A 72,089-nucleotide genomic window follows, 5' to 3' on the forward strand; every position below is an offset into this window, starting at 1 on the left:
ACTGGAGAGTGGAGAAGGAAAACAAAAGGGAGGGAATATGATACGCCCCCACCTATACCGTGTACTCCTAAGAAGCTGGATGTGCTGCTAGACAAATGGATAGCGAACGGGATCTTTAAACCCAACTAGGTTTCCAGAGAACCCACGAAGGAAGAAATAAGAGATCCTCGCTTTTACCGCCTGCACAACTATGTACAACATCTCATCGCAGAATGCTGGGTGCTTTGCAGGTTGGTGCACCGCAGGATTAAAGAAGGCACATTGGAGTTAACCCAGTAGGAAATCCAAAGAAACCCACTCCTAAACCACAAGGGAAAGGATATAGTAGGAGTGGGGTAATATGCGCAAACCTGGGGGAGGATGAGGAAGAGAACTTGGCCCTGTCTGCCACGGCAATTACCACTCTATAGCAGAGTGCCAAATTCAAAAATTTGTTTGACCAGTTGGGACTCATAGCAAAGGAAAGAAAGATAGCCAAAGAGGCTTTGGTGAATATCACCTCTGAGGCAAGGGTAGAGTGCTTATCAGCAGAAATGCCAGAAGACAGAGCCCTCCTATAGGAATCAACAGAGATCACGTTTAGCAATAAGGACATGGAGGTGGGACACTCGAATCACAAGAGGCCTTTCTATTTGGCAGCATCCATAAATCAAATCCCCATCAAAAGGGCATTGGTAGATACAGGTGCTTTCGTAAACCTCATTCCGTTGAGCACCTTACAAGTAGCAGGAATTTCAGAAAGAAAGATCCAAGGATACCCGATGGAAGTAACGGGGTTCGGCGGAAGAGGCGAGTACACCGCAGGCCATATTCAGTTATGGTTGAAAGTAGGTCCTATAGCTTCTTTAGCTCGTTTCCATGTGGTCAAAATGAAAGTATCCTATCATGTGCTTTTGGGAAGGCCCTGGCTACACAAACACCGACTGGTCCCATCCACCTATCATCAATGTGTGAAAGGAAGATTGAATGGCAGGATGATACGTATAGCTACAAACCCCTCGCCATTTGAGCAAGTAGAAACTCACTTAGTGGAAACCATGTTTTACGACCAATGAGCTCCATCCGGAGAAAGCTCAGTTTCAAAGCCGCGAGGTACCTTTGTGCCTAGGTGGGAAGATGTCCAAGGTGACCTAGAACCCGATCTAAGGGAGCTACTAGCGCGAAAGAAGAAAAGAAAAGAAGCGCCTATCGCGGAGTTAGACGACACACCCCAGTGCATCAGGGTCCAAGGCCTTGATGGCAGGATCATGTATAAGTTATGAAGGTGCGTAGGGCCCATGGGTGAGATGCAAGTGGGCCCCACCCAAGAAGGGCAACACGAGAGTTTGGCGTGTTGTGTCACTCAAGAAAGTTTGGGAAAGGAAGAAGAAAAGGATGGGGAAGTTGCGGAAGAAAAGGACGCACAGGTTGTGGTAGAAGAAGAATTGGTAGAAGTTGACCTAGGGTCTGATTCACAAGAACCAAGGCCTAACTCAATTAGTGCAAGCTTGACAGAAAAAGAGAAGTTAGAACTGATACTATTGTTGAAAGAGTTCAAAGATGTTTTTGCTTGGGACTACAGTGAAATGCCAGGACTGGATCCCGGGCTAGTTGCGCATACATTAAATGTAGACCCAGAGGCCAAGTCGGTGGCCCAACCTGCCAGGATATTTCACACAGAAATAGAAGGGCAGATAGTCAAAAAGATGCAAAAATTGCTGGCTGCAGGATTCATCAGGCCTATTCAGCATCCTCGCTAGCTATCCAACATAGTACCAGTAAAGAAGAAGAACGGCCAGATAAGATGCAGTGTGGATTTCAGAAATTTCAACAAAGCCTGTCCAAAGGATGAGTTCCCATTGCCAAACATGGATTTGCTAATAGATTTTGCAGCAGGAAGTGCCATGTTTTCATTCATGGATGGTTTCAGCGGATACAATTAGATTAGGATGGCACCAAAGGATGTAGAGAAAACTGCTTTCAAAACACCTATGGGCAATTTCTACTACACTGTGATGCCCTTCGGGTCAAAAAATGCAGGCGTGACTTATCAACGAGTAATGACAACCATATTTCACGACATGATGCACCAGGAACTGGAGGACTATGTGGATGATATAGTGGTTAAATCAAAGAGGAGAGAAGAACACTTCTATGTGTTGAAAAGGGTATTCGAAAGATGCAGAGCCTTTAAACTAAGAATGAACCCCCTTAAGTGCGCATTTGGAGTGTCCTCTGGGAAGTTCTTGGGTTTCTTGGTTCACAGTAGGGGGATAGATGTGGACCCGGCCAAAACCACAGCCATAGCAACTATGAGACCTCCAGCCACAGTAAAAGAGTAAAAAGTTTCTTAAGAAAAGTCTCGTATATCCGGAGATTCATTCCTAGGTTGGCGTCAATCACTTCTGCTTTCACCAAGTTGCTTAAGAAGGGGCAAAGTTTTGAGTGGGGAGAAGTGTAGCAAACGGCCTTCAAGAGGCTACAGCAGATAATGATGAACCTCCCCATGGTGCAGGCCCCTATCCACAAAAGACCACTGCTACTTTATTTGGCCACCAACTCATATGCCATTGGTGCACTAATTGCCTAGAAGGATGGAGGTGGCGTCGAGCAACCAATATACTACATCAGTTGTGCCTTAAGAGATGCAGAAACTTGTTACCCAAGGGCAGAGAGAGCATGCCTGGCCATTGTATACGCTTCACAGAGGTTGCATCATTATTTCTTGGCCTACGAAGTATGGTTGATGACTAAGTCCCATGCCATTAAAGCTTTATTACAACAACTGATCCTCTTCGGCAGAATATCCCAGTGGTTGTTACAATTGTCACAATACGACTTGAGAATGGGGACGCCTAAGGTAGTGAAAAGTCAAGCTATAACGGATCTATTGGCACAGTTTTCTAGAGAGGAAGAATTCCCGCTGGAAGATGGAGTTCCGGGGGAAGTAGCTGTGGCGGAAGAGGTCAGAGAACAATGGGTAATGAAGTTTGATGGGTCTTCTACTACCTAGTTTGGAGGGGTGGGAGTAGTTTTGTATCATGAAGAAGACAAGGCAGTAGCGCTATCATTCAAGCTAGAATTCCCCTGTTCAAACAACACGCTGGAATACGAAGCCTACCTAACCGGGCTAGCCACGGCTCTCGAAATGGGAGTCAAACATTTGAGAGTATTAGGAGATTCGAACCTGGTCATCTGCCAAGCCAAGGAAAGCTTTTCCTTAAAAGAGCCTAGCCTAGCCCCATACAGAGCAATGGCCAAAAGGATGGAAGAAAAATTCTCAACCTTCAAAATAGTGCATGCTCCAAGGAACAAAAACCGGTTTGCAGACGCATTAGCCGCACTGGGGTCGCAAATAATTTTCAAAGGGGATAGCACCAAGATAGAAGTCAGTAAAAGGGAAGAATCTATCCTTGAGGTGTTGAAGGAAAAGTTCCGGGAGGAATAGGGCGAAGGGGATTGGCGGATCCCCATAAAGGAAGTCTTGATAAAGGGAGAAGATGCAGCAGAATTAAAGATACTAAAAGACTACGCCTTGGTAAGAGAGGAGTTGTACCGCAGGATGCCAGGTGGGGTCTAATCTAGATGCGTAGGGTAGGAAGAAGCCCAGAGAAAATTGAAAGAAGTACAAGACAAGACTTGCGGGTCTTGCGAAGAAGTCAACCTTTACCGCAGACTTCAAAGGGCAGGCTTCTATTGGCCAAGTATGGGTAAAGATGCAAATCAAGTCCAAACCTAGTGTGGGACCTACCAGCTTGTGGCAGACAGGGAGGAAAGTTATGCTGTATTTGTCAGCGAAGACTGGAGAAGCCCTTTCATACAGTACCAAAGAGAAGGCATCCTGCCACAAAAGCGCAGTGAAAGATACAAGCTTAAGAGGTTGGCAACACGTTACTTCTTGCATAACATGGTCCTTTTCAAAAAGGGATATGATGGGGACCCTTTGAGGTGCTTGGGCCCTGAAAAAGCAAAAGAAATGATAAAAGAAGTACATTCAGTGGAATGTGGTGAACACTAGGAGAAGAAAAAACTTTATAGTTGCCTGTTGCAGATGGGTTACTACTGGCCTACCATGAAAAGAGATGCGGCAGAATTTGTAAAAAGGTGCCACAGTTGCCAAGTACAAGCCAACTTGATTCATATCCATCTGCAGAATTTACATAGCATGTCACCCCATGGCCCTTCCATACTTGGGGGCTAGATTTAGTAGGACCAGTTAACCCACCATCACGTGGATACATATGGATATTAGTGGCTACAGAGTATTTTACTAAGTAGGCAGAGGCAATACCACTCCATAAGGCCATAGGAGGAGCAGTGGCAAATTTCATCAAAGAAAATATAATTGTAAGGTTTGGGGTGCCCCACAGGATCATCAGTGACAATGGCACACCATTTGTCAACAGTGATGTAAGGAAGATGCTAGAGTTCTACTAAGTCAAGCATCACCGGTCATCGCCTTATTACCCTCAAGGGAATGGGCAAGCAGAGGCAACAAACAAAACTCTTATAAAGATTATCAGTAAAATAAGCCAAGAGTATACGGGAGAATGGACAACGCACCTGCCAGACGCTCTTTAGGCTTATAGAAAATCACCAAAGTCAGCCACAGACTTTTCACCTTTTTCCTTAGTATACGGAACTGAGGTAGTAAACCCGACAGAAATAATGACACCGTCTTCAAGAGTCATGCAGATGCGAGAAAAAGAAAAGGAGGGAGAAGTCTCTACGGCGAAAAGGTGCGAAGATCTAGAAGGACTTGATGAAAAGAGAGAAAAGGCCCAGGAACGCATCCACAGATACAGACAAAAGATAACTGAAGCCTATGGCAGGATGACCATGGAAAGAGTGTTCGCAGAAGGAAAACTTGTGCTAAAGGTAGCAGACTATGTCAGGCGAGACTTAGCAGGACCATCTAAGTTTGCATCAAAGTGGGAAGGACCTCTTGTGATAAGGGAAACACATCAAAGTGGGTATTACCGTCTAACTCAAATGGATGACAGAGATTTAATGGATCCCATCAACGGGAAGTGGCTGAAACGTCATTACGCCTAAGAAAAAGAGTTATGTGGTTGTGCCTTTTCTTTTGTTTTGCTAAAAACTTTTATGTTTCCTCTACTTCTTTTTCTTTCTTTCCTTCAAGCGATTATGTCACAGAAAAAAAAAAAAAAAAAATTGTAACGTGCTTTCATGAATATGTAATGAAAAAGTACAAAGTATTAACACCATGTCATAGCAACAGTAAAAGTAGTAGCAAAGTGTAGCATCATGATTACAAACCCAAACTGTGGCAAACACACACCAAATAGATGCTATAGGAAACATATAAGTGTTCTGGACGACATAATAAAAGAAGAAAAGCAAAAAAGAAAGGGAATTGCATCATCATCAATGGAGTCCGGAAATGAGAGTTTGGTCTCTTAAATGACTGGGCCAACCAATATCAGAAAGAAGGCGCTCGCAACGACCTTCCAAGTCTGCCGCCTCCTTCTTCAGAATCTCAATCTGGGCATCTATAGCATCAACGGCTGACTGAACTCTCCTCATAAAAAGGGCTTGGGCAACCTCATGGAGGTGATCTAGAACAAACCCCACAGCAAAACCCACGCTGATAAGCTCCTGAATCACGGCCCTCCACTGCAGGATCCTCTTAGTAGAGACAGTATCAACAAAGCTGTGCCCAATGTCGTTCAGCACACATCCCAACATCTTCAAGAAATGCTCCCTAACAAAATGGCCAAGACGGAATTCTTGCATAAAATTGTCATGACTGCTGTAGATCATTACCAAGTGGGAAAAACAATCCCCGAGAACTCAAAAACCATAAAAATCCACGTAAGGAGGACTAGAAACTCATAAGTCTACCAGGCCAAGGTCATTAATCTCTGGTTGATCAAAGCGGGCAAAGAAGGTTGCAGCATCATTCACAGGGTCTGGGATGGTGGCAGAACTACTGCCCACCTCAAACTGAGAAGGAGCAGTGGGAAGCGGACCTATAAAGAAAAACGCAAGGCAAAATGAGAAGCCATGGTCTGGGAAGAAAAGATTTACAAAAAAAATGATGAAGGAAAAAATAAAGGGGAAAGGAACCTTACCGAGGCCACCAGGAATAGGGGCTGCGGGTGCAGCAGAAACAAGTACTATGGGTACAACAGAAGCAAGTGCAGTAGATACGGCTAAAAAGGGTGCTGAAGGTGCAGTAGGAACGGGCGCTATGGGTATTGTAGGAGCAGGCATTCCTACGCCTGCTGCAACTCCTGGTCCCTCAAAAGTCTCTGCAAGCAAGGAAGTAGGCGTACAAATGAAGCCCAAGTACATATAAAAAAAAAAAAAAGAAAAAAAAAAGGGAGTGAACTTAGCAGAAAAGAAGAAAAGACACATACCCATAAAGTCAGGCTTGAGTGAAACACTTTCCTCTTCCTTAGAATAAAAAATCCTCTTCTTTAGGATAGGCGCATCATCAGGATCCTCAAGAATATCATCGGACCCCTCATAAGATAAGTTCGTATCAGGACCACGTGTAGCGGAACTGGAAATGGAGGAAGGAGTAACAAAAAGAGAAGCACCACCCTTTGCGGCCTGGGAGATAACTACAAAGGGGTCAATGGTGGAAATAACAAGCGGCAGAACAGAGGGAACGGTCTTGGTCTGAATGGAAGTAGGAGAAATGGCTCTCTCTGGAGGAGTGGGTGTCTCAGCGAGCAGAGGTGTAGTCTCACTACCCCCTTCGGTATGAGTACCCTCTTCTCTGGGTACCGGCTCTGCGGAAGGGGTGGGAGTTTTGGCAGGAGCCATATGTGCAGCAGTAGAGGGAGTGGGTGTTGCGAATGTCACATCAGCCCCATCAAAAAAGCCTTCTATGGGTACACCCATGGAAGCGGAGATCTCCTCGGCAGTAAGGTGATATACGGAGAGAGGTTCGGGCTCCTTCTAAAAAAAAGGAGGGGGAAAGGAAGAAAGGGAATATAAATACTGATGTGAAGACCAAAGGAACTATTAACTATATGAGGCAAACAAAAGACATATGGCAGAGGGAGCACGTGTAAAGAAAAAAAAAAAAAGAAGTGAAGAAAAGATACGTACCTCAAATTTGGGCTCATCAAGCAGAATAGGGCGGGTAACTGACGAGTCCTCCTTATGCTTAGACTAAAAGAAAGGAGGAGGAAGAAATTAACAAGGTTAGCCGCAAGAAAGTTAAGAGATATTTTCTATAAAAAAAAAATAAAAAAAAAATAAAAAAAAAATAACTTACCCTCCGCTTAGCAACAGACACGGGATGAGGGTTGTCTTCCTTTTACTGCCTCAGGTTTTGCTGGCCAGGGAAGCACCTGTAGGTGGCAGTGGGGTGGTAGGCTTGGATTTACCGGCAGATTTAAGCTTGGTAGGAGCTTTCTTACTTGATACAGAAATGTTTGTTACTTTATCCTTTTTTTCCTAACCGGGAGGATAATTGCCAGCATGCCAGTACCATCCTTCTTTCTCTGCAACCCATTCGAAGATGGCTGACCGGTTCTGTCTTCTGGCATATGCCAAAGCAGATTTGGAAGGAAGAAGTAAGCGAGGGTTAACTGAGATGACCATACCGAGCCCATTAGGGGGAATAAGAGAGAAGTTGCGGCTACCCACTAGCTCATTCTCGAATGTAGTCATCACCGCTTGCCAATAACCATGCATGGGGGGAGTACAGAGGCCCTCCCTTAGTGAACTGGGAACTGTAACTGCACTGAAACGCTGCCTCCAAAATTCAAAGGCAATATGATGCAGAAAAAGGGCAAACGAAGTAAGAGACTCCATAAAGAAGGAAATGTCATCAGGGATATCCTGATCTAACCCAAATTGCCTTCTTACTCGGTTAGCGGGATAGTGAACGAACCTGATGCCTTCGTCGGCTAAGTAAGGCAGCCATCTGGCATTAATGGCCGCCAGATAAGTGATCCCTGTTTCATCAAAACCAGCCAAGGGAGTAGTAGTCCCAACAATATCAACAAACGAACCCATAGCAGAATCTATGCATGTATAATTTGCACCTAAATTTCTATAAGCCCTCCAAGAAAAACCGACACCTTCATCAAAAGACTCAACAACAGAATAACTAATGGGCTTCAAGCTAGACCAGCGGAAAAGCAAGCGGAAAATCAAACTCAAATCTATCACAAAAGTCAATAATTATCCTCGAACATGTTTGGTACTTATCTCTAGCAAAACGAGCAGGTCTACACTTTGCTAAATATTGAGCACAACGTTTAAATAACAACTGCTGCAGTATGGTACAATTGACGGAAGAGGTAACTATATGATAGGATCCCGCTTGACTTTCGTCACTACGCAGGATGTCTAATTGGACATACAGATGCCCCAAGAACATGGGGGCCAACGGCAGGCTCACCCCAGCAGATATTTTGATGGCTAAACGAAAGTATAAGGGCTTTATGGCATAGTGGGGGTGGGATCCAAAAACAAATTTACAAGCCAAAACGCAACAAAAGCCACGCGGTGTGCAGTTACAGAAAACTTAGAAGAAGAACTAACCCAGTATGACAGTTTGGCGTTTCCTGCCATCCTCTTCCTCAGTTCGGCTTTAATAGCCTCTTCTTCCGAAGAAAATTCTAAAGTGGCAGGATCGGTATCACCGAGAATAGGCAGAAGTAACTGATTGGCCACGTCTTCAAGGGTAACAATGATTTCACCGCACGAGAAAAAGAAGGTGTGGGTGGTGGTACACCACCATCGGACCAAATGTCGAAGGTTGTAAAGGTCCCGGAAGTTCGACAAGCAGCGAGAAGAGACGATGGCTTTCAAGATACCGGCTCGTTGCAACAACCCCATGAAACCCGCATCAGATAACTCATTATCTACCCATTCTTTCCAACCCAAGGCAGTACCCGACCCAAATTCAAAATATATGGGCACAAGAAGTGAGATGCCTTGGCGAATGGCTAGATTAGAGATTGAGGATGCTAACGTAGCCCAAGAGATGTCGGGGTTCCGCCGGCCAAGGGCGAGCCACACGTGACCCGGCGGCAGCGGCATATAGTCTCCAGGGACCTTCGGGAAGTGATGGTGGACTTTGTACCATAGATCGATTAAAGGGGTGCATTCACTATCGGGGTCGCGCTGTGTCTCTTCCCCAGCGGACTACTTTGACTTAGAGTGTTCTGTCTCCTCGCCTACATCAGGAACGACGGGAGAGTCGAAAGCGATTGCTTTCCCTTTACGGCGGGAAGAGCCTTGGCTTTTCACCGACGACATGGTAAAAGGACTTAGTCAGAGAAGATGGGTACATGTGTTTGAAAAGAAAAAGATAGTGAAGAGCAGGAGACAGAGAGAATGTGTTCTTGGAAAAGAATGAGTTTGTGTTTAATGTGCAGAAGGACTCCTCTTTAAATACCCAGGTCATTAATAACGGCACGAAGGAAGACAACAGGTTAGCCATTAGAATGGGATAAAATTAATGAAACGGCAGCTATGCTTAGAGAATAATTGCCAAACTGGGAAATTTAAAGAGACAACCCTATTCGCGGCAGGAAAGAAAATATATATATATATATATATGTAATATAATATAATATATATGAGAAGGGGTCCACTGCTTAAAAAGGCCCATGAAGAAAGAAGAAAAAGAAGAAAAGAGAGAGGACAGAAACGTCTTTTCATTCACATATGAACCGTAGGAACGTTTCATATGTTCGGGGGACTAAATGTTGAGGGCCATTTGTGAGAATCCAGGTGGAAAGAAGGAAAGCCCAATAACAAGGGCAGCAAAGAATTGGCAAAGCAGACAGCAAAACTATCAGGCCCAAGCGGCAGAAATAATGGATCACAAGCCCAAGAAATAAACAAATGGGCTTTGAAGAGGCAAGTGGGCTTAGAGAAGTCTGGAAAGAGAGAAATAGCATCTCATGGGCAGTGTATGATGTAGAAAAGTGAGAAAGGGCTGCTGTAGTCCCGAAGTAATGCAAACTAAGAAAGTAAAGGGTTTATGGCAGGCCCATGAATCCCAAGGATGAGAAGAAGGTTATTAGGCTAGTGAAGCCCAATGAAGTTAGAAAAACCTCATGGGAATGCAGAATTAGCAAAAGGGCCAAGGAAGCCCAAAGAAAGAAAATGGGCCAAGGAAGCCCAAGAGAAAAACAAAAGGGACACAAGAGCCCATAAGTAAGAAAAGAAACCAGTGGCCATACCGAGCCACTGGGAGAAAGAATAAACAACTGGCCTAAAGAGGCCCAGCAAGATTAAATCATTACAGTAGGAATAACAGAACAAATATGACAGGAAATGAGGTGGGCTAAAGAAATATAAGGTCCATCATCAAATAAAGCCTAGCTCCTGAGAGGAGCGGGAAATCAAGAAGCAACCACATAGAAGGTCAAAGAAAACAGACGGCAGGCAATGTAGGCAAGCCTCCGGACCATGGCAGACGAATGGGCAGTATGCAGATTTTGGACACATATGGAAAGAAGGCACACATAAGGCCCAAGCACCACCAGCCTGTACCCAGCCAATACAAAGCATGGTGAGGTCGGGGGGTCAGAGATTCAGAGGGCATGGTTTGGTGGTGGGGAGAGAGGAAAACTCTATTTTGAAGGTTTCGGCTCAGGCTCTTTTGGGGAGGTGTCCTGTTGGGATGGCTTACTACCCAAAAGAGGCAAGCTGAGTTAGAATCACTAGGTGCATGCCGTAAGAGATAGGGAGAGAGAAAGAACCCAGATCGTAGCAGGAAAGGGTGCCACGACAGATAAGCAATCAAAATACTCTTCCTTGTTTGGTGATAGGAGGGTGACACACAGATGGAACAGTAATGGTCGGCCAGTACACCCAGACCAGACAAAGGGAGTTAAGGGCTAAAGCAGTAAAATCTGGTCACGGTAGGCACTATAAAAAGAAGGTCTTGCCGTGAGCAGAAAGGGGTAACGATGGGAACTTCGACTAAGAAATAGGAACTTAAAAAGAGAAACAAAGAAATAGCAAAGAAATGAGGGGGAAAAGAAAGAAAGAAAGAAAACCACAAGAAAGAAAGACAAAAGTGAGAATTAGAACGGTAGGCATGCACTGGTAGATTGGTTCCCTCTCTCCCTCATGAAATCCGGCTCTCTATGAAAACCTCAAGGAGCATCTGTGCAGAAAAACCACTCAGGTCCATTTCCCTCAAGGCATTTAATCTCTACGGCAGGACTCTTTCCTGAGAGATTAACTGCGTTGAGAATGAACGTTCTTTCCTCTTTGGCTCTGCTTTTGTGGATCATATTTTGGTCGATTTCCCTAACATTCTGACTAACCCATGGGTATTAATATTTGTTAACTTCTGTTCTGTTCTTTCCCTTCCGTAAAAACGATTAATATTGCTGCTGTAATTAAGTTCAAGGGCTATTTGGTCCTTTCCCACTGAGTGGCCAGATATTTTTTGTTTATTTTATTATTATTATATTTTTCTACCACAACTTTCCTAAAACAGTTTTGTCTGCCGTGAACACGTTCCTGGCAGATCTAGCCTAGTTTGCGCACAAGCCAGACCAACTTAAGTTGAAGTTGGACCGGTCCCAACTCCCTTATCCAGAAAACTTGGGCTTAGTGCAGCAGGAAGCAACCCAACACCACTAGCACATCCCACCACCTTACAAATAGAAAAAAATATTTATTATTATTTATATAAGTATTGCTGATGTGGAAAATGGTGGGAGTTTCAAATGTTTCGGTTTTATATATATATATATATATATATATAGATTATACTATGGAATAATAATTTTATATATTTTATGATGAATAATAAATAAAAGCATCTTAATATTTAAATAAATAAATAAATAAAACTTTGCAACACATTGTGGGGTTATATGTTTTGTTTTGGTTATTTGTCTATTATTGACAATGACATAGGGCAAATGCATTACATTATAATACTTAAATTTACTTTGCTCAAAGAGTAATGATATATACACAAAATATTTTACAACATTTTTACAAACTTCTGACATGGTTTTAGTATTTTTCAAATAGTTATTGTAAGTATAAATGTGATGTTAGTGATAGGCCCATATTAGAACTAGTAAAAATTTGCTACATCAATTGTATGTAAACATATTGTAAAATAGCTTGTGTTTGTACTATTACTCTTGTTCAAATAACCTTATGGGGCTTTGAACATGGGATACTTTGTCTTTTCTGCCTCTTCTCTCCCTGGTGCAAGTGGAGGATTGGATACTTTGTCTTCAATAAAAAAGTTACCATTAAAAGGAAGTTAGCCACACATTGTGCGGGTTAAACGTTAGTTATAATAAGTTTAAAACTCGTTATGTCATCTGGAATTCAAAATTTAATCTAAAAATAATAACAAAAATATGGATTTTATTATTCAGTTATTGGATATTTTGTCTTCAATGAAAAAGTTCCCATTAAAAGGAAGTTACCCGCACATAATGCGGGTGAACGCTAGTTGTTTAAAACTAGCTATGTCATCTGGAATTCAAAATTTAATCTAAAAATAATAACAAAAATATGGATTTTATTATTCAGTTATCCCCATGATTAATTGCTTTGCACAAACTATTTAAAAAGAAAAAGGAATTATTACGTCAAGAATTTAAGATCCTTCCGACCCTCTTGACCCACACTTATTAATTCTTTGGACCCATTAGTGGGAGACCAGACGAGGACAAGTACAAGATTTGAGATCATACGTATATATGTCAGCTATTAACTAAGCTAATTACTTTCTCCCCAAAAAAAAAAAAAACTAAGCTAATTAGTTTATTTAGATACATCTAGGTTGTGGGTCAATGAATTTGAAGAATGGCCCATTATTTGGAAAAAGAAAAAAGTACAAGAGATTTGATATCAAACGTATCTTGGCAAATAACTAAACTAATCGAATTTGTAAAACCGACCCCTTGAATGATCTACCCGTAAGTGGCAGACCAGACCAAAAGAAAAGTAGTATAAGAATTGAAGTTGTATATATCTTAGCTACCAATTAAGCCAATTCAATTTGCAATCCAGAAGCGCAATTGTTGACAAAAAGAAAAAAGAATTGCAAGCACTACTCGCATGAAACCGAAGTTGGCGTTGAAGCATACGCTATATACCCTATTACAATATCCAAACGTATGTCAAGCAAGATAGACCAGGAAGAAATCACCCTCTCAGGTTATCCCACCTGCTCGTTTAAGTAATGTCAGGAGTGGGTTTTATTAACTTAATTAACTATTAAGTCTTTTGTCAACGAATGAGAGCTCTAAGATTTGAATCTTGCATATATTAAGAACTGATTAGTGTTTTAGTTTGATAATAAACAACAAACATAATAGAGCAAACTTTATAATCTAAAATTTTATCTTATCTAAAAAAAAAAAAGGAAAAAAAGAAAAAAAAAAAAAAAAGGAGCTGATGTCTGGACTGGAGGCCCTACATAAAATTGCAAGCACTAATTTGTCTTTCTCATTACTCTCACAGTCTCACCGACAGTAGGCTCAACTAAGACACTCACCATTAGTTCTCAAAAAAAAAAAAAAAAAACACCCTCATCGTTAATATTATTTTCCCAACATATCACTTCAATAATTATAAATATTTGTAATACATTTGTCCCTCACTCGATTTATTGGCACAAAAAATTTCAAACACTATAGCTTCAAGCAAGTCTCACTTAATCCTGATCCACTTAGAAAAAATTCCATTTTTCCAACAAAATTCCATACAATAATTCTTTATCACCAATTTTAAAAGTTAGGTATAGCTTGGCTGCTTTGGCATGAGTAAGCTAACACACATTTTAACTACCTTTCTACCAGTTTTGGGGAAAAAATTGTTTAATTCCTAAAATTTGGATTAAGTTTTATTTTAGTTCTTGAATTATAAATTTTATTTTCTTCAATTCTTATTTTGAATTTTTTAAGCTTTTTCTATTTATTTTATTTGGGGCTTAAAATTGATGATACAAATGTTCATAGATAAACCAAAAGGCGCCTCTTAATTTTCCATAATAGTTTGTGTATCTTGTTTTATCATAATTATTTGTGTCTATTATCATTCCATAACATTTGTGTCTTCTGAGTATTTCACATTCTTGAATTTTATGTTATGAAATAAAGAGTCATCACAATAACGACAACTTTTGTAATTAACTTCACCCTATAAAATGCAGTAGAGGTGTGGTGTGAAAGTGTGTGAGATAAAAAGTTGTAAAAGTTCTCTAGGGAATATCTTGATTTCTTTGTTTGAGTTTGAAGTTGTGTCTAATAAAATATTCATTCCATCTCTTTCTTGTTAATGATTATTTTGTTATACTTCCTGTCAAGGCTTTGCCAAGCCAACAAATTGGTCCAACTCAACGATAATACCTGCAATAACTGAAGAGAATGACCCTTAGGTACCGGTATGATGTTGTGCCATTGACTATTCGACGCTAGAGTTAGCTCTCTTTCAAGTGAAATGATAAGTTTTGCAAGGAGTACGTAGCTCTTTGACGTAGGACATTCTATTATTTAATTCTTGTAATTTATTAATTTTAGCATTTTTATGTAATTTTCATTATTATAAGTTTAGGGTATTAATTTTCTTATTTTTAAATGTTTTAATGTTTTTTAGGTCAAATTTAGTTCTTATTATGGTTAGGTATTAATTAGGACCTATTTTAGAATATATTTTCTTACTTTGTATAAACTTAGTGAATAATGACTTACGTTGGTGGGAACAAATACAATCTGATAGAATCCAAGTGGTAAAGACAAAATTCGTTCATGATCAAGGATGAAAAAGATGTTACTCATCAAATTTTATCCTTTGGATTGTGATGAACTTTTATCATACACAAAATAAGATTATTATTGGTCAAGAAGTTCACACTTGAATTATTTTGAAGGGTCATATGTTCCGCCATTAATAGATGAATTGCATGTTGAAAAAAAATACTTTTCATGAAAAATATATAAAAGTCAAAGAAGAAAGTATATAAGTTTATGAGAAAATTAATGAAGTCCTTTTTATAGAAGAACTTGAAATCAAGATTGTGAAGAAGATTAATGAAGACCTTATTATAAAACAAGATCTTGAAGCCAAGAGAGTAGAGACCATTGAGGAAGAAATTAAGAGGAAATTTTCGAGGATCTCAATGAAATCAAATCATATGATTGTCAATCTTAAGATCCTTTTATTTTGGTGGAAAGCAATAGAACAAAGTTTATTGATTTTATTGGGGTTGATAAATTTAATTCAATTGCCAGTTCTTATTTGGTAAATCTCTACAATTGCATGAAGACTAAGGAAAAAGAAATTCAAGTTGATTTGTTTATTCCATTTATGAGTTGAAAGTATGAAAAGAAGATTAGGGGATCAAGTATTCCAAATATTTGTTTGCTTGGTATGGAAGATTTTAAATCTCAAAAATAAACTAAAGGAAGAGTTTGTATGAAGTGGAGGGGTCTAATGTAGGACAAATTCTATAATTTAATTCTTATAATTTATTAATTTTGGTATTTTTATGTAATTTTCATTATTTTAGGTTTAGGGTATTTATTTCCTTGTTTTAGGTGTTTTTAATGCTTTTTAGGTCAAGTTTCTTATTTTTGTTAGGTATTAATTATGATTTATTTTAGAATATACTTTCTTGTTTGTCAAGTTTTATGGAGCCTTTGAATAGGCTTCCAAGTCTCTAAACATATATATTTTTTTTAATTTCTTTCTTTAGTAGATTCTAGAAAATTATCGCCTTGTGAATTCGAGGTTTATTACTAGAAACTCACAGTTTAATTTTTGTTTCATCAAAGTGAGTATTGTGTATACTTTTTTTAGGCTTCCTTGACATCACTCTTAAATCAAGTTTCTTTACTTTTAAAGATGTCATGCTCATTGTTCCTAAGTTTTCATTTTCAAAGGTGAAGCATAAATAGTCATTAGTGATTCATAATTGCTTGTGCCTAGTAGGGTGCTATGCATTATTGGCTTTTAACACATGGGCGTTAGAAAAATTTGCCAGATAGCATGATTTTAGAAAAATTTTAGGAAAACAGCACACCGATGAAACTATTTTGTAAGTTAGACTGTTTTTGAAATTCGAGTGTGGGCTGGAACTTGAATTTGACAAACTTGAGTTCCATTCAATATTCCTGCACAATGCTTGGAACTTGAGTTTGTCAAACTCGAGTTCCAACCCAAAATCAAGTTTATCTAACTCGAGTTCCAAAAATAGTTTAACTTACAAAATAGTTTCAAATGCATGATAGGCACCAATTTTTTTTCTAAAAAGCTACTATTCCACAAATTTTTCCCATGGGCGTTTATCCCTTTATTTGGCTCGCTAAGTTCACGTCATGGTTGACCCATGATCTGAACCTGAAACCTCCCTTCGGCCATTCGTACTCTCCTCCTCTACCGCAGCCTCCAAAGCATACAATTACTCCACATTTTGATCTTTCTTCATCTTCTTGCTCCATAAGCACACTTCATATTGAACCTTGAAGAATGGTAGAGAAGATCCAACCCATACTTTATATTCCAAAGGACTTAGCATTGAACCTTATTGTCTTTTAGAGCCTAGTCTATACAAAAATATATCACAAAATTGAGTATGTAGCAAACACATACGACTATCCAATAAATGTCATGTTAGGGGGGGGGGGCGGAATTCTAACCTAATGTGCATTAAAAAACACCAAATCACTCTTAACACTATGACAATCGTAAGCAGCAATGGCTATTGGAATAGTACAACAACATTTTATTGGAAAATTTGAAATGAATACATTAAGCACAAATAGTAGAGCTAGCCACGATAGAGAATGGAAACTGGTTTGTCAATCACAAATATCATTGGTACTTCTCCAAATGAACAAGAAAAACCCTCCTTATTGTCATGAGTGTGGTAGTTAGTAATCACTCATATTTCGTTACTGCCCCCATGTTTTAAATACTTAACAAAGTGACCAATGTAGTTTACTTGATGCAGATTCTCGTCTCCAAATATTGCAGCAGCCTCTCTTGCACGAGTTCTTAATTTATCTCCTTCTTCTAACACCATGGCCATCTCCACAGCCTTGGCTATGCCATCCCTGCTAAACGATCCGTCCTCTCCTCTCTCTACTTCTACAGCTACACCCTTATCCACCAAAAGCCTTGCATTCAAAGGCTGATCAAAGATAAATGGCAACACGACGAGACAATGCCCAAATTGTAACATCTCAATTGCAGACCCCCACCCTGAGTGGAACAACGATCCCCCAACTGATGGGTGCGCTAGAATTTCCTTCTGAGGTGCCCAGCCCATACACACCATGCCTTTGCCAGACGTGGTGTCAATAAAACCCGATGGCAAAGAGTCTTCATCATCAATAGCCCAAAAAGGTTTCCTCAATGCCCACAAAAATGGCACTTGAGAAAGCTGTAGTCCATAAGCAATCTCATAAAGCTGTTCTTTGCTCAGCTGACACTCACTGCCAAACCCTACAAACAAAACTGACTTGGGTTCTTGTTTATCAAGCCATTCGAAGATCGTTTTCCATGAGCTATCATTCCCTTCGGTCTCTTCATGTCTTTTTGGAGGAAGTAAACCTATGGGAATCACCGGCTTTCCCATCAATTTCTCTTGTAAACTCAAGAACTCACCTTCAAACTCCCTGCAACTACGAATAGCCAATGCTTTACATGCACGGAGAACCTTCGTAAACCTCGCAGCATCACTTATCCCCGAAGCATCCTCTGTATATGCACCCGCATGTGCCCAAACCGCTTCATACCCTCTGAATGCAACAGAGGACGGAAAACTAAGCCACTCTGGCGGTGATGTCAAACTCTCTGGTGATGGCCAAGCTTGCTTTTGGTCACCAACGAAAAAATAATTTGGTGGCTTCCCAAACAAAACAACGGTAGCAGCAGAGAAGACAGCGAAGTAAATAAACCCGACATTATAATTTTGGGCAATTTCAACAGCCCAATGAGCGGAAAAATCAGCTATAATCCAGTCCGGTAATTGCTCAGCCACGAACTGGTTGATAGGATATTGGAGACGATCATATGCAAGCTTTAAGTACTCAAGTTTGTCAGCTGGAACGTCTACACTGGCCTCAGCGCCTTCAGGCAAGATATCATTATTGTCTAGTGTGGGTAATGGGAACTCCACAAACTTCATTAAAGTTGCTAAACTTGGAGGAAGTTTGGGGAGTCTTTGGATGTTTCTTGGGGTTGATACAAAGGAAACGTGAATTCCAGATTTAGCTAAGGCAATGGAGAGCTGAAAAAACGGTATAAGATGACCAAAGGCTGACCAAGGCAGCATAACTACATGGAGATGATCTCTGGCCATTTTTATTATTATTATTTTTTTTTTTCCAGTTAGGACCTATGGTATGGAGGAATTCGCACACGAACATATATTGAGGCCACAGGAAAAGGTTACATATGGGCATTATTGTACATTAAATATGGGCATTATTGGTCTTGTTTGGCGGGGCCACATTAATTTCCAACTGTAGCACTGTCTGTCCTTGACACGAATTAATTTCAGTGGTAGGAATTATTAGGTCAGGTTAGGGGTGTCCAACCCAACCCGTAACCCGACCAACCCGCCCGAATCCGAACCGGCAACCATCCGAACCGACCATTCCGACGGTCGGTGACGGGTTTCTGACCCCAAGACCCGACGCCAGCGGGTCGAGTGGCGGGTTTTCTTCTCCAAAACCCGAGTCATCCGATCCGATCGACGTTATATATAAATCTGGCAATATCCGGCGACATTCAAGCGAGATTGGGTGAGATCCGGCGAATTCAAGCGAGATTTGGTGAGATCCGGCGACATTTGAGGAGATCCAAGCGAGATTTGGACCATATTTGGTGAGATCCGGCGAGATTCGAGGAGATCCAGGCTGATTTTGGCGATTTTTGGTGCAGATCTACTGGGTTTTTGCAGATTCCAGTGACATTCGAGCAGATTCCGACGACATTCGAGGAGATTCCGGCGAAGTTTGCAAGATCCGGCGACTCTCAACACCGACCGACCCATCCGAACACCACCCGAACCCAAAACCGACCCGACCAAGTGACGCCGGCGATCAGTTTCGGGTCCCTCCGCCTTCCACCCGACTCCGGCGGGTTGGTTTTGGGTTGGGTCCAAAACCGACCCGACCCGACCCGTGGACACCCCTAGGTCAGGTGACGGGGTCCTCCAAAGTGCTACCAACCGACAGTAAAGTAACACATGTTTAAAACAAATTGACTCAGCTTTTACAACCACACCATTTAGTCCATCACAATATTATTGATGTGATGATTATTTTACAAGTATAAGTATTTGTAAGGGGTGATAAGACAAGCATCAAAATTCAAGTATATCATTATTATTTTACAAGTATAAGTATTTGTAAGATGTGATAAGGCAAGCATCAAAATTCAAGTTTCTTAAAAAAATTTTATGAACATATAAATTTAAATTAGGTTAAAATAAAATTTTTATATTGTATATATATATATATATATATATATATAAAAGTATTTGCAAGGTGTGATAAGGCAAGCATCGAAATTCAAGTTTCTTAAAAAAAATTTACGAACATATATATATATATATATATATATATATATAATATAGAAATTTTATTTTAACCTAATTTAAATTTATATGTTCGTAAATTTTTTTTAAGAGACTTGAATTTCGATGCTTGCCTTATCACACCTTACAATATATATATAAATATATATATATATATATATATATATATAAATTCCTTTAGTCTTAATTGGATCATATCAATCCTTTATGCAATCAACACCCATTTGTAAAGATTTCTCGTCAGCAAGCAATTTCGAACAGGCAGTATACCCTTTTGACCAATGAGCATCAACTCCAAAAAAGGAAGTGACATGAGATATTTACAACAACAAAATGCATCTCAAAACGTAGGGAAAACATTAAAAATCTATATATATATATATATATATATATAGAGAGAGAGAGAGAGAGAGAGAGAGAGGGGTAAAGTTCTAAAAAGTCCAATTAGAATTTTAAATAAGAATTCAATTTTGCGTTATGTGTCTTAAATTATTTATTTTTAAAGAATTTTATTTCCTAATTTTAGAATTAAAAATGAGACCACATCATAAATGTTAAGACATATATAGAACTTGTTAGAACATATGTCATATAGAATTGGCTAATCTTTTGATAAAACGCATTTTACTTGTAATTGAGTAGATTTAAGATGTGTTTAGTACTCCAAGGAACAAGAGTTTAGGTCTAGTATTGAAGTCATACAAGTCTGTCCAAGAAATAAGTGAAAAAAGTGTTGTTTATTAAAGTTCGACAGATAGCTCGATAGATGTATCTATCGAGATTTAATATATGTGATTCTCGACAGCTCTCAACAAAAGCTGTATCTATCGAGAATTACGAAATTCAGATTTCCAGATCTGTTTTTCAAACATATCCAAGCTATTTGTGTAAGGTTTCTTTTTCTCACAACCCAAGACATATATAAGGATTATTTTAAGGGTTGTCAAAGGTGATGCAACTTGATGAAAAGTGATTATTCACTCAAATTGTGACCAGAGACAATTTTCCCAAGTTCATCTTTCTCTTGGAGAGGTTGCTACGTTTGTGCGTCCAGGGTTTTGTAACCAAGGAGCTTTTTGACCTTCATCATGCGGATGAACTAAAGAACTTTGCAGTCAACATCCTTCTCAAGTTGGTGTGTTAGTCACGTATTAGAATCCATGCATCGATTGGTTAGTCATGTACTTGAAGCCATGCATTGAAAGGAGAGATTATCACTACATTACAAGTCCAATTGTGTATTGGGGTAAGGGTTTAACTGTAGGTTGGTATAAGATACTATGATTCCTTTACTTGTAACCACTTGTTTTAATAATAGTGAATTCTCAAGAGTGATGACCTTAAATTCACCCGGTGGGGTTTTGCCTCGGTGGTTTGGTTTTCCCCATTCATAAACAAATCATCTGTGTCAATTTTATTTTCCACTGCATTTAACTCAGTTGGTGATTTATTTGTGCTACCATGCTCATTGCATGTAGTTAAATCTAATTAATTTCACTTGGCTAAATTAATTGATTAAGTTACCAAAGGGGTCAATACATTCTTGGTCTATCAATAAATATTAATCAAAGTGAGTTATTGAGTACAAAAACCAAAGAGTCTAAAATAAATAAATCATAAAAATAAAATAAAAAAAGTGCTTCACAATAACAAAAAGTAAAAAGTAATAAATAAATAAAAAATAAGTGTATAACTATGGGCAGTTTACATTTTATACTTAATAATATTCTTACTAGACTTTTTAAAAAGTTAACAAAATATAAGAGTGGTTATCAGTAACTATGGACATCTTATTGTAATTTTTAAGTATATCCATACATATGCATGGGGTTACAAGTTATTTTAAAGAAAACATAAAACTTTTAGCCACATTATAATTTAGAAGCTTATACATACCTCCACACTAATACCCACCACAACATAAAACCATATCGATTGCGAATACAAGGAACAAAACACTTACACTGCAAGCTCCAGACCTGATTCAAGAATAAATATTAAAATAAAATAAGCTCCAAACCCATAAAAACTATAATAATAGGACCAATGCTCCATATCAAACTTCAGACTTCATATCTTATAACCAAAATATCATTCTAAAAATAAATAAATTTCCCCCAAATTTTATTTCAACAAATTCATTTCAATGAAATACCTAATTCACATTGAACAGCAGATGTTTTCCATCTTTGAATAAAGACAAAGCCATTTGAATAGTAGCAATGTAGTGCTGGTTGTGTAAGGGAGTCCAATATCTTATTTTCCACATTACAGTTCTTGATGGGTTTGCTTCTTCGGCTTATTGAACTGCTGTGGGTGCGCTTTTGTGCTAATAGGCCAGGGCCCGTTCTGTTATGCTCAGGCCTGTTGAGTTGTGGGTTAGGAAGTTGGGTTTGGCCTAGTACCTTAGCAGGACCATGCTACAAGCTAGTTTGTGCGAAAGCCGAGCATTCCCAGTGTGCAGATAACTACATATGGAAAATAGCAAGTTGAGCCAGCTATAGTAGAAGAGAGTGAAGTGGTAGAAACAGTCAACGCAACAGAACAACCGATATGACACGTAAAGTAAAGGATGATACAACAAACCAAGTATCATAGCAAACACAATAAAAGATACCACAGTAGAACAACTAATACAGCAAATAAAAAATGCTATGACATAACAATTGATACAACAAATATATATATATATATATATATATATATATATATAAAATAAAAATAAAAATAAAAAGATGCCACGGCATGAAAGCTTGAATTTATGTGAAAACACAAGAGTTGTTTAGACCCTCAAATTAAAATTACGGCTTGGTTGATTTTACTCTAACTTAAACTAAGTGCGGAATAGAGTAAATGTGAGCGAACAAACAATATAACTACTCTAACCCATATTTAGGGACGGAACCAGGATTCATACCTGAGGGGGGCAAAGCTTAAAATAAAATAAAAAATTCATGAAAATAAAAACCAACATCTATTTCATATTCAACAAAATACTATCTACAAAATAAGTATTTCTTAAACATTTCATATTATAAAAACACATTAACAAAGTATAACATACTAAATAAGTGTTTCTTATTTTGTGCGTGATTTTTGTTTAGTCCATATTTTCTTTATTTTTTTGGTTTTGTAGTTAAAGGGGCATGAATTTTGTTTATTTATTTATTTTCTTGTAGGTCAATATCTAAATATTTTAGAGGAGGAGAGACAAATATATATATGGGCAAATCTTAATTTTTTTTTATACTAGTTTTTTTTTTTTTTAATTGCACACCGGGGGGGGGGGGGGGCAATGGCCCCCCTCTTGCATAGTGTAGGTCCGTCCCTGGCCATATTCATCAAATATCAACAATAAAATGAAAGTGAAAAGAGTAGGGAAGAAGAATCCAAACATAAGATAACACGCCGATGTGTTATCAAAGAAGAAACTAAATAACTCAGCAAAAAACCTCTTCGCTGCCCTCCAAATGATAAATCGATCCACTAGAGAATAAGTTGAAGTACATGAATAACAAAAGACCCTCTAAGCCTAGTTTACCCCATGTACTTGAGCCTTCCAAGCTCTTGCTACCAACTGACTTGACGAAGACTTGTCTTCTCTAACTCTTCGGATCACGCAATTCAGCCCGATTGCATTCACCAAACAAATGACTTCTTCCAATACTTCCCAGCAACACCAAAACCTCACTTTACACTCAGGATGGGTGTGGTAAGTGTTTGGGCTACCAACCTCTCAAGGATTTGGATATGAAGAGGTAGGAGTTGAGGAAAAACACAATGGATTGTGTAGAGGATTGTTGGTATTACAATCTCTAACTCTCAAGGGTTATGGCTAGGGTTTTCTCTCTGAAAGCACTCCTATCAATATGTGGGTAATGTGGGTATATATAATGTGGGTAGAGACATGGTGTATCAGATATGACAAAATGGTAAAACAGAATGTTTTGCGGGTATTTTGTGGGAAGGCCTTACCTGCGAAACACTCGTGAAAACTAGTTGTCACCATCTGTCATGACTCTTCGCATTCCAGTCATGTGCTAAGCACATGGCTTCACTTCGTGAGAAGGCTTCTCGTGAGCTACCCGCAAAAACTCCTTTGATCTTCAATGAATCTTGAGTCTTCACACTCTCACACACACACAACCCTTACAATGAAATCTCACATAAAATACAAGGTATATAAGATTGAACAAAATTACAATCAAATTTAGTACGAAATTAAAACCAACACAAAATAGTTGTAAATCACAACTTTACACGGAAAAATAACTAATACAACAAATATAATAAAAGATGCCACATCAGAACAACTGATACATCAAATATAATAAAAGATGCCATGACAGAACAACTAATATAGCAAATATAATAAAGAATGCCACGGTAGAACAACTGATACAGCAAATATAATAAAAGATATCATGGCAGAACAAATGATATAGCAAATATAATAAAAGATGCTACGACAAAACAACTAATGCAGCAAATATAATTTTTAACAATTGTGGTTATATGTATTCACAACCAAAGGCATGGGTCTGGTCTTTCAACAGTAGATGAACCAAGAAGGGACCCGAACCCCAACTTGAACAACCTTATCATAGGTTTTTACCATCAAAGTTATGCATTTTGCAGAATGGACCTAAATGGCTATTCATTACCACTTTTGGGATTCTAGAGAGTGGGTTTGCCAAGAGGGAGGAAAAAGATATTCTATTAATGCATGCCTTTTCTACCATTTTTTTTTTTTTTTAATCTCTTCTTTCTTTCTTTCTTTCTATTCCATCTATGGCTACTACCCCTTGTGGGTGCAACAAGAAGGGAGTACACCTTGGCCAAGTGGACTAGGGCGGAGAAAAGAAATGAAGTCACCATCTAGATTAGGTCTAGGAACTGTATATATAGCGCCCTTCATGAATGGACTGATCTTACTATCAGAGTATGGTTTCGAAGTTTAGGTATGGCTTGGGAAGGTGTTAGGCACCAAGACAGCCCGACTTGTGGGTCAGCTTCCACTCATTATGTCTTACGTCCTAATCTTGTTAAAGGTATATTCAACACTATCATTCTAGAGTCATACACACGCTAACATACATCTAGCAAACAAACATGGCATTTCATCCCAACCCTAACATACATCTTTCATGGCATCTTATATCATATCTTAGCATACTATAGACACCTCATTTTGTACTCCTTATGACTCGGGCCCTCGTTCCCAATGATACCGAAATTCTAAGACCTAAGGTTGGTTTAGGGCCTAATCAGATTCTAAATTGACTCGAGAAATGTAAAAATGGAAAATATAAATTTTTATGAGCAAATAAATCTATTTTTGGAAAATAAAGGCCAATGAAACCCTCAGCTTGTGAATGCATACACGCGTATGCGTATGCAATTCTGATGAATGTGTACGTAGGCACAGACCGACGTACGCTGCTAGGGTTCCAGAGAGCTTTGAAGGGCAAGTTTTTTGCATTAAAGCTGAGGTTTGGAATGAATCCTACATCATTTGGGAGTCGTTCCAAACCCCATTTTTCAACTATATAAAGCCATACATGATACCTTTTCAAAACACACAGAAAATCCCCAAGTGAAAACACAAGATTCACCAAAAATAGTGAATCAAAGATAGAGTTTTTCACAAAATATCCACAAGTTAATATTTTCTGAGTAGGGCATTTTTTGGCCTTGATCTTTGAGTTTTAAGATTACTAATAACTTCCTTGTTTGATTGTGAATAGATTTGGCAGAAGGGAATGGTTAAAATCAAGCCTAAGAGCTTTTGTTTTGAGGTATTGAGTTCTAAACTCTTTTCTTTCATTTCTACTTTAATCTTGTTTTTAATGTTGTTTTCTTGCTTTGTTTATGTTCTAATATGCTTGTTTAGTTTAGTTTTACGTAGTTTACATGTTTTACGGCATGTTAGGTTGTTAGATTTATTGTTTTAAATCCTACTCTATTTTATGTGTTTTTAAGTTTCTAGGTTAGGGTTTTTGGGCATGTATGTGTATGCGTGCTTACTGCATGCGCACGAGTACATGAAGTATGCATACTCATACAACTGGGCTACATATGCAAGCCCTATGTATGCATACGCATACTCACACCCAAAAACCTTAATCTGAGTTTTCTCCTTTTGTTTCTTTGTTTCTCTTATATAATATGCCTATGTTTTGTCTTGTTTTTATGTTCTTGATTATCTGTTCCTCTATTTAATTACTTGTTTCCCTTTAACATGCTAGATTATGATTTCTTTTTATTTCTTTTTTTAATGCCATGAACATGCATTCACATGGTCATCCATTGATGCATAGGTGCTGAGATGCAGTAAGGTAAGTGAGGTAAGTCATGCATTTACATGAACATGTTTGCTTGGATGATTTGTTCTTGATACAATCACATGTTTATTTGGATCTTGCCATGTTTGTGTTTCTGCCATGTATACTTGTTGCCACAATTTGTTTGCTACCTTGGATGTAATAGGAACATACTAAGGTTTATGATGATAGATGTATGTTAGGGTTTTGGGATGATTGATGTCGTGTTGTATGCTTAGATGTATGCTAGTCTGTGTGTGACTATAGAATGCAATGTTGGATGTGCCTTTAATAGGATTAAGACGTAAGACATAATGACTAGAAGTTAACCCACAGGTCGAGTAGTTTTGGGTGCCTAACACCTTCCAAAACCCATACCTAAACTCCGAACCCATACTCTGGTAGTAAGACTAAGTCCTTCCACGTAAGGGCGCTATTAAATAGTTCCTAAACCTAATCTAGGTGGCAACTCCAATCTTTTCTCCACCCTGGTCAACTCGGCCGAAGCGTACTCTCCTCTCTTCCTCCAAAGAGGAAGGCTCTGCATTGTTCCCACAATGCCGACTCCACTGGGGATAGAGAGTTTGATTCCAATGTGTCCTATTTCTTAATCTTAATAAAAGCTTGTTCAATACTTGTTTGCACACACTTCACTTGGTTCTTTTGTCCCTTTATCTCAGTTGGTGATGAGTGGGAAGATGAGTACACTCCATTTGGGCCAAAGTCTTTCAAATTTCATCCTACTAACTCACAATCTGTGTCATTACCTATGATGGGCTTTGAGTACGTTAACGGTTTTCCACCAATCCACAAAGGTCCACTTAGGCCCTTGGTTGAAATCATGGCCCATCTAGTTGTGAGTGGCCTATTTATCTGTCCCTTTAGCTTTAAGGAGACTATCAACACTTCGAGAGATCCTAGATCCTATAAAAAAGAGGGTACCTTTTATATCTCTTATTTGTTCAACCATATATCTTGTGTTCATCTACTCCTAAAGAACAAATAAAGATAAAAGATGTAAAATTGAAGGATGGCCCAAAAGTTATGGCATACCTTAAGATGTTTGGGATAAAAGAAAAGAAGTTCTCACATATAAGAGGCTTATCCCAAAGTCCAAAGGTATATCTTAACTTGAAAGGTTCATAAGACCATAGCCTAATTGCTATCATAAGAACAAATCAAAAGACATTTTGAAAAAGAGAACCTTAGGCTTAAGGTAACAAGTATGCTATGGACTTAGCATCCAACATCCTACAAGTCAAAATGAAATTCCCTAATCTTAGGCCTCTTTGTTGCATGCCTAGGCCCAAAATGATGAGAATTTCATGGACTTTGAAGGGAAGGCTGTAATGTATTCTAGCTAGAAGGTTACTTCAAAAAAAACGATGATAATGAAATGAAAAAAAAAAGTCCAAAGATGATAAATACATTGTAAGCTCATATTTGAGACATAGGGTTGAAAATCTCTAAGTACATTCTAATGAAAGCCAACGGCCAACGAGAGTAAGATGAGAGCATTATTGTAAATGGACTAAGGCCCAATGAAACAAGGGGCAAGATCCATGAGAGGAAAGGGAATGATTTTGTAATTGGGACTTCACTAAACTGGACTTAAAAGACTTTCTAAGAACATCTAAAGTTAATAAGAACCTTTCAATTGGGACATGAACTTAATAAAGATGGGACTTCTTTTTAGGCACCATTGCACCAACAAGATCAAGAAAGCACGTCCCCACTCCTATTTGGGTCCTAGAGAGACACAAAAGGTGCTTGGTCAAGATTGAGGACATACATCAAGAAGAAGTATTTCAAGAAGGAGAATCATCTCAAGTAACAATGATTGCTCCAATTAATGATGAGACCACACAAAAGATATTCAAGGCAATGGAAGAGCAAAGCGATGTTCTCAAGAAAATGGGAGGGCATCTTACTAGGCTAGAGGTGGCTAGGCTTAAAAAGACCGCATATGTGGAGATTCATGATGATGATGAAGGGGAAGGTTGGGATCAAAGAGATAAGGCCGATTATGAAAGGAACGAGCAATTTGAAAAGCTCACCGTAGATACCGTGACTATGAAAGAAAAGATAGAGAAAATGCAACTAGCCTTTCACAAGGCCCAAGGAATGGATGATTGTCTCTATAGCATAGGGGGCATAAGTTCAAAAACTCTCATTGCATTACCTCCAAAGTTCAAGATTTTTTATGCGGAAAGGTTTGATGGGACTGGAGACCCAAAGCAACATGTTAGGAGGTATTTAAGCATTGTTGAAACGAAAGGATTGGATGAGAAACAAACTTTGCATGCATTTCCTCTCTCACTCATGGGAGGTGCATCATGGTGGTACTATAGCTTAGATCCAAACAAGACCAAGTGTGGAATGAGCTAGTGGAGTTATTCATAGATCAATTCATCTTCAACACCATGATTGATGTGACTCTAAGGGACTTGGAGACCACTAAGCAAGAAGTGAGGGAGACATTCTCCAAATATATGACAAGGTGGAAAAGAAAGGCATCTAGGATGGTTAATAGGCCAAATGAGAAAAACCAAATCAACATGGTTATCAAGAATTTGCTTCCAGCATATAATAGTAGGCTCTTGTCATTGCCTATTAGCTCTTTTGGGAAATTGTGTGATTGTGGAACTAGGATAGAAGATGCCATCAATAATGGGCAATTGGAGAAAGGTGAGAGCAAACGTCTAATCAAGAAGACATATGGGGGAGGAGTAACTACTTCTAAAGCACCCAATCTTGTAAATGTATGTGCCATTATACCTCAACAAACCTTAGCCTACCCAAGCTTCACAAAGAAAGGCCGCCGAGAATTTTTCGACGTAGGAATGACCCTCGCCCAAGCATATGAGAACCTAACTTCCAAAGGATTTGTCAAACCTCTAGACCCCACACCTATGCCCAATCATGTACCTCCTACTTGGAATCTCAATGAATATTGCCACTTTCATAAAAAATTCGGCCATAAAACCAACAATTGTTTCCACCTCAAACACAAAATACAAGACCTCATAAACAATAGAACTCTCCCAAATCCTAACATCATTACTAAGCCTAACATTAGGAAGAACCCCTTGCTTGATTATCACTGAGCTACTCCTTCATATCAGAATTGGGTGCAAATAGATGAGATTGAATGAAATTTTTCAAAGTTGATAGAAATCATAAAGGTTAATACAGTAGAAGTCCAAGGGATATGGGATGACGTGGATGAGATTTTAAAGAATGCGATGGCTGTGTAGGGGATACTCCCCAAAGGAATAACCAAATTAAAGAAAAAAGTCGTGAATGATAATGTGGCAAACATTACTAGGAGTAGCAAGCACTGCAAGCCATTTTTTTTGGAGAGGGATCATCTTGGTAGGGACATAGAAGAAGGGTCCAAGCTCGTAGAACCTAAAAAGAAGAAAGAGAAAGAGGAAGAAGATAGAGTTTTGACTCAGTTGAAGAAAACTCAAGCTCATGTATCTGTATGGGGCTCGCTAATGGCTTCTCATAAGCATGGTAGTGCTCTCCTTGATGCTTTGAGTGGAAAGGAAATACCCATAGAAACTATTTCACAAGAAGTGCTATCTCTCATGGGAGTTGAAGCCCCATCTCATTGCCACCTTGCCTTTTCCAATGAAAAACTTGAAGAAACCACTTACACTAGGTCATTGCAAATCACCATTGAATGCATGGGTTCCAAGGTTCCAATGGTGATTATTGATAATGGGTTCGCATTAAATGTATGCCCTTTTAGGACCGCTCTCACCATTGGGATAGATGTGGAGACAATTATCCCCTCTCCTTTGACTGCTAGAGCATATGACAATACTTTAAGAAAGGTTATGGGAACTTTCAAAGCTCCTTGCAAGATTGGCCCATTGGAGATGATTATGGAATTCCACATGATGGACATCACTCGTAACTACAACCTTCTCTTAGGAAGAGCATGGCTTCATCCTATTGGAGATATTTCTTCTTCTCTACATGAAAAGATGAAAATCCCATGGAAGGGAGGTATCGCTGGAGTAATTGGTGATGGTGAAATCCTAGCTCCCGTCTATGGACTTGAAGAGGGAGGAAGTGAGTTTCAAATGAGTGGCTTTGAGTTTATGAACATGGCTGACTATGGATTGAAGGACGAAAGGTATACCATGGATTTGCTCCGGTATTGTAGCCAAAAGGTGATTGCAATGATGAAAAACATGGGGTATATGCCTAGTGTGGGTCTTAGAAAGGAAGGAAAAGGGGTGGCTGAATTCCCCAATTTCAAGACTCAACTGACCAAGGAGGGTTTAGGATTCTTTAAAGGCTATGACAGAATCAAAAAGAACCTCGGTACCCTTAATGGAAACTTTGTAAAGGAGGGGCGAGACTTTCCTTTTTATGGCTTTCCCGAGCTTTAGGTGGACAAGGATGAAAAAGTGAATCCCGGCTAGGAGATATTCTTCAATTAGAAGCTCACTTTCAAGGAAAAGCCTACTGTGGTGATCAAGGAAGTTCAAGAGAAGGTCGATTGGGTGGACTACATGGATGCTGAAGCAATTGAGACTATGTTGAACATGAAGGGGGATGTGCTTGCCATCACCATGGAAGAACCAAGTGATCCTTCTGCCTTCATCGTGCCTACTATAGGGCATCCTAATAATTGGACTTGGGTTGGATTTTCTAACAATGTGGGAATGAAATTTTGTAATGCAAGTTCCGATGTACTTTTCAACATTTTCAATAAGATGAATTCTAATTTGGTTTATTTTGATGTGTCCCATAATATTGAAATTCTGCACTTAAATGATTCTAATGAATTTGAAAATAAAATTAATAAACAATTAGAAAAGAAAATTAAACCTATGGAACCAAATATTGAAACTCATAATTTGGGTAATAATGAGAATTCATGCATAATTAAAATTGGCTTAACCATAGATGAAAAAGAAAGGAAAGATCTCAAAGAGCTTCTCACAGAATTTCAAGAAGTGTTTGCATGGTCCTATGAAGATATGTCTTGTATTGATCCCAAGATAGCTTAACACCACATTGATATCCATGCTCACATGGTACCCATTAAGCAAAATTTGAGGTGTATAAGAATTGGATGGCTTCTAAAGATCAAAGAAGAGGTCACAAAGTAATTGAAAGTGGGGTTCATCAAACCCGTGCACCAAGTTGAATGGATAGCCAATGTTGTGCCTGTACCAAAGAAGGATGGGAAAGTAAGAATGTGTGTGGATTTTAGGGATTTAAACAAAGCTTTCCCTAAGAATAATTTTCCTCTTCCCCACATAGATGTCCTAGTGGATAATATGGCCGGTAGTGCTTTGATGTCTTTCATGGATGGTTTCTCAGGATATAACCAAATCAAGATGGCTCTTAGGGATATACCTAAGACTACCTTCACCATTGAATAGGGAATCTATTGTTATACCATGATGCCGTTTGGACTCAAGAATGCGGGCGCAACCTATCAAAGGATGGCCACAACTTTGATACACGACATGATGCACAATGAGGTAGAGGTATATGTTGATGACATGATTGTAAAACCCAAGGATAGAGAAGGTTACATCTTTAAATTGAGGAAGTTCTTCTAGAGGATCAAAGAGTATATACTATGACTAAATCTACAAAAATGCACCTTTGATGTAACCGCAGGGAAATTGTTAGGCTTCTTAGTAAGCAATAGGGCGATCGAGGTTGATCCATCAAAGATCGAAGCCATATTGGAGATGCCTCCACCCAAGAGCAAGAAGGAGATAAGGGGATTCTTAGGTCGATTATAATACATCAGCCAATTTATTGCCAAACACACCTCCACTTGTGAGACCATCTTCAAGCTCATAAGAAAGAATGAACCCTAATGCATGGAATGATGAATGCCAAATTGCCTTTGAACTTATCAAGGAATACCTTCTCCATCCACCCATCCTAGTGCTCCCGAGGCATGGAAAGTCACTACTCCTATACCTCTCTATCATAAGAGATGCAGTCAGAAGCATGATGGCACAAGAAGACGATGATAAGAATGAGAAAGCCGTGTACTACCTAAGCAAGAGAGTCCATGATTATAAGACTAGATACACACCTATAGATAAGTCATGTTTTGCACTCATGTGGGCTGTGCAGAAACTAAGACACATCAGCCTACCATTCCAAATATGGATAGTAGCCAGAATGGACTCGTTGAAGTATTTGTTTGAGAAGCCTGCCTTAAGTGGAAGGTTATTGAGATGGTTGATCTTGCTGGTAGAATTCAATTTGAAGTATGTGGCTAGGAAAACCATCAAAGGAAGTGCCGTGTCAGATTTTTATGCCGAGAACCCCATTGAAAGAGAGGATGGTAGAAAGGATTTCCAGTTGAGGATATTTTGGGCATTAAACTAGAGGCATGGAAAATGTACTTCGACAGAGCCGTGAACCAATATGGGAATGGGATTGGAGTACTTTTGATCACCCCCGATGGATCTCATGTGCCTTTGGCAATCAAGTTGAACTTTGGGGTCACTAATAACATGGTGAAATATGATGCTTGTATTGCAGGAATGGAAGCTCTTCGAGAGTTAGGGTAAAAGAAGTAGAGGTCTTTAGAGATTCAACTTTAGTCGGAGCCAAAACACAGAAATTACAGAAAGTAAAGGAAGAACATTTGAAGCCTTATCAACAGTATTTAGAGGATTTAACCAAAACCTTTGACAAGGTTGAATACACTATCATCCCTAGAGCTCAGAATCAATTTGCAGATGCCTTGGCTACCTTAGCCTCCATGTTTGAAATACCTTAGAGATTGAATAGAGTTATGAATTGATACACAAGGGGAATGGTGAGCCTTCAACCTTGGCTATAGAAGAAGAAGGGGTTCCTTGGTATTATGACATCATAAAATTCATGGAATTGGCAGTGTATTCGGACGGTGCCGATAAGAGAGAACGTCATTCGATTAGGATGATGGCAATGCAATGGACATCTCTATTGGAGATCTTATGATAATATACACTTCCGTTGCATGAAGAAAGAAAAAGCCAAAAAAGTCATGGAAGAAGTTCATCAAGGAATTTGTGGTCCTCACATGAATGGGAGCATATTAGCCAAAAAGATCCTAAGGATAGGGTACTATTGGAATATGATGGAGACTGATTGTGTAGACTTTGTGAAGAGTTTCCATGACTTCCAACACATGCAAATTTGAATCACGTGCCACCTAGTGAGCCATATAGCATGACCTCTCCATGGCCTTTCTTAGTCTGGGGCATAGATGTAATTGGAAGAATAGCCCTTAAGGTTACGAATGGACACGAGTACATCCTAGTGGCGATTGACTACTTCACCAAGTGGGTAGAAAAGGCCTCCTATTCCATATTAAAAGCCAAACATGTGGCTCAGTTCATAAAGAATAACATCATTTGCCAATACGGGTACCACAAGAGATCATCTTAAATAATGGCTCCCACTTTGAGGGAGAGGTTCAAAGGATCATGGAGTTGTATAACATTGAGCATCACAAATCTTCACCATACCGACCATAGACTAATGGGGTCATAGAAGCCACCAATAAGAACATCAAGAATATCCTAGCCAAGATAGTGGTGACAAAACTTGTGGGGTTACAAAACTTTTATTTGTGCATCAACTGGGGCAATCCCTTACTTTTTGGTCTACGAAAGCAAGGCGGTCCTTCCCATTGAGGTGAGGTAGAGATACAATCTTTGAGAGTGCTAATGGAATCCAAGGTTGATAGGCCAAAAAACGTATTGACTCCTTGTGATAAATTAATTGATTAACTAGCCAGGTTTATTAATTAATCAAATTAACATGCAATGTATATGGTAACACAAACAAATCACCAATTAAACTAAGTATGCAGTGGAAACTAAATTGACAAGGTGATTTGTTTACGAATGAGGAAAAAACCTATACGGCAAAAACCCCACCGAGTGATTTTAAGGTCACTACTCCCTAGAATCCACTATTATCGAAACAAGCGGTTACAAGTAAAGGAATCCCAATACCTTATACCAACCTTAAGTTGAACCCTTACCCCAATACCCAATTGGACTTGTTTTGTAGTGACAATCTCTCCTTTCAATGCACGGCTCCCAGTACATGACTAACCAATTGCACGGATCCCAATACGCGACTTCAATCACTAACTAGAGAAGGTTGTTCGCTGCAAAGTTCTTTAGTTCATCACACAATGAAGATCAAGAAGCTCCTTGGTTACAAAATCCTACAGTGCATAAACACAAAAGCTTCTTCACAAGAAAGATGAACTAGGGAAAATTCTATCTCCAGTCACAATTTGCTTGAACAAAACTTTGCTCAACACTCATGCAACTTATGTCACCTTTGACGGCCCTTAAAATAATCTTTTTATATGTTTAGGGTTGTGAGAAAAGAAAGCCTAAACATACAATCACGGATTAGATGAAAAACAGACCAGAAATTCTAAGTTTCATAAACCTTGATAGATACCCTATCTGTCAAGCTGCTGTCGAGCCATGGGCTGAAACAGCTCTTCAAGGCTCGATAGATGCTAACTGTCAAGTTTTAATGAACAACATTTTTCACACTTGAATCTTGGACAGACTTACATGACTTTAACACTTGAACTTGAAACCTTGTTTCCTGAAGTATTAAACATATCTTAGATCTACCCAAATACAAGTAAAGTGCGTTTTGTCAAAAAATTAGCCAATTACATAAAATAGTGACATATGTTCTTAACATGTGAAACACATATGTCTTAACAATCTCTCCCTTTGACAATCCGTGACAAAACCACAACAAACAAATGAGATATGAGAGAAGTCATAAATCACTCAACTCATATTCACTTGTTGAACACAATAAAATCTATCCTAACATAAACTCTTGAAAAACTTTGCAAGAAAAGAGTTTATGGCAAGTAGACTTTGACAACCTGTATTTCTGAAACACTTTAAGAAAAACTCATCAAGGCATTTTAGTGTGAAACAAAAATAATAGATTGCATACAAGTTATAAGAAGCATGTACATAAAGAGAGAAAAGAAACAACACATGAAAGGGTAAGTGAAAAACATACATCAAAATATAAACAATATAAGTACAATGTATGTCAAAATGATCACAAGACCTATATACAAGAGATAAATGTATCTACAATAGATAGAAAAAAAAAAGACATAATATCTTCACTACATCCCTCAAAATCAACACTCCCCTTAACAAAAATCTCCTAAACTAAATCTCCCTCTAACTATGACTATCTCATAATCGAAACTACTCCTCCTTTTTGTCATGAGTGACAAAAGGTAAGAGTGTCAAGTAGACATCTCATAAGTACTGGAAGAGCTAGCATCTCCATCATCCTCATCATCGGAAGCAATAGCATCATCATCATCATCCTCATCCTCATCCTTAGAAGCCTTTGGAGTAGGTGGAGGAGAAGCAACGAAGCCACCCATAACCGCCTGACATTATGCAATACAGCCCACACAAGTGTTCACCTAACACAACTCATCACTGTGAGTGTCGAGGCAAGCATCCATGCATTGAAGTTGCTCCATGATGTCCCTGAGAGTCACATCGCTCATAGAAGAAGAGGGAGCGAATGTAGATGGAGCCGAAGGAGTGGGAGGAGCTGCTAACCTAAACCTCCTCGATTGAAACTATGCCTCGCTCCGTTTAACGGAAGCGGCATCTATAGCACCCATAACAAAGAAGTGGTCGGACAAGGGAAAAGGAACAGAAAAATGGCATAAAATCCTCGTGATAGCTGAAGAGAAGATGAGCTTATTACGGGTCACCAAATCCCTATACACATTTATGATAGAAAGAATGAAATGAAAAGGAAAATCTATACTAAGATGCTTAAGAAGGGAAAGCAAAAACCAAGCACGAGGCTTTGTGATAGAGTTATAATGAGATAGGAGATGAAGAACAAAAGTCATAACCATGTTCAAAAACCGAGGGCCTTTAGCAAAGCTCGAATAGTAAGTGAACTGACGCTCACCCCAATCAGAAGGGCGCTCACAGAAAGCAGAAATAAACTAGTCTTTAGACACTGTCTTAAGATGATCACAGCCAGGGTAGTCAGGATGCTCTACCCTAGGGACACAGAGCACATCGGAGACAATCTCCGGTGTGACAACAATGTGCATACCTCGAATGCGAGTAATGAAGAGAGGTACTGAAAAATCAAATCCATGCATGTTGGAGTAGAACTCCTGGATCAGCATGAATGGATAGGTGACCGGACGTCACACAGTGACTCCCATTCTCTACTGTGGATGACAGTGGGAAGGTCAGTGTTGGAGAAATCCGACAAGATGACTTGGCGTTCAAAATGAATGCCTCGTCGGGAAAAGTTCTCAAAGAAGTCCGATTTGGCCTTCTAATCACGGAACCGGACGTGTGAGGGTGTAGGATCGGAAGAAGTGGATGCCCTAGAACGAAGAGGGTTCTAGGACGAAGTAGATTTGCGTTTGGGTGCCATAGAAGCAGACTAACGCAAAGAGAAGAAAGAGAGGGAGAAAGAAACAATCAAAAAAATCCCAAGCAGTTCAAATATATCAAAACATATTGAAAAGAAAGAACGTATGGATGCGAATGCATGAACATGTGACATGCAATAGAAAAAGTATCATGGGTTCAGCCTAATCCAATCCTACCAGCACACAAGTAGAGAACATATATAAAACACATCTATATGCATGAAAATATAGTTGTAATGCTCATGAGATGCAATGTATGAAGTTTTTAAGATCAAATCTTCAAAACTCATCCCAAAAATGTTGCAAATACCTCTTTGATTTTGAAAAACACCAAAATTTTCAAAAATCCCAAAACATAGGTTAAAAATCATGAAATGCATGAATATGAGGGATTTAGACACTTACCAAGTGAAGAAAACTTGATTAAGGTCGAAGAATCCTTGAGAAAGAGGTTTAAGGTGAAAGAGAGAGGTTTCAGGAGGTGAAAAGGCTAGAGAGAACAAGAGATATCGAGCAAAATGAGTCTGAGATCGTGAGTGCCCCTTATTTAGCACCTCAGTAATTCTCGACAGATTGAGAGGTGTCGAGGATCTATTGAGCTTTAAAGAGTTCGATAGAAGTAGCTATCGAGCAAGTGTCCAAGGCAAAAGAAGCTTGATAGATCGAGGTAGCTGTTGAGGAGCTATCTAGGTGATAGAAATTTTCTTGATCAATCCACCTAGCTATCGAGAGGTGTCAAGATTGCAATAAAAGGCAACTGAAGAGCTCAATAGATAAGCTAGGTGTCAAGAGGTGTTGAGGAGCTGTCGAGATTGCTTAAAAACAGTTTTTCAAGAAGAGAAAAACACAAACATGAATGCAATCAATCATGCAACTCAACCAATGATCCAAACAACATTTTAAACTCTCTAAATCATCTCTCAACAATAAAATGTTAAGCACAATGATCCCAAAACACACACACACACACACACTAAACAAGTCTAACCAATTTTATATTTCAAAAACAAGTTAAGACAGTTTAGTGAGTATACATTAACACAAGTATCCCTTGTGATGGCCAAATCACATTGTACTTACACAGGTATCAAGAGTAGCAAAGAATATTGCGTGTTGTGTGTGAAAAATATCGCAAGATTACATAAGTGTCTACATGTTATGACGATTTGAGATATGAGAAAATCACTTTAACTCACACACAATCATAACTGTTTGAAAGGGACTATCACCTTCGAGGTACATCCTATAACTCCCATATCTCCTAGAATACATGCTTGCAATCATATATAAAGCATTTTAATTCTTTTTGCTTTTAGTTTTCTTTGCATATTTTTCTTTTTAAGCAAATCATGCATGGGTTATAAGAGAGAGAAAAGAAATACTCAATGATGTTAAGATTTTGGCATTGAACTTTTGCTATGCCGAAACATACAGATGTCATTTTCATGATTGGTAGGTAACAGTGATGAGATGGTTATTTATACCTTTCTCTTAGGATTTTCTAGTCCTTCTCATCAAAAAGAGTGATATGAGTGTTAAGTGCAAGAGATCACTTATCCTTACTCATCACAAACACGAGCCACAAATCTTACTTGCCTAGTTGTGCATAGAGATGCTCATCTAAGCTACAAAAGATACAAAGTTTAGAAAACTCTGTTTCAATGGCCATCCAAGGTACACAAGTACCAATGTACACAAACACACTATTTTTGTATTTTTCTAATTTTTCTAATTTTTTTTTATTTATGAAAAACAAAATAGACCAAAATTGAAAAGAAAACAAACAAAAACAAATTAAACAAAGCAATGCATAAAACTAGACTGGCTCAAAACAATAAAGCAAAACACATAAGTAATGTAAATAAAAACAAGAAGAGGAGAGAGAAAAAGTGACAGAATTACTTGAAGCCCTTTTCCTTCCTTACTTTGGAAGAACATTTCCTTTGAGTGAATCCTTGAACCAAAGGTGAAGGGGAAGAATTGAAACCATTCAAGTTCGAAAGGAACATAAGGGCTTTGAGAAGATCTCCAAAGGGAGCAAAAGAAGATGGAAACTGATTCTGGTTCCCGATGCAATCATGTCGTTGCTTTGTTGAGTGGCTAACCACTTATAGCAATTTGGTCGAGTATGACTAGCTACACCACAGTGATGACAGAAATGCTACTTTTTTCTATTTTGGCTTTTGAGAGTTAGCCTTCTTAGCCCTAGGGTTTTTAATCTCTTTCTTGTCAAGCTTAGAGGGTGCTCCTAAGATAGATTTACTCTTGTCTATGTTTTCACTAACTAAATTATTTTTAACAACATTGTTCTCAGTTTCAACATTATTAGTAAGAGGAACAAAAATAGTAGTACTAGTAGAAGCAATACTAGGAGAAGAGAAATCATACCCTAGACCAGTTTGATTGGAAGCCAATTTCTAAAGACTGGGCATCTCATTGAGCTTAGCACTTGAAGTTCCAGCTGAGCTCTGACTTGGAATAATTCTGCCTCGAGCTTCTTAGTCCTTTTAGCCAAAAAGTTATTCTCAAACCTCAGTGCTTTAATAGTCTAATTTGCTTCATCAAACTTTGTAGAGATTTCTTCTCGCTCAAGCTCCACATCACTAAGCTTCTTGGTGGCCAACCTATATATCTTCCCATGCTTTTCTGCGACCTTGTATAACTTTGCATAGGCTGTGTGGATGTCATCTTGTTCATCCATCTTCTCAAACTTGGACTCCACCAATTCCTTTTCTTCATCCACATCTTTAACAATCACCTCAGTAGGATTGAAAATTGTAGTAAAGACATTCAGGATTCCGACATCCTCATTGTTGAAATCATCCTCAGGCTTGGTGTCACTCAATGTAGCAACATGTGCCTTGCTTTTCCCAATGGTCTTGAGATATATGAGGCACTCTTGTTTCATGTGACCGAAGCCTTGACACCCAAAGCATTTTGGTCCTAGGGGAACATTGTACTGACTGCCATCCTTTGCATCCTTCTTCCCTTTGTCTTGGCTCTTGAACTGTAAAGAGCTAAATTGCCTATGGTCCTTGTCGAAACCCTTCACATTTGCATTCTTCATGAATTTCTTGAATTGCATGGTGATGTAGGACATCATCTTAGAATCTTCATCATTGGAAGACTCATCCGTGTCACTGCTCTTGGCCTTCAATGCCATGCTCTTGCTCTTGCTCGATTTCCCGATTCTAGACAAACCCAACTCATAGGTCTATAGATTGCCAACCAGATCTATCAAATGAATTTTGTCAATATCCTTCAATTACTTAATTGTAGTGATCTTGGCATGAAATCTTTCAGGTAGAGATTTGAGCACTTTTCTCACAATCTTGGGTTCGAGAATGGTTTCCCCAAGATTAAAAGCTGAGTTCACTATGTCTTTGAGCTTGGCATAGAACTCATCAAACGGCTCATCCTCCTCCATCTTGATTTCTTCAAAGCTTGTAGTGAGCCTCTGAAACTTTGAATCTTTGATAGCCTTGGTTCCTTCATAAGTTGTTTGGAGAATAGTCCACGCTTCCTTTGCAATTTCGATGGAGGATATCTTCTTGAACTCCTCATTTGTGACCGCACTAAATAAGGCATTCAATGCCCTACTGTTGAAGTTTGCCGCCTTGATCTTAGCATCATCCTAATCAGTCGGCGCTTCCTTTAGCTTGGTCCAGCCTATCTCCACAGCTTGCCACACTTTCTCATCTAGTGACTGCAAGAAAGCTCTCATGCATACTTTCCAGTATGCATAGTTAGTGTCATCAAATAAAGGAGGTATGATAAAAAACTGTCCTCTATCCATGACAAACAGGGGTCAATGGATCACACAACAAAGATTAACCCTAATCAGAGTGTGCCTACTTTGATACCACTTGATAGGCCAAAAAACGTATTGACCCCTTGTGATAAATTAATTGATTAATTAGCCAAGTGAGTTGTTGTCGAGCCACAGGTTGGAACAGCTCTTCAAGGCTCGATAGATGTTAGCTGTCGAGCTTTAATGAACAATAGTTTTCACACTTGAATCTTGGACAGACCTGCATGGTTTTAACACTTGAACTTGAAACCTTGTTTCTTGAAGTATTAAATACATCCTAGATCTACCCAAATACAAGTAAAGTGCATTTTGTCAAAGGATTTGCCAATTACATAAACTAGTGACATATGTTCCTAACATGTGAAACACATATGTCCTAACAAAGGTCCTAGAGGAAGATTGGATGAATAAAAAGATATGAGCAATTGGCTTTGATAGATAAGAAGAGAATTAGGGCATAATACCATATGCAAGGGTACCAAAAGAAGATTGCTAGAGCTTTTAACAAAAAACCTAGAAACCTTAAAGAAGGGGAATTGGTCCTAAAAGTGCTTAGAGATGAATCTTTTGATCCAAGAGGGAAGATGAAGAAAAGATAGTTCGGGCCTTTTATTATCAAGAAAAATCACGTCAAGAGGTGCTACAAGAATTACAGATTTGGATGGAGAAGAGATGTTTTGCCCAATTAACATGGATAGGCTTCAAATATATAACATTTGAAAGAAAAAATCTTGCTACGTTGAAAACCCAAAAGGGCGGCCTAGGCAAAAATTAAGGCAAAAGAACCACCCTAGATTGAAAACTCGAAAGGCAGGTATAGGCAAAAGATAGAGGAAAAGGGCATGGTGAAAATTCCTATAAGGACGTCATGGGCAAAAATTACATAGCATGGAAAAAATAAAAGAAAAGGAAAAAAAAATAATGACAACAAGAAAATATAATAAATGGATGATTCTTTTATTGCTCAAATTAAAGATAATAAACTATTTCCATATGGGATTTGGAACATTTCAATCCTTTATTAAATTCAAAAAGAAAAGATATAAGAATCATAAAGTGCAGAAAAGTAAATGGGGCATATCAAGGTGGTCAGTTAGCCTTCTTTCTTTTGTTAGACCTATTGTAAGCTCTCTCATCTATATGAACCCACTTCATGTCTGCCTCTAGCCATTTCTTGTACCTTGAAGTTGGATGAAGGAATTGAGGAAAGCAGATGCCTTTGGTTACCATCCTTTGCGACCAAGTTTCATAGATTTTGCCCAAGATCCTTTATGTAAATGCCAAGGTATGGAAGCAACCATCATCACTAGGAGCTCCTTGACGGTCACCAAATTGCCTTGCAATACAGCATATAGAGTCATAAGAACGGTGGAGCCCAACTAAAGGAAAATAGTTACCCTTAAAGCTGTAGTTGACCATGCCTAAAATACGCCACCAATCCACTACCAATTGGATATCTAAGACTTCAATATGCTTTATGAATTCAGTGAACTCATTAAGATTCATCCCAATGCACTTAGGCCTGTGGTCATGATAATGCTTGGGGAGGTATTGACTAGGAGGAATGGTGGGAGGATAAAGCCATTGAAGCCTCTCATATAGCCATATTTAAAAAAGAAAAGAGAGAAGAAGAGAAAAAGAAAGCACGAGTGAAAGAAAAAAAAGAGAGAAAGAAATATTTATGAATGCAAAGACGATATAAAGAAATTAGGGATTATATCTGAAGAAGGAGAGGGCTCCCTGCGAAGAATTTTGCTTCCTTCCTATGAATTGCATCCAAACCATTGAGAATTTTAGCCAAAATCATGCCCACAGGGCTTCCCCTCCTTAGATTGCTAACCACCCAGTACATCCTTCAATCTATGCGAATTGTCTCATGCACCAAGAAGTATCTTGTAGGAAGACACAAACAGAAAGCATTGAGATAATAAGAATGTGACCTACCAGCCACGGGAACAGTCAATTGAGAGAAGTATGCAAAAACCGAATGGATGTTCAACTTGTTAAACACATACCAATGTTGCGCTGTGTCAAGAGAAACCCCTAAAAGAGCTTGAACTAAGGCAATAAGATCCCCACCAATAGTAGGAAGAATGAGAGTGTTAACCTCAGGGTCACCCATGATTGCATTGAACTCTTCAATAGTGGGGCATATTTCTACACCATTGAAGTGAAAAACATTTCAAATAGGAATCCAAAAGTTGGCAACTACACGAAGAAGAGGTTCATTCACCTTTATTTAATGATATGGGAAGATGCAAGAGAGATCAAAAGGATGAAGGCCTCTTTGAAACTGGGGCCAAGCTTCTTGATCCATACTGAGACCTCTGAAGGGGAGAATTCTGTCATTGGATAGCCTTAAAGAGTGTTTTTTGAGCTTTGAATACATTTGGTGAGGGGTTGGAGACCCCCAACGGCTATTTTATACTTAAATAAGGTTGCTAGGGTTTTTTTGGCCCGCATCATGTGTACACAGGGTCAAAGCTGCACAAGCAAGGTCAAAACTTGCGTACTTAGGCACGCCTATATGTACGCATGAAGGAAGGCAAAGCCGAATTCCTTTTCCTATTTGAAGTGTGATTCCTCCACCAACACTACTTCTATGATTCCTACAGCCTAAAAGACTACTTAAAGCACACTTAAGCTTAGATTTTCAAGCATCAAAGGCCAAGGAAAGTAAAATTGCATGAGAGCAAGATGTTTGTTTTTAAACCCCTTAAAACACAACCAAATTAACCTAGTTAATTAGCCAAGTGATTACTTAGTCAAATTAATTAGATCTAGGTTAACACACATATATCATATTATTGCAAAGTACGGAAAATAAAGAACACAACAATATGATAACCCAGGAAAACCAAACCAGTAAAAAACCTGGGGAGGATTTAACTTAGCTGTCCTCAAGGTAAAACAAAATCCATTATGAAAGAATTGAAGTTTACACAATAGCTACTTAGACCACTAACATCTTATTACTACCTCGAGTAGGAAACTTACTACCACGACCCTATGATAGCTCCGAGTCCATGAACTTCTTCTTTCTTGAATTCCTAGCAAGTACAAGCACACCCGCTTGTGTATCTTTAAGCTCTTAAAGCAGCAACTAAATCAATCACCAAGTTCTTGACATAATCTTGAATCTTGGAAACCCTAAGTATGTGTGAAGGCAACCACCTCTTGATCTCACAAAAGATTCACACACACAGCATAATGAGCAACCTAAAAATGTGGCTAGGGTTTTCCCTTTTATACTTAAGACAAAACATAAAACCCTACACGTCAAACGGGCTTGGGCTGAGTTGGAAAATTCTACAAAAAAACAATTTGCACGAGCTTCGATCGATCTAGCCAGGCAAATTTACACAGTAAATCCTACAGAACACTCAATTCAAATTTTACATATAAACACACTTTAAGCAAGTCTAAAACAAAGACTAAAACGTTTTGATCATGGTTTGCCAACATTACAAATTGAAGTTCTAGTACATTTAAACCTAAAGTCTTAGAACCCAAGAAACTTAAACAAAAATGCTTAAAGTTTACAAAAAAGCACATTACAAAAATATTGCCCAACACAACACATTCAACCTAACTACTATCTATTAGTTGCAAGGGTAGACAGCAGCACGACTAAATCAAGTTGTATATTTCCTGAAACACTCAACAAATGGATAAACGCATGTGTGGAAAATTCAAGTAAAACATAAATATCTTCTTGATTTCACAAGACACAAAATAAAGACATATATCATGAATAACCTCATAAATATAAATCAATAAGTAATGTGAAACAAGAAACATATACAAACAATGTATCTCCTTCTATCATGAATAACTCAATCAAAACAAAGAATACATCATGAGCCAAAAATGTAAATACAAGATGAAGCACCTAGATACAATCTAATAGCTCCACAAGCTCCATAAATAAAAAAAATCCAAAAATCTCCCCCTAACTACAAAAACTCCTCTACATATGTACTCCCCCTTTTGGTGACAGAATGCCAAAGGACAATCATAATCCATCATCAAAAGAAGGTGGCGGAGGTGACCGTCTCAAATTCTCCAAATCTGCACGCAAGACACAAAGCTTATCAAGCATGTCCACCAAAATCTGACCATGAGCCCCCTGAACAGTCATGACAGTCTCTAGCATACGTCGAATGTCTGAATCATCCGAGGTAGAAGGTGGAGGAACATCAGCAGCAGTAGCAGTAGTAGCAGGATCAATAGACCCCTCAACCATAGTATCACCTGTAGAAGAGGGAGGAGCAGGTGCGACACCAGAAGGCTCTACCCTAGGGCGTTTAGAGTTCGCTCTCACTTGAGCAGCCCTCTGCCTAAGAAAGGTGGCACCTATAGGAGCTATGATATGGACAGGCTCAGACGCTGGAAACTCAACTAAACCGAGATGCAAAAGAATCCGGTGAATAAAAACGAGGAAGAAAAGAGCATGAGCAATAGAACTGCTCCTATGCACCTCAATCAAAGAGCATACAAAAACACACGTCTCTTTATAGGAATGGTGTGCATATGAGGGATAGGCCAAATGGAATGGCAAGAAATCCAAAATAAGAGATAATGAGTCTCGGTTAACTTATGAGAGGTGATCCGAGGATCGGAACCCCACTGGATAGAAGTACCAGTAATAAATGACATAATGTCATCAAGGGGTGGAGACTCATCATAAGAATAAACCAGATGCTGGACCAATGGCACCCTAAGGGCATTAGCCACTACTGAAGGGGTAATAGTGTACCCTACACCCCATACCCAACTCCTCGCTAGAGTGTTGGCATCATAGGAGTGGACAGAGAGGTTTGAATAGAACTCTCTGATCAAGGTAGCCAGAGGAGGATGAGAAATGTCCAGCAAAGGAAGCCAACCCCTACGCTCAAAGTTTCTCCTAATCTCACCATCTAATTCATCTAATAGAACCTTTCTCTCGACCCAAATGTTTCTCTTAAGGTTAAGTTTCTCATAGGCTTCTTGGTTTTTCTCACTCAGGAACCTCTCACTATCAAAGGTGGGGGAAGGAGAAGAGGTGGAGGTCCTATTAGCTCTAGTCTTCCTAGGCATGATGCTAAAGATCAAAAGGATAGACACAAAAGAGACAGAGAGAGAAGAAAAGAAAAACCAAGGGCAGACTGTAAGTTAGCACAGAAAAATATAGAAATAACAATTCTATATGATGCATGAACATTATTAACAGATGATGCATGCTCTAATGCAATGAGAATCAGTTCAATTTTACTTCAAAATCACAAAATTGGCTTGAGCATAGAGTTTACATTAAAAAACCCCAAAAATTTGAAAAACCCATTTTCACAAAACCCAACAAATTGATCAACTGATCATTACACAAGATAGGTAACACAATATAATGATCAAATGAGTCAATCTAACAAGCCAATTTCATCAAATTAAACCAAATTGAACAAAAATCCCAAATCGGGTATTTTCAAGCCCTAGAAAATTAAAATTTTCCCAATTCATCAAATTGATCAAATTAAACACCAAGGAAAATTTGTATATCATCCCACAACAAAAACCCAATGATCAATTTTGAAAGAAAGTATCAAAAAAACCAAAAACCCCAAATTTTTCATAGGTCTGAAAATATCCCTTAAATGCATGAATAAAGAAAATAAATGAAAAAAGAAGGGTAAAAGGGTCTTACTAGTGTATGAAGACAAAAACCCTTGAAGAAAAATGGAGGAAAACGACAAAAAATTGATTTGACTCCTTGACCGATCGAAGAGAGAGAGAAAGGTGTTTTGAAAAATTTTTGAATAGTGAAGAACACGTGAGGAACAAAGGTTTTAAAAAACTCTCTATACGATTTTTGATTGATCAAAAATTAGATTCGATCGATTGAAAATAACATTTGATTGATCCAATAGCGATCGAAACGCACAGAGCCAAACCAAAACTTTAATCACAATTTCAATCGGTCGAGAAACAGATTCGATCGATTGACATTCTAGAAAAACCAATTTTTTGAAAAACAAAGAAATTTTATGTAGAAACTCCTCAAAGCATCGTGTTTTATGAATAAAATGCATGAGTATGAGATGAAATGCTTTTCAAAAACACTTGTTTTGAACCCAGTTCTCCCAAAATTAAGATTTTCAAACAATTCTCCTTAAATTCTCAAGCTTCAAACACATTTTGCATAAAAATTAAAGGAATTCTTCAAACTTGGTTGGCCAAACCAAAAATTATACACAATAACATGTACAGAGTTTAGCAAAGAGTAACTTGTGTAGTGTGTGCAACTAGCAAAAGCTTGAGATACATGTGAGGTGATATGTAAATAGAAATCAATCACAATTTCTACAAAACTCATCACACAAATTTGAAAGAGACAATCACCTAAAGAGTTACATCATATAACTCCCACATCTCCTAGAAAACAAGCTTGCAATCATGTAAGTTTCTTGATTTGTCTCATAATGTACACACCAATTTTATTTGAACAGAAACTTATTAAAATAGTCGGGATAATGTACACACCAATTTTATTTGATTGATCTATTTAAAGTCCAATAATGTACACACCAATTTTAGCATTTAAACCGAGGCTACACCTTATGTTCTTTTTGTGTATGTGCTACACTTTTTCGAGCACAAAATCATATGATATGCACTAAGGTGTTCACGATTGGCTAGTAAACAGTGGTGAGATGGTTATTTATGCCTTTCTCAATAAGTTCAAGTCCAACAATCAAAAGATTATGACTTCAAGATTAAGATCATGTGATCAAAAACTATAAACATCTTCCCACACAACATGCACTACAAGGCTCAAACTAGTAAAGTGCAATAAATAAGCTCATCCAAGCTAAACAAAGTACATAAACATGTTATGTAAAAATAAATTGGCCAACCTTGATTTCAAATCCAAGAAAAATAATGCAAAACACATTTTGCTTCATTTTTTTTTTAATTAAAAAAATAACAAAACAACATAGAATGAAATGCATGAATGTTATGCAATGCAAATCCTAGAGATAAAGAAAACAAAAACCAACAAAAAACAAAGGTCACAAAGAGTAGAGCAATGAAGCACAAGTACCATGTCAGAAAGACTCAATTAGATTGAGCCTTTTGCATCCAAAACTTTTTAGATGCACCTCGAGCATTGGAGTTCTTATTCACATTAGAATTTTGAGCAACTCTAGGATTGGAATAAAGGTTTAAAGTCTTTACCAACTCACCAATGAGTACCATAGAATCTTGTGCTTGAGGCACAGGTACTTTTGGTTTATTTGCTCGCTTAGTAGCTTGCAACTTGAAACAGTTTGGACGAATGTGCCCAAACTTTCCACAAAAATGACAAACCCATGCAGGCTTATCATGCAACTTGCCCTTAGGAAGGTTATGAGCCTTAGGTTTAGACTCTTGAAGATCAACCCTAATCTTCCTCGGAGGTGTAACTTCTATAGATTTAGCCTCACTCACAAAGGGTTTGACAACCTCACTCACAGGGGGTTTGGAAGAAGAAGGAACGAACAAAGTTACTACAAAGGATGCTATGAGTGTTCACATTAGTCTTCACATGTTCTTAGCATCAAACATGTTCGTTCTTAACTTTATCAAGCAACAGCATGTTCTTAGTCTTCACATTATTTAACAATTCATTAGCATCAAACAGTTTCACAAGCAAATTTTTCTTTTCAAGTTCAAGAGATGCAATTTTCTTCAAGCCTAAATCAACACTCATAGCATCCTTTGCAGTAACTTTGCAAAGTTTATTGTAGACTTCTTGCAAATCTGCATCCTCAGAGAGTTCCCCATCATAAGGGTTTTCCTCAACAACAACACTTTCATCAACTACAGCAATAGCAGTGAAAGCAATGAAGTTTCCATCCTCATCACTACCAAACTCATTGTCAGAAACTTCATCATCACTAATGGTTACAGCCATAGCCTTACCCTTAGACTTCAAGAATGTAGGACATTCATATTTCACATGACCATACCTTTGTTGACCCATAGAATTATTAGAAGGTTAACCTACTTTCTCTTTAGGTTTTTCAGTATTATTCACCTTAGTGGGATCATTCCTCCTAAAATTTCTAAGTTCAGTAGTGTTCTTACCTCTTGCCCTTCTGTTATTGTTCCTAAGAAAATTTCTAAAGTTCTTGGCAAGGTAAGCAATCTTTGTAGCAAAGAGCTCATCATCAAATCCATTCACATCAGACTTAAGAGCCATTGATTTGGATTTTCCAGTCTTAGGTAAGTCCAACTCATAGGACTGAAGAGATCCTACAGGGATGGAGTCCACATCCTTGCTTTTAGTGATAGCAGTCACTTTGGGTCTAAAATCCTCAGTTAAAGATCTAAGAATCTTCCTAATAATTTTAGGTTGATCATAGATTTCACCCAAATTATATGCAGAATTAACAATATCATTAAGCTTAGCATAGAATTCATCAAAAGATTCATCATTAGACATCCTAATACTTTCAAATCTAGAAGTTAATTGCGGAAACTTATTAATTTTAACTACCTTTATGCCTTCATGCATAGTCTGGAGGATATTCCAAGCAGTATGAGCAACCTCAACATTAGAGATTCTCTTAAATTCATCCATAGAAACAGCATTAAAAATAGCATTCATAGCTTTGGTTTTGAAAGCGGCTGCTTCTTTTTGAGAAGTTAGCCATTCACTAACAGGAGTAGTGGGCTTCTCCAATCTGTATTCAACGGAGTTCCAGACTCTCTCATCAATAGATTTCAGGAGTTCTTTCATCTTTACTTTCCAATAAGCATAGTTATTCCCATCAAAATGAGGTGGAATAACAAGAGAGTTTTCGTGTTCCATGACAACTGGGGTCAAGGATTAGCTCGGAGATCAAAGGATCTACAACAAGAGAGCTACCCGCTCTGATACCACTTGTTTGTTTTTAGAACCCTTAAAACACAACCAGATTAACCTAGTTAATTAGCCAAGTGATTACTTAGTCAAATTAATCAGATCTAGGTTAACATACATATATCATATTATTGCAAAGTGCGGAAAATAAAGAACACAACAATATTATAACTCAAGAAAACCAAACCGATAAAAAACCTAGAGAGGATTTAACCTAGCTATCCTCAAGGTAAAATTGAATCCACTATGAAAGAATTGAAGTTTACACAATAGCGACTTAGACCACTAACATCCTATTGCTACCTTGAGTAGGAAACTTACTACCACGACCCCATGATATCTCTGAGTCTATGGACTACTTCTTTCTTGAATTCCCAGCAAGTACAAGCACACTCGCTTATGTATCTTTAAGCTCTTAAAGCAGCAACTGAATTGATCACCAAGTTCTTGACATAATCTTGAACCTTGGAAACCCTAAGTATGTGTGAAGGCAACCACCTCTTGATCTCACAAAAGATTCACACACATAGCATAAGGAGCAACCTAAAAATGTGGTTAGGGTTTTCCCTTTTATACTTAAGAAAAAACATAAAACCCTACACATCAAACGGGCTTGGGCTAATGTCATGACCCAAATCCATGGAACATGAATTTAGATGCATGACTAACCTGCTAAACTTATATAACTCCATAAACATAATTAATCCAAAATAAATTAAAACTCCAATGAAACAATACTCTTAAATAAAACGTCTTACAAAAAATCCAAACTCCATAAATTTAGAATAATCTCCAAAATACAGTGAAATCTAAAGCGGAATAAAAAAATATAACTAATAATCTTTTAAGACTTCTAGTATTATTGACTTCGCCTAATACTCCCATGCTCTACCTTGCAGCTTACGAAGCAATCCGAAGGTTTTGTTCCCCAACTAAACTTTAATCTGAAAATTGTATTTAATGGGGTGAGCCACACATCCAATAAGTAATTATACAGAATACACAACGGAATAGAGTCAAGCCAGGCACGAGTATTTTGATTTTTCACAAACTCATTCAATGATATCAAAAATAATTATTCCGAAACATATAATGAATCGCTTAATATAATGGTAATCACATCTTAAAATCATTAGAAAACACATACATATAATTGATCAGAGCACAGTGTCACATATACACATCACATATTCTCACATACAATCCTGTGAGCGGATACCAACATCTAACCCCTGCTGGTGAGGGATCAACACATATTCTCACATACAATCCTGTGAGCGGATTTACACATATATCTAATATATCTGATCAAATCCAAAAACACTTATTTTGAGTCACATATCACAAAGCAAAATTTATACAAAATATAATAATTTACTTGATATTAACAATTTCTTTTCAAATACAAAGGCATTTCAAAGATCATAATATCGAATAGAACATAAATCAAAGGATGCTTGACCCTCTTAGGGAATGAATAAGAACTGAAGAGTTTATATAAATATATTACAATTCTTGAGTAAATCTGAAAATTCAATTTGCTAAAAGAAACGTTTCAAATATCATTGGAGAATAGGAATATGACTTTAAAATTACTTGGTTTTAACAAATTTAAAGGACAAGACCCTTTTTAAAAAGCTTACATTGAAACACAATTATTTACGGAAAAATAGTTTAGTTTAGAAATCATCTTTTAAATGAGATTTGGACATTCAAAACTTATTTAAAATTCAAAGTATCTCTTTAAAACATTATTTAATAGTCGAAATTTCTCTTTCAAAGATACAAAAATACTTTTGACAAACTTTAGAAAATATAAGTTTGAACTACAAAACTTTTGAAAACTTCTAAGAACCTGATGGACAAAACTTGTGCATATTATGCATAATTACTTACAGCACTTGAATCTCTCTAAAAGTCCAGCTGAAACACCCTCCAATTGTCTCAAAATACTCTTAGATAGAACCTAGAATCAATCATGGAAATTACTTAATATCCTCCATAAAATATAAATCTTATTAAACTATACAAACTAACTCACTAGTAAAATACTTTGCTGAACTAAATGATAGCACTAATGCAAAGCATCTCTACCCAAAAGTGTGTTTCCTCAAATTTATCAAAACTAAGAGGCAATAGCCAATACTTTAGGATTTAATATATAACTCCAACGAAAACTGTGGGCCGAATCTAATATGACTTTGTTCATGGACTTAATATCATTGACCCTAATGGATTTAATATCACAATATTTTGGGATGCAATAACAATTCGGATAAAAATCAAGTCTGTCAATATCCTTCAATACAATTGTAGTAGTGTTGAAACTGAATGGTTCATTTTGTTTGGACTAGTCAAAGTCTAGGCAAAGACTACTGAGGCCATTAATCATCCATAAGAGGACTTGGACTTTGACAAGATGAGATTACATGTGTGGGGTCGGTTGCAATTTCTCCAGCAATTCATAATTAACCCTACGGCATAGATCAATAGCCCAAAAGTTCCTATAGACCTTAAAGCCCTTATAGTCCTACAAAATGATGCAGCCTTATTCATGCTTTAATTAATTTCTGCTGTTCTTTTAGACTCCGAACAGTGGCATTCTAAGATTCAAGAATAATTGAAACAGTGTAAAAATCATAATCTAAGAAATTACCAATCTCGCAGTCTACACATCACTAAAGTTTTTCATGATAAAAATTCTAACTCCTTAATTCTTGTTTCTAACGACGAGAAATCATACCTTGAACAATCTGATTGCTTCTTCAATTGTATGTGCTCTAAACTCCAAGGGAAAAGTACACCTCCTAGCCTCCTAAGCGATGAAACCCTTTCTATGAAAAACCCTAATTTATCTCTTCATTTACCTTATATTTGACGCATCTAAGATGTGGGCTTAGTGGGGTAGTGGGCTGTAGATTAAAACCCACTTAAACTTATCTCTTTAGTCTCCAAGAGGCCCATAAAACATCTTCCTCTTTTCTTTTTATTTATTTATTTTAATTGCCTCACTAAATTGTATGCACTAAAACTTTAATTTTCTCATCTATTTGTAGCACCACAAAATTGTCTACTCCCATCTTACTATGCACACACATATAGTACCTTAACTCTATATTAAAATTGACAAGGTACAGTGATAATCATAAAAACAAAAATTGGGGTATTACAGCTAAGTTGGAAAATTCTGTAGAAAAACAATTTGCACGAGCTTCAATCGATCAAGCCTAATTTTCGATCGATCGAGCCAGGCTGATTTACACAGTAAATCCTACAGAATACTCGATTCCAACTTTACATATAAATACACTTTGAGCAAGTCTAAAATAAAGACTAAAATGTTTTGATCATGGTTTGCCAACATTACAAATTGAAGTTCCAATACATTTAAACCTAAAGTCTTAGAACCCAACACAAGAACATTTATCCCTATGAGATGTAAATTAAGCCCTATGAGATGTAAATTAAGTACATGTCTTAAATAAAAGCAGAAGTGTAAAAGATGTTCTAAAACTACAATCCAATGTCTCAAATAAGAAATAAGCGTAGAAATACATGCTAAGTAAATAAAATAAAAAGAAAGAAAAAGAAAAAAATATGATGTGCATTTGTGTTGTGTGTGTCTGAATTGCAGGATCATTGATGATGCCTCTTCCTCGACTGTTAGATAGGAGTGGCCTCTAGATCACCATCATCATCATCACTCAGGTAGGCAAACCCTCTAGGACCATAGATCTACCTGGAATGCCCGGTCAACTCCAACTTGAGGTTCCCTGCAAGCCAAACCAGCTTCTCATGGTCTAGTATAGTAGCCTAAATTTGAAAAAAAAAAAAAAAGGGTGTTAGAACAAGTATTGGGAGATGCAAGAAAAGAAGAGAAAGAACAAGAATGAAGGAGAACTCACTACTCGTGTACCCTCAAGAAAAGTGTAACCCATGTCGTTTGTGTCACGTCCCACTGCACGCTCCTGAAAGAAGCCTTCAGGACCGTAGACATAAGCCGTCCAAGGTAAGTGAGGAGGGTCAATAAGAGCACCAACAGCATGGCCAGCCTGATATAGGTATCCATTTAAACATCATCATGTGAAGCAATGCAAAGGAAAAATGGAAATGAATGAGAAGAGAAAGTACACATACCACAAGGGTGAGAGAGGGCATGAAGCGAGTATCGTTGAACTCCTCATAATCTTGCTTATCTGTAACCCGTTGGACATAAGGAATGCCATTCCTCCAATACTGGTACTCAGCGTCCGTCATGGAAAGTAGGGCAAGCTTCAACACTAGAGGGTCCATCAACATTTGTGGGGAATCTTAACCCACCAACTGGCAGCGTACCTTCTTTGCCAAGTATAGTAGCCTTAAGCCAGCACCCTCGAAAGGCTGGGTGATCCTAAAAGTGATAATGGCAACTGCCTCCAAGTTTGGGTCCACAACAGCAAAGGCACTCGCCTAAGGACTCCAAATGACCTATAACAGCACATAAGGTTAGAAGAAGAATCCTAAGAGAATGCAAGAGATAGTAACAAGGAAAAGTGAATATCTAACTCACCTCCTCAAAAGAAAGGTTGTCAAAGTGATTCCTAACCGAGGAAAAGCTCCTCAAATCCACCTTTACTCCACAAGCGATAAAACTGTACTTTACGGCCCAACATTGAAAAGAGAGAACACAATTTACAAAATGAAAGTTTGCAGGACATAAACACAATTTACAAGATGAATAAGTACAATTTGCAAGATGAATGGATATAGTTTGCAAGATGACTGGGCACAGTTTGCAAGATGAATAGATATGAATGTAATTTGTAGGATGACAGTTTGCAAGAAAAAGACATGAATACAGTTTGCAAGAACATGAGGTACAGTTTTGTTAAGCCTAGGTGACATGTGGATGAACATAATTTGCAAAGGCATGAAGTACATCTGTAAGAAGCTACAAAGGAAAAAGAAGAATGGACTAACCTGAAGGAGCTTCCAAGGCCCCACTAGCTGACAAAGAGTCCTTCGACTGAGAGTGTTGAGGGATGAGTACAAATAGGCGAGAAACGCCTAGCCCCAATTGGCCTCCTAGGCCCCCTCGAAGTCACGAAAGAGTGATAGCCACCTCAAGGACACTGTCTGCCCCCTATTGGTGAACAGATAGGCCCCCAAGATGTACAGCAGAAATGCCCTAGCCATCTGGGCATAGTGCTCAGAAGTCACCTGTGGAAAGGGTTGGTAATCCTTCTTAATGTCAAAGTAGCGAATTGTATCCGTCGAGTACCTCCTCCCGAGTAGCTCTATGCTTAGCTGCATGCCCAACTCACCCTCAAGATTGATAAGCACCCCATTGCACCTAAGGCCAGTCATCCAGTGAAAATCATGGGGAGTCACCGTCATCTCCCGACCAACAATATGGAAGGTGTGGGTAGTGTCCCATCGCCTCTTAGCCAAGAACTACATCGAGATGGCACTAGCAGAGGTCTTTGGCAGCAAGCAGATAATGAGCTTGAAGGCCACAACACATCTGTAGCCCTTGGTCTCCTCAGTTATGATCCAATACTATAAAGCAACACGATTGGTGCTGCCTCTACTTGAGAAAAAAAGTAGGCCCTACAAAAGGATGAAAATAGAGCATTAAAATGATGATTGGGTGACAAAATAAGTGAAAAAGGGGTCAAAATAGTCAAAATGGGGTTTCTAAGTGCTAGTATGCATATGCGGGCCTGCGTCTGCGTACACAAGTTGTATCACGCATTTGTATAAACTAAAAAACATGGATGCGTACGCATGAAGAGAGCCTACGTTCGCATGAGTTAAGTATGCATATGCATGAATGAAGGTTATGTATATAAGTTGATATCTGCGTATGCATGAGCACAAACAGAGAAGTGTTCTTCAACATTTTCAACCACCTTTAATCAAAACTCGTCCTAAACATGTTCCTACCCCTCCTAAAGTGTCTATCTTTCATCTCAACCCATCCCACAACAAAACCCAAAAATTTATATGTCCAAAAATAGATTAGAATGGAAAATCAAAGCGAAACTCGAAAATGAGAAAAGTTTGGAAAACTCACCAATCTGGTCCGTGCATTCTTTAAGAAATGATCATTCGGCTTGTGGGTCAAGGAGGGAGGATTGTTCAACCTTATAGCCCCATTCTAGTGGGTAAGATTGAACACATCACCGAAAATCATGTAGGAGCTTTTCTTGGACTTGGGTGCCATGGAGTTTGGGAGAGAAAGAGAGTTTTGGATGAGAGAATTTAAGAGGAAAAGATTAGTTGTGAGGAAATGAGGGAAAGGCAAGGCTTTATAGAGAAATGATTAAAGTTAGAGAGTTGGAGAGAAGGTGAAGAGATGAGGGAGATGAAGAAAAGAAAAAAGAAACAATTAATAACAGTTAAGGAAAAATGAAGAGGCAAGAATGGATCTGATGGCTAAACTACGTGCAATTTAGGCCCTCACTAAACTACTTGTAGTTCAGTAAAAAAAATTCAAAATATCCCTAATGAGTTCCCAGAAGACAGGAAACGCAAAAGAAAATTCAAGAATGCATCAAAAGTGATAGAAATAACCTCATTTGGGTAAAAGACACAAAGACCCTCAAAGCATCCCCAATGGGTTGAAAGCATTAAAAACATCCTTCAGTAGAACAAAAATCACCAAGGAAACTCCCTCGTGAGTTAAGATCATCAACCAAATCCCCAGTAAAGAACAGTATCACAGAAGGACTCCCCTAAGGGTCTAAGGCACAAAAACAACCCCCTCAAGGGTTATGAAGAAAACTTCCCCATGGAGTTGATAAAACCCCCTCGAGAGTGTAATATAGGAAATATCCCTAGTAAGTCATGAAGGAGAAGAAGAAAACCATCAAAGAATTCCCAGTAAGTCAAAGTCATCATTAAACTCCTTAGCGAGTTATCTTATTCCCAATGGACCACCTACAATCCTCAGCAAGCCTTTCCTCCCCAATGGATCACCCACCATCAAAGACTTCCTCATAGGTTAAGATCATCAAGAATACTCCTCAATGGGTTACCACCAAACTTCTCAGAAAGCTATCTTCCCCAGTGAACTACATGCCAAGAAGACTCCCCTGTGGGTGACCAACACACTTCTCAGCAGATCATACTCCCTAATGAGTCTTTCACCTCCATAGTGGATCTTTCACCAAAGATTCCCTTGTGAGTTGGAATATTAAGGCTATTTTTGCACATATCCTCTAGGAATTGAGCATGCAGGCACAAACCCCATACAAGTTAGAAGAGAAGAATATAGAACTTATGCACATATCCCGAGGAAATTGAACATGCAGACATAGTAGAAGAGGTAGAGATAAAGACAAAGACCAAGGTCACCCCAAGGCAAGAGCCTCACCAAAGTAGGTAGAAATAGAAATGGAGAAGACAAACATTTCCCAGAGGCGCAAGCCACCCAGAGAAGTTTGAGGTAAGAGCCCCAGATGGACACCACAGATGTATCATTTTAAGCTCGTAAGAGCACCTTGCTTGTTTGGTTGATGGTTGCGGCCGTTGGTTTTATTTGTTTTTCTTTTAAAGTGACTCTAGGATAGTGAGTCACTCGCCTTTTACTTGCAATTGGCAAAACAAAGTTTTGGGATAGTGAACCTATCGTTGCTCATTTCCTAAGCAACATTGGTGGGAATTCGGACATACAAATCCCACATAACTCTGTGGAGTTGCACTCTGCCCCATGTATGCATGTTATGTGCCATGTGCGTGGGTTGGGCCTAAGCCAAACATCGAAACAAATTTTTTTTTTCTCTTATTCTCTTGATTCTGTCAGCAGAGCTGACAGATCAAAAGAGGGACATCTATAGATACCGTATTTTATACCCCTTACAACTCGGGCCCTTATTCCCTAATGATGCTGAAATTCTAAGATCAAAGGTTCATTCAGGGCCTAATCAAATTCTAAATTGACTTGAGAAATATTAAAATGAAAAATATAACTTTTTATGAGCAAATAAATCTATTTTTAGAAAATAAAGGCCAAGGAAACTCTTGGCCTGCATATGCATACACATGTAAGCATATACAGGTCTGATGCATGCATACGCAAGCATGGACCTACGTACGCAACTAGGGTTCCAGAGAGCTATGAAAGGCAAGTTTTTTGCATTTAAAGTTGAGGTTTGGAATGAATTCCACATCATCTAAAAGCTGTTCCAAACCCCCTTTTCAACTATATAAAGCCATACATGGTACCCTTTCAAAACACAAAAAATCTCAAGGGAAAACATAAGATTCCTAGAAATAGTAAATCAAAAAAATTAGTATTTCACAAAACATCCTCAAGTCAATATTTTTTGATTGGGGCCTTGTCTATCCTTGATCTTTGAGTTTTAAGACTACTAATCACTTCCTTATTTGATTGTGAATAGATTTGACTGAGGGGAACGGTCAAAATCAAGCCTAGGAGCTTTTGTTTTAAGGTATTGAGTTCTCTACTCTTTTCTTTCATTTCTACTTTAATCTTGTTTTTAATGTTGTTTTCTTGCTTTGTCTATGTTCTAATACACTTTTTTAGTTTAGTTTTATATAGTTTTCATGTTTAATGGCATGTTAGATTGTTATATTTATTGTTTTAAATCCTGCTCTGTTTAATGTTTTTTTGAGTTTCTAGGTTAGGGTTTTGGGGCATGTATGCATACACATGCTTACTGCATGCACAAACGTACATGAAGTATGTGTACGCATGCAACTGGATTACATACGTAGACCTTATGTATGCATACACATACTAAAGCCCAAAAACCCTAATATGAGTTTTCTGCTTCCATTTCTTTGTTTCTCCTATATAATATGCCTCTATTTTGTCTTATTTTTATGTTCATGAGTCTCTGTTCATCTGTTTAATTACTTGTCTACCTTTAACATGCAAGAATAGGGTTTCTTTTTATTTCTTGCTTTAATGCCATGAACATGAATTCACATGGCCATCCATTGATGCATAGGTGCTAAGATGCAATAAAGTAAGTGAGGTAAGTCACGCATTTACATGAACATGAATTGGGTATATGTTTGATGATGAATATTAACATGTTTGCTTGGATGATTTGTCCTTGATACAATCATATGTTTATTTGGATCTTGCCATGTTTGTGTTTTTGCCATGTATACTTGCTGCCATGATTTGTTTGCTACCTTGGATGTAATAGGAAGATGCTAGGGTTTATGATGATATGATGATAGATTTATGTTAGGGATTTGGGATGATTGATGTCATGTTGTATACTTAGATGTATGCTAGTGTGTGTGAAAGTATAGAATGCAATGTTGAATGTGCCTTTAATAGGATTAAGATATAAGACACAATGACTAAAAGCCGACCCATGGGTCAGGCAGTTTTGGGTGCCTATCAACTTCCTAAAACTGTACCTGAACCTATACTCTAGTAGTAAGACTTAAGGGTGCTATTAAATAGTTCCTAGACCTAATCTAGGTGGCGACTCCTATCTTTTCTCTACCCCGGTCCACTTGGCCAAGGCGTACTCCCTTCTCTTCATCCAAGGAGGAAGGCCCCATGTTGCCTCCACACATACATCTATCACACATAGCATCACATTACATCCAAGATAGAAACATGTATATATCAAATCAAGGTAGAAACATAGGTATGGTAAGATTTAAGCAAACATGTGATTGCATTTAAACATCATCCCAACAAACATATTCATATTCATCATCAAAACATGTATTCCAAATGTATGTTCATATAAATGCATGACTTACCTCACTCCACCACAGCACTTATGCATCAATGCATGATCATTCATATACATGTTCAAGGAAAAACAAGGAAATTATTAAAGGAACCCTAATCCTAATCTAGCATGTGAAGAACAATAAAAAAAAAACAAACAGAGAAACAGAGACTCATAAGCATAAAGAGGAGCAAGGCAGAGGCATATTATATAAGAGTAATAAAGAAACAGAAACAGAAAGGGTTGGATTAGGGTTTCTGGGCATAAGTATGCATGTGCATACATAGAGCATGCGTGCACAGTTCAGTTGTATGCGTATGCATACATTGAGTATGCATGCACATGCAGAAGGCATGCATACGCATACTCACCCTAAACCTAACCCAGAAATGTAGAACATGGTAGAAGTAACACTATAAATCTAACACCCTAATATGCTTCAAAACATAAAACAAAGAAAACCTAAACTTAAATAGACATGTTATAACACAAAAATAAGTAGTAGAAATAGAAATAAAGATCAAAACAAAGAGAAATAAAAGAAAAGAGGTAAGAAACTTTATACCTAAAAACAAAAGCTCCTTGGCTTGATTTTGACTGTTCCTTTCAATAAAATCTATTCACAATCAAATAAAAAAGTGATTAGTAATCTTAAAACTCCAAAATCAAAGCCAGAAAAGGCCTCAATCAGAAAAATATAGACTTAAGGATGTTTTTTGAAAAACTCCCTCATTGATTCACTATTTCTAGTGAATTTGATGTTTTGCCTTAGGATTTTCTATGTGTTTTTTGAAAGCTACTATGTATGGCTTTATATAGTGAGAAAATAGGGGTTTGGAACGGCTCCTAGACGATGTGAGATTCATTCCAAAATTCATCTTTAATGCATAAAAACTCGCCTGTCATAGTTTTTGGAATCCTAACATGTGTACTCATGCTCGTGTATGTGTACGCATGCATAAAGCATGCGTACACAGAGGTTGAGCGTGTGTGCGCATACACGTGTATGCGTATGCATGCCCTAGGGTTTGCATAGTCTTTATTTTCCAAAAATAGCTTATTTTATTCATAAAAAGAGTTATATTTTTCCTAAAACATTTTCTTCAAGTTAATTTCAATCTGAGTAGGCCCTAAACCGACCTTGGGCTTTAGAATTTCAACATCATTGGGGATTGAGGGCCGAGTCATAAGAGGTACAAAATGTGGTGTCTACACCCCTCTTTATAGTGGGCTGATTCCATGGGATTTCTCCCTTTTACCCTTAGGGCTTCACCAACTATTTTTGGTTTGTTGTGGGCATCCCTTTAAGATTGCCCACCAACCCATTGGTTGCCCAACCATTACCACCACTAGGTGAACCTAGTGCATTCTCTTTCTTCTACTACTCATTCCATGACAAAATCCTTCTTTGTTTGATCTTGCTCTCCGCCTTTCCCTTCTTGCCTCAATGGATAAGGACTTGGGTCTCTCACTACCTACATCTATGGCATGCATCGGGTGGTCCCAGCCATCTACTACCTCTTTTGGGCAAAATACCATCCTAGCAAGGCATTTTCCCAAAAGAAGCTATGGCTGGAAACCCAAAACAAACTTTTTCCCCCCACCACCAAACCACACCCTTTAAACCCCTTGACCATAGGTCCACCTCTCTTGTATTGGTTGGATACAAATTAGTGGTGCTCTGGCCCTTATGTGCTTGCTCCACTATCCTTTGTATTTGTTTCCTTTTGTTCCCATGCTGTTTTTGCCATGGCAGACTAGCCTTTTTCATTTTCCTGTGTGTCTATTTTGCTCGTGTTTATCTTCTGTGAAAAAAGAGTATGGGCTTTTGGGCTTGCCTTATTTCTTCTCATCCCCTTATGGGTTTACGTGTTTGCTCGACATAAGTTCTTGCCAAACCGATTTGTTGGGCTTTTGATCTTCTTTCTTATTTCTTCATAACCTAGTGGTTTGCACGTTATTCCTCCTTTTTACCTCTCACTGTGGTCATGGGCCTGTCGGTCCATTGGTCTTTACTTCTTCCTTTGGGCTCTCATAGCCCATTTACATTACTTTTTCCTCTTGTTGTGCCCAAGGGCTTGCTGGCTGTCACTTCTTGCCATATGTTGGCCCACTAGACTTTTACCTCTTTTCTTGGATTTTCATAGCCCATTTACTTTACTTTTACCTTTTATTGTGCCTATAGGCGTGCTAGCTGTTACTTCCTGTCATGTTGGCTCATTGGGTTTTTACCTCTTTTCTTGGACTTTCATAGCCCATTTACTTTACTCTTACCTCTCGTTATGCCCATGGGCCTACTGGCTGTCACTTCCTGCCACGTTGGCCCATTGGGCTTTTACCTCTTTTCTTGGACTTTCATAGCCCATTTATTTTACTCTTAGCTCTCGTTGTGCCCATGGGCCTACTGGCTATCACTTCCTGCCACATTGGCCCACTAGGGTTTTACCTATTTTCTTGGACTTTCATAGCCCATTTACTTCTATCATGTCTCTTTCATTTTTTTCCTCCTTCATCTTCCTTCACTATTGGGTTTTTTCTTCTGTTGGGCCTTTTGTCAAAAATAGGTATCAACGACTGGTAATTTGACAATAACTTATATCAAAGTCAGTTGTTAAATAGTTTTTAAAAAACTTTAAAAAATCTAACAAAAAAACAATCGCTTTGTTCATTCATGTCATCATCACAGTTGTTGTTGAAATCTAAATAGGTATGGAATTTTGTAGCTTTAAGAAAATTTCTCGTTGGAAAGACATAACTCGCTGTGTGGAGAAGAAGGCCGGCTAGTAGTTGTGGTGATGGTAAGTGAAAATGGCAACGTATCATTGTGAGACCTCTCTGGAATTCAATCTTATGGAGAGAGAGAGAGAGAGAGAAAAATGAAATACCCAGATTAATAGAGTTAGATTTTTTTGGTTAAATCGAACATCTGCCTATTTAAACACATGGCAACAGATTATTAGTTGGAAGGACTAGGGAGAACCAAATCAGCTATCCTCCTGTAGGTTCTAATAATTTCTCCCAAAGTAGAATAAACAATGAATTCATTCATAACAATGACAACACAGTTTGCAAAGATCTTGATCATTGATAGCCACTAGGAGTGGGTTGGGTAGATTTTGAGTTGGGTCATAAATGAAATGGGTTTATAATTACCCATTTACCTATTTATTATTCATTTAAAAAAAAAATTAAATACCCATTATTCACCGTATGCATTTAATCTACAACTAACCTATTTAACCAATTATAAAATTCAAATTCAGTAGATAGATTAAAAAAAAAATAAAAAATCATCCGTGCAAAATTTTCTCACCCATACTATGCAAATCATTTGAGTTTTTTCTTTTTTCTTAGCAAAACTATTTTCACCTTTCCCTCAAAACAACCAGAGCTAAGAGAATAAAAATAAAACTCTAAAATTGAATCTAATTTTCTTGGCAACCAAATAGAGGATAGGTAAAAAGTACAAATTAAGTCATAAGAATTGAGGGATCATTATAAAGTCTATCCATCTTGATCTAAAATGTGAAAATCACATGAAATTTTCAATAAAAAGCAAATTCAAATTTCCCCATAAAATATTTTCCCTCATAACAAATTTTGTGCCCTAAAATAGAGAAAATTAGCAAATACACAACAACTAAATGTAACCTAGCTATTTTTTCCCTTTCCCTTTAACTTTTCTTGGCAACCAAACATAGGATTAGTAAAAAATTAAGGAAAATATAGATTAATTACAGATTGGTAAGGCGGATTTGAGTGGATGAGATCCATGGTTTTGACATCATGGAGTTTGAATTAGAGGACATCATTTTGGATCCCTCTAATGTCGCTTTTGATGCCATGGAATCTGAATCATAGTCCAATGATGTTGCTTTCGATTTTCAATATATAATTTCCTTCTTTTCGTGTGAGTGAGTGAGGCTTTGTGGTGTGTTCTATAAGAGAGAGAGAGAGAGAGAGAGAGAGAGAGAGAGAGACAGACAGAGAGAGAGAGAGAGAGAGACAGACAGAGAGACAGAGAGACAGAGAGACAGAGACAGAGACAGGGACAGAGACAGACAGAGACAGAGACAGAGACAGGTTTAGATTTTGTCTCATTTAGTCATTGAGAAAATGAAGGAGAAACTTTTCTCTTTGTTAGATGCAAGAAATGGCGGCTAGTTAGCTTGTTAAGGTTTTACCGTAGCTTCTTCCTTTTTTAATATTTATTTTTATTTATGTGTCAAACTTTAAATTTTAGATGGGTCCTTAGGGTACCCGGTGGGTTTACCTATTAAAACTCATTTAATTAAATTACCCATATGGGTCTTGATAGGGACATTTTTTACAAAATTAATGCCTATGTAAGTTGACGACCCTGTAGAGCCGTCAGCTTCGCAAAAGAAGATCGACCCTTCAAGTGATAAGTGTCTCTCTCTCCAGGGATCGATGGGTGCAACCCCTGCACTAACCAACAGAGACCTTTAAAGCAATAGATGACTTTAGACCAACAAAAGAAAAAGCCAACGGGTCTAGTGTGGCATTTCATGATCCTCACAATTACTCATATAAGGAAATATCTTGCGTAACATGCATGAAAACCCACTACCGATCCATATCCCCCTCATATGGAAAGACACCCTAAAATCTTGGAAACCCTAAGTATCAAATCTCCCCTACTAGGAAAGGTCCCTATTTTGAAGGGATCTCAATTCGCTACTCACCACTATATAAACACTAGACCTCCTCATTTCTCAGGGACGTAGAAAAACTCTAGCTCTCTGACTATAGAGTTCTTAGAGGTTTCTCATTCACTAACTTGACATTGGGAGGGTTTTCAGTCGGTGCCATATCAGTGCCTTCAGTTTGGTTCTTTCATTCTTATTCGACAAGTACCCATTGGCGCGATTTGGATCCTACAACTCACTGATGATTTTAGCACATCATCAAGTCTTATCATTTAATCCAAATATTTAATTGGGTTGAGTCAAGACTTACCCAAATTAAGTGGGTCATAGATGGGTTATGAGTTCGGATAAAAATTGCCACCCTTTAACAGATAGGGCCATCTCATTTAAAAGATAGTAACTTGACATTAAAGGAATTAATAGAGCAATGACTTGAACATAGGATTGGGCCATCGGATGATGATTCTTTAATCACATGAAGGGAAATAATGATTGGTTATTGATATTGTTAAAGGTTTTGGATAGTTGTATGCAATAATTGAATGATGAGTGGAAGGATGAAAGAGAAAACACACAAAGTTTACATAGTTCGGCCTAACGGCCTACATCCATAATGTGAAAGCCTTTGATGACTATATATTGTACTAAACACTTGTGTTATAATGAACTCAATGCAGAGTTTATATATATTAGAGGATATTTGACTAACCCTATGCTAAGCATAGACTAGACTAAAGTTAATATACTTGTTTTACTAATACATGGGTCTACAATTGATTTAGGTCACTTGGGCCATAATATATCTAACAGATATATCTATATTAATTTTGGTTTTTGATAAAGTAATTCATTTTCAAAATTGAAAATTTGAGGTTAATCAATACTCTGTTATGCTTAGGAAAAAAAAAAATAGTACTTTGTTGTTGACACTTTGAAACTTCATTCTAAGTCCTTATCACTTTATCATTTTGCTGTGCATAAAATGATCAAAGCGGTTGTTACAATAGGTGATTTGAGAGCCTACAAAGCCAAGATCTCTTACTGCACTAGTCAAGAGACCGTTTGAATGATTGCATTTGGCACTTTGGTCTATTAGCTACAAAGAGTTTGTGTCCTAAAATTCAATTTATTGTCATGATTTATGCATAGTTTTGAGAACTAGATTGAACTGGCTGGTTCAATCGGAAACCAAATTCTTAATTGGTCAGGTAAAATAGTAAAAAAATCGGTGGTTCAACCATAAAAGTTTTTGGTTAAACCAATAAAAACTGTGAACTAGATCCTTTTCTAGTTTTTTTACCATTCAAAATTTTAAACCATGGTTTTAAGTAATTTAAATATGAGACTATTGTACATGAACTAATTGGACATTATCATATAGTCATTGAGATGTATTGTATGTGAATTATGTAATTGAGTTACAAAATATTTAAATCATAAGTTCCTTGTAAACTTAAAAACATAATTTGTAGTTGGTGACAAAATTTGACATTTCATCTGTGAAGACTATATAATGAAAGTGGATACTTCTATTGGATGTTGTTGATACCCATTTTTTGCAAATCCGTACCTAAAAGGCCACGAGGAACGCCCAATCAAAAGCATGGGCCAAAAGCCCATAAGGAAGAAAGCCGAATGGAAAGTGGTGCCCAAAGGCCCACCATGAAGACCAAGAAACAAAATCCTAGACTTACACCTAGGCTGAGAAAGAAATGCAAGAGAAAGTGATTTGCAACAAAATACAGATTTGCTACAATAGAGGTTTTTCTGCAAAATACAAATCTTCTGCAGAATGACTTTGGCAGATTAAGGTAAATTGGGTCCAATACCCTTTTAATCTAGTAAACATTATTTGGCCCACAAAGGCATAATCCTTTTGTATAAAAAATAGGAGTGAAAACTAATATGAAGAAACATGATGAAAAGAAACAAGGAACAGCAAAAAGTGTCAATAGTAGGAACTACTTGAAGGAAGAAAAGCTGAATCAAAGGAAATGACAAACATAGTAGGAAATGCATGAAGAAATAAGACAAATCCAGCGGCAAAAAATGCGTAAAGGAGAAAGAACACAAAATCAAAGAAAAGACAAAAGAAAACAAGGCAAGCCCAAGGATACGTACCCTTTTCCATAGAGTATAAACATGATCAAAAGAGACACATAGCAAGAAAAAAAAAAAAAAAAAAAAAAAAAAAAAAAAAAAAAAAAAAAACCAATCTGCAGTTGTAGACACCTTATTTTGTACCCCTTATGACTCAGGCCCCCATTCCTCAATGATACTCAAACTTTAAGGCCCAAGGCCAGTTTAGAGCCCAATCAGATATTAAGTTGACCTGAAGAGTGTTAAAATGGAAAATATAATCTTTTGAATGAGCAAAAATATATTTTTGGAAATAAAATAACCAATGTAGCCCTCTTCTTGCATACATGGATTGCGGCCTGCGTACGCGAGCTAAAGCATGCGTATGCAGGCATGTTCTTGCATACACAGCTAGGGTTTCAGAAGCATATGAAAGGTAACTTTTCTACAATAATGGCCGAGGTACGGAATGAATCCCACATCATCTGGGAGCCATTCCAAACCCCATTTTTTCCACTATAAAAAGCCTTACATGATACATTTTCAAAACACACTGAGAAATCCCCCTGGAAAATAGTGAATCAAAATGAAGTTTTTCCACAAAACACCCTCAAGTCTCTTTTTATTTGATTGGGACCTTTTCTGGTCCCAATCCTTTAAGTTTAAGATTACTAATCACTATTTCATTGAATTGTGATAGATTTGACTATGGGGAATGGTCAAAAATCAAGCCTACGAGCTTTTGCTTTAAGGTATTCTTGAAAAACTTTTTTTTTTTCTTTTCTGCTTTAATCTTTTTTTTTAATATGTTTCTTTTGCTTAGTTTATGTTTACATTTGTTTGTTTAGGTTAGTTTTAGGTTTTCTTTTTGTCTTTAAGCATGATAAGTTACTAGATTTTAGTTTTTTGGTTTCTGCTTTGTTTCTGTGTTAATTAGGGTTTCTGAGTAAGGATCTGCATACGCATGATCTAGCCTGTGCACGCAGACTAAACTCATGTGTACGCAAACCCTAATTTTTTGTTTGTTTTGTTCTGCCTTCACATGTTTGTTTGAATAAGCCTTTTTTCAAGCCCTATGGCAGTTTGTTTGCCTTTTAACATGTTTGTCATTATCACATGTTTAGATTAGGGTGTAGGTTAGGGTTTTCCTAGTTTTAATGCTATGCCATTCATTCACATGTTCACACATTGATGTCATATGTGCTGTGTTGTTGAGAGGTACGTAAAGGGTAAGCCATGCATTAGCAATGTTCATGCATTGGTGTTAGGGTTTTTAGATGTATGAATAAGGCTTCTAATATGTTAAACATTTTTTTCTTGATATGTTTTGTTTAATGATATGCTTGCTATCATGTTTTAAGTTGTTGTTTTGTTTTAGATGAATGTTAGGGTTTGCTTTTATATGTTTGGCTCTTTTTTTGTTTGGATAGATGGATAAGTATGTGTTTAGGGTTAAAGATGCCATGTTGTTTGCTAGATTCATTTAAGTGTGTGTGTGAGTCTAGAATACAAGTATTTAAATGATTTTTTTAATAGGATTAAGATGTAGGACACAATGATGGGAGGCCAACCTTGGGGTTGAGCGATCTTGGGTGCCTAACACCTTCCCAAGAGTGTACCTAAACTCCAAACCCAAACTCTGGTAGTAAGATCAAAGGTCCTTCCTCGAAAGGACGCTATATTCATGGTTCCTAGATCATATAACTAGGTGGCGACTCCAAATTTGTAATTTTCCCTTTCCTTTGCGCCCACAACAGTGACAGAAACAGCGTGGGAATAAAAGAAATCAAAAATAGAGGATAGTAGAGCAAGCAAACAAGGGCCAGAGCACCACCAAACTGTACCTAGCCAATATAAGGGAGGTGGGCCCACAGTCAAAGGGTTTAGAGGATGTGGTTTGGTGGTGGGGGGAAAAGAGTCTATTTTTGGTTTTCAACTAGAGCTTCTTTTGGTAAAACGCTTTACTAGGATGAAATTTTGCCCAAAAGATGCGGTAGATTGTTGGGACCTCCTAATGCATACCATAGAGGTAGGTAAAGAGAGACCCAAGTCTATATCCATTTCGGTAAAGAGGGAAAGGAATATACCAAGATCATAATAGAAAGATTTTGTCATGGAATGGGTAGTGGAAGAAAGAGGATGCACTGGGTTTACTTGGTAGTGGTAGTGGCTGGGCAACTAATGGGTTGGTGGGCAGTCTTGAAGGGATGTCCATAGCAAACCAAAAACAGTTGATGAAGCCCTAAGGGTAAAAGGGAGAAAACTCGTGGAATCAGCACACTATAAAGAGGGGTAGTAGCCATAGATGAGGGAGAAAATTACCCAAGGGAAGAAAATAGTGAAAACTAAGAAAGGAGTAATAGAGAAAAAAGGGAAAGAAAGAAAGTGGTTAATGACGTAAAGAAAATCAGTAGACTGAATGCTCTGGGTTTCAATGGTCTAGTGATAGCTTGGAAGGCCTGAAAAGAAAGAAACACAAGATCAAAGGTGACCGGGGTGAACCAGCCAAGAACCCTCCGATGCTTAAGTTAGTTTTTCTCTCTAGAACTCAAGAATCCCAACTTTAGGAGTAGTGGAAACTTACCTTCATTTGATGTGAATGAGTCCTTATATAGTGAGCTTTGGAGTGGTTACTTGTTTAGTAACTTCTTCAACGTGTGTGGAAGTTAGAAGGTTCAGACTTAACTTCCACAATTGCTATAGAAGTTAGAATATTCAATTTTATCTTCTACAACTGCTATTGGAAGTTAAGTACTTAGTGGGAAGTTACAGTGATGAACAAGGATTTGCTCATACTTCAAAAATAGTAGAACGTGGTCCGAATTATAAGCATTTGTACATAAGTCCATTTCTGAAAATTTTCTAAGTGTTAAGGGGTCTTCCAGGTGTTTTCTTGGTGGACGACCTTCATGCCCACAGACGACCTTCTTATGTTGGACTAACCTTTCTAGCTCTAGACGACTCTTATGGACTAATTGGAGATAGTTCAATTTTTAGTTCACTATCAGTTGCCCCCTTGTCCAAGGGTCATCTAGCATGCTATAGTATTCACTATTGATTTTTGCCACGCGTCATTGTTATAATGGTTGATTGTTGCGCCACATGTTGTCATTTTCTCTGGTTAAATTTTATTGTTCCAAATTTTGCCACGTGTCATAATCTCATTGGTTGGCTGGTCGCATTGATTTATTTTTCGAGGAGAATGCCACGTGTCAACTTCTGGTTGGTCTGCGTTGCTTTGTTGATTCACCTCTAGGCCCTATAAATATGCACATTCATCCTAATACTTTTATTGTTCTGATAATTTCCTTTCTGCCATTACATCCAAGAGCCTCGTCTAGTCCTCGTCTTCTAGTCTCGTCAAGTACTTCTTTTCCTTCATCCTTAGGTTTTCATCTTTGTTCATTCTTCTAACTATGTCTACGCCTAGTAGTAGCCTAGAGAGAGAAATAGATGAGTATCAGGACGTGTCCTCTGGGAGTGGTGGTGGTAGTTATGAGAGCAGTGATGGTAGTACTAGTTATACTAGTTCCTCAGATAAGCATTATTCACCTAGGGTCCCTGGTTTTCCTTTAAAGGAATTCTAGGAAATGCAACGTAGGATGGCTCATCCAAAAGGTCACCTAGACCTCCTCAAGATGAAGAGGAGGATGAAGAAGAAAATATCATTTATAGTTATGCTCCTAAGGTTGCGTCTACTATGGACGCACCTAGGTTAAAAACCCTTGTAGGTAGATATCAAATTCCTAGTGAGTTTAGGCCTATATTAGGACATATGTGATTCAATGCTAGGAATATATGTCAACAATTTATGTAATTGGCTAATCTTTTGACAAAATGCACTTTACTTGTATTTTTAAGTAGATTTAGGATGTGTTTAATGCTTCAAGAAACAAGGTTTCAAGTTCAAGTGTTAAAGCCATGCAAGTCTATCTAAGAATCAAGTGTGAAAGTGATGCTCATTAAAGCTCGACAGCTAGCTCGATAGCTAGTATCTATTGAGATTTAGAGAGCTGTCTGAATCCCGTGGCTTGACAGTTGCTCGACGATAGGTATCTATCGAGGGTTATGAAAAATAGATTTTTCAGTTCTGTTTTCATCCAATTCGTAGGTATATGTTTGGGCTTTCTTTTCTCACAACCCTAGACATATATAAGGATTATTTTAAGGGCCGTCAAAAGTGACACAAGTTGCACTACTGTGGAGCAAAGTTTTGTTCATGCAAATTGTGACCGGAGATAGAATTTTCCCTAGTTCATCTCTCTCTTGAAGAAGGTGTTGTGTTTGTACATAGTAGGGTTTTGTAACCAAAGAGCTTCTTGATCTTCATCGTGTGATGAACTGAAGAAATTTGCAACCAACATCCTTCTCTAGTTGGTTATCAAGTCACGTATTGGAATCCGTGCAATTGGTTAGTCATGTACTAGGAGCCATGCATTGAAAATGAGAGATTGTCACTACAGAACAAGTCCAATTGGATATTGAGGTAAAGGTTCAACTGAAAGTTGGTAGAAGGTACTAGGATTCTTGTACTTGTAACCACTTGTTGTGATAATAGTGGATTCTCGGGAGTGGTAACCTTAAAATCACCCGGTGGGGTTTTTGCCCTATAAGTTTTCCCCATTCGTAAACAAATCACTAATGTCAAATTTATTTTCTGCTGCATACTTAGTTTAATTGGTGATTTGTTTGTGCTATCACACGCTTTACATGTTAATTTGATTAATTAATAAACTTAGCTAATTAATCAATTAATTCATCACAAAGGGTTAATATATTCTTGGCCTATTAGCCTCGTCTAATTAAAGAGAGAGAATGGTATTGTTCCCTTTCTTCTAGTTTTGGTGTATACACTTCTTACCTTCTAGCAGATCTTAGGTTTCCCTTAAACTCCTTTTGTAGAGACCTCTTCCATAGATTGGGTATTGGACTAAACCAACTCAACCCTAATGGATGGAGGATGATAGTTGCCATGTAAGTACTATAGTGTGAGGCATTGGAAGGGAACCGTCCAATCACAGTGGACGAGTTCCTTTACTGCTATAAGTCCTAAGAAATAAAGTAATCTGTTGGTTTTTACCAGTTCTCATTTAGGGACCCTCTGTTTAGTTTGATAAAGGGTCGTAGTTCATCTGACAGGCTTTGGAAGAAAGAATTCTTTTTTATTTCTAGAAATTGGGTTAGGGACCCAGTCGATGTAGATAGTGCCCCCTTCCCTCCTTTTACTAGCCCTCTAGGTCATCTTCGTCTTGAGGGTATGTCTTTCTTCCTTTCTTTTATTTATTTTATCCAACTTTTTTACTCGTCTAACCTTCCTCTATATTGGTGTAGCTATTACTCATCCATGCTTGGACAAATTTTATTTGGATCGTATTGACCAAGCACGTGCCTTCCTTGAGAGGTCCTTCCACAACTTAGTGACTTTCAGTCGTCTGGCAGCTTGGGGGCTTAGTCCTAAGCCTAATATGGAGAACCTTGCTCATGAGGAGACTAGTTGTCAAAGTAAGTATCGTCCATAATTTTTTTTTTTTTTTACTAACTTCGTCTTTCTTCCCATAAGGTTGGCCACCATGAAGGAAAATAAAAGGAAAGGTGTTGCAATTAGTACTGAGGGTAAAGAGGATGTACAGGTCTTGGACGATGTCACCTCTCTAGTCGTCTAGAAGCCTGGCATCCAGGTTGGAAAGAGGAAGGGTATATCTAGCTTTGTGGACCTTGTGACCTTCCACTTGTCGAGGTTCCAAGAAATAGAAGTCTAGCAAGACTCCTCCTCCCAAGGTTCCAAAGTTCCCTTCTGCGACGATACACTTGGACACCTCGACAGTGAACTTGGTACCCCAAACCACTCCTTCCGTCTAGACTACTCCACCTATCTAGCCTGAGGACCTCCCTTCTACAGCCATAGCACCTCATAGGGCCCATCCTTCAGAGAAAACCAAGCGTTCTCCGAACTTGGAACTGGATGAGGGTTATGCTTGGAGGACGTTCAAAGGAATCATCACTGACAATGAGGTAAACTTATGTTATAACATGTCAATGAAGGACTTTGAGCGTTCTACCATCCATAACCTCTTCAAGGTATGTGGTTTTCTTATTTTCCTTTTATTTTCTAAAAGATTCAAGGAAAATTTCTAACTCTCCTTTGTCCATTCACGAGCCATGTCCAAGTTTTACATTGCGTCCACCTAAGCTAAGGAGCTTTGCATTAAGGTTAAGGAAGCCAAGGAGAAGAACAAGGAGGTGAGCAATGAGGTTCTTCTAAAGGATGCTAAACAGAGTCATGCATCAAACAAAAACATACTAATTAATGGAAGAAGAAAATAAAGAAAACAGAATACCTCTTGCATGAGTGTGCTCTCCTAATGAAAGAATATTTTAGAAATCAAAGAAGTTTATTCACTTCTTTGAGGTCTAAAATACTTTTCTTATAAAAAAGTTCCTAAAACAAAAGCCTCCAGAACATCTATAACGAAAGGGGAATAGAAAAGTCAAAAAAGAAGAGCCCTTAATTTTGATTTTTCCCTCTATTTATAAAGTTTGGGATGCTTAAAAAATAAGTTGAATGAGATCAGATATGAATTAGAACACATCCTTATCCCTAAAAAGTCGAAAAAGATAGGCTTTATCTCAATCAGGG

At 38.0% G+C, this 72,089-nt stretch overlaps 1 protein-coding gene across 1 annotated transcript; it reads right to left on the bottom strand.

Annotated features, from left to right (window-relative positions):
* Positions 1 to 16,649: 16,649 nt before the first annotated feature.
* Positions 16,650 to 18,332, bottom strand: LOC115983639 (putative UDP-rhamnose:rhamnosyltransferase 1). Its single transcript, XM_031106372.1, has one exon. It carries the CDS (start codon positions 18,269 to 18,271, stop codon positions 16,850 to 16,852), a length of 1,422 nt encoding a protein of 473 aa, XP_030962232.1. The 5' UTR covers positions 18,272 to 18,332; the 3' UTR covers positions 16,650 to 16,849.
* Between the last annotated feature and the right edge of the window lie 53,757 nt (positions 18,333 to 72,089).

The sequence above is a fragment of the Quercus lobata genome, chromosome 4, assembly GCF_001633185.2.
Source record: "Quercus lobata isolate SW786 chromosome 4, ValleyOak3.0 Primary Assembly, whole genome shotgun sequence".
NCBI lineage: Eukaryota > Viridiplantae > Streptophyta > Magnoliopsida > Fagales > Fagaceae > Quercus > Quercus lobata.

What these genes read in the sequence shown, in the direction of transcription:
- LOC115983639 (XM_031106372.1), bottom strand. Translation starts at nt 18,271, where the DNA reads ATGGCCAGAGATCATCTCCATGTAGTTATGCTGCCTTGGTCAGCCTTT.